General features: G+C 57.4%; 3 protein-coding genes and 2 non-coding genes across 5 annotated transcripts; 2 read left to right on the top strand and 3 right to left on the bottom strand.

Moving 5' to 3' along the window:
- The first annotated feature begins 381 nt into the window (after positions 1–381).
- GAMT (guanidinoacetate N-methyltransferase) lies at positions 382–3,697 on the top strand. The gene is made up of 6 exons (XM_036849261.1): positions 382–643; positions 1,666–1,811; positions 2,013–2,076; positions 2,364–2,431; positions 2,622–2,732; positions 3,296–3,697. Exons 1-6 carry the CDS (start codon positions 463–465, stop codon positions 3,434–3,436), a joined length of 711 nt encoding a protein of 236 aa, XP_036705156.1. The 5' UTR covers positions 382–462; the 3' UTR covers positions 3,437–3,697.
- A 618-nt stretch (positions 3,698–4,315) lies between these two features.
- On the bottom strand, positions 4,316–10,954 carry NDUFS7 (NADH:ubiquinone oxidoreductase core subunit S7). The gene is made up of 8 exons (XM_036849135.1): positions 10,769–10,954; positions 9,064–9,097; positions 8,232–8,300; positions 7,595–7,712; positions 6,114–6,293; positions 5,942–5,988; positions 5,050–5,138; positions 4,316–4,487 (listed from the first exon to the last, which is right to left on the bottom strand). The coding sequence occupies exons 1-8, from the start codon at positions 10,782–10,784 to the stop codon at positions 4,390–4,392; spliced, it is 651 nt and encodes a 216-aa protein (XP_036705030.1). The 5' UTR covers positions 10,785–10,954; the 3' UTR covers positions 4,316–4,389.
- Positions 10,955–11,053: 99 nt separating this feature from the next.
- On the bottom strand, positions 11,054–11,127 carry TRNAN-GUU. Its single transcript has one exon. It is a non-coding gene; the product is annotated as a tRNA-Asn (tRNA).
- A 131-nt stretch (positions 11,128–11,258) lies between these two features.
- On the top strand, positions 11,259–11,331 carry TRNAF-GAA. Its single transcript has one exon. It is a non-coding gene; the product is annotated as a tRNA-Phe (tRNA).
- Positions 11,332–13,955: 2,624 nt separating this feature from the next.
- On the bottom strand, positions 13,956–32,456 carry PWWP3A (PWWP domain containing 3A, DNA repair factor). Its single transcript, XM_036848284.1, has 14 exons — positions 32,310–32,456; positions 31,288–31,416; positions 30,629–30,714; positions 29,468–29,538; positions 27,152–27,883; positions 26,091–26,198; positions 24,330–24,400; positions 22,925–23,001; positions 22,394–22,454; positions 20,862–20,937; positions 20,474–20,524; positions 19,611–20,047; positions 18,342–18,430; positions 13,956–15,417 (listed from the first exon to the last, which is right to left on the bottom strand). Exons 2-14 carry the CDS (start codon positions 31,342–31,344, stop codon positions 15,363–15,365), a joined length of 1,971 nt encoding a protein of 656 aa, XP_036704179.1. The 5' UTR covers positions 31,345–31,416; positions 32,310–32,456; the 3' UTR covers positions 13,956–15,362.
- Positions 32,457–51,473: the final 19,017 nt, after the last annotated feature.

Genomic DNA, 51,473 nt, shown 5'->3' on the forward strand with positions numbered 1-51,473 from the left:
CCTGGGCGGTGAAAGCGCAGCGTCCTAACCACTGGACCGCTAGGGAATTCCCTAAGTGATTTTATATATTTAAGGCACTTCCAACCGTGTCTGGAAAATCCTTAGACCCTCACACCCCGGCAAGGAGGGGGCTATTGACGCGGTGGTGACAGACGAGGAAACCGAAGCAGGAAAGCGACTGGGTGAGGACTCCGAGGGCTCGCTGCGCTGGTGCCGAGTCCGCCCGCCAGGCGCTGGCGGCCCGGGAGGCGGGGGCGTCGCGGGGGTCCGGGAGTCAGTGGGGGCCGCCTTCCCCGCCGCGGCCGCTAGGGGCCGCGCGGGCCGCCGGGCAGTGCGCTCGTGCCCCGCCCCCGCCCCGCCTCCCGTCCGCCCCGCCTCCCGTCCGCCCCCTGCCCAGAAGGCCCTGCAGGGACGCGGGCGTTCCTCTCCCCAGCTCCCGGGGCGCGCCGTCCAGCTTGCAGCATGAGCGCCCCCGCCGCGACCCCTATCTTCGCACCCGGCGAGAACTGCAGCCCCGCGTGGCGGGCGGCGCCCGCGGCTTACGACGCGTCGGACTCGCACCTGCAGATCCTGGGCAAGCCGGTGATGGAGCGCTGGGAGACCCCCTACATGCACGCGCTGGCGGCCGCCGCCGCCTCCAGAGGTAGCCCCCGACGGGCGCGCGGGGTCGACCGAGGCCGGGGCCGGTGGGACCCGGCGCCCGCCCGCTCTCCAGCGACGTGGCGGAACCTCTGCGCTCCTCTCCTCGCCTGGAAAACGGGGCCGCTCGCGAGGGCAGCGGGGTAGTCCTGGGGCGCTGCGGGCGCCCTGAGTACCGGGAACCCCCTCTCCGGGGGGCACCGAGGCCCCGACCCCGGGAAGGGGTCGGGCTGGGTCGGGGGATGGGTTCTCAGACGCGGAACTCAGCCGCCGGCCCCCCGCCAGATGTCGAGGACAGGGGAGTGGCGGCCTGGCAAGGTGCTGCCCAGGCCCACGTGGGTAATGTTCCTGCCCAGGAGTCGCGGGAGGCCCTGCCCTGGCTAAGAATAGCTCTGGTAAAGCTGAGGCCTGGAGACAGCTGTCGGGGGTGGCCCTGCACCTGGTGTCAGAGCCCGCGGGGTGCCGAGGGCTCCCCACGACCCCCAGAGGCCGGGCGCACCACCTCTGGGCCTCTGTGTTCCCATCTGGCAAATGGGCACAGCCAGTGTCCCTGCATGGTTAGGGCGTTTCTCCCCTCCTCTTTGACCCAAAGGGGCTCGACCCCCGCCCCTCACTGTTCCAGGCCTGGGCCTTGAATCCTGGTCCTCCCTTGCCCTTACTTTGTAGACTTCATTGTTTGTTGGGGGGGCAGGGGACGCTGCCCAAATCAGGAGATAAGCGCCCTCAGTGCAAACAGCATGGGCCAGGGCTCAAAGTCCAGGGTCTGCCCTGCCCCGTGGGCCAGCCCAGAAGCCGCTGTCCGTGGCCTCCCCGGCAGGCCACCCTCTCTGGCTGCTGGCCCCGGGCCCACGCTGTTCCCTCTCAGGGCTGCTGTGTTCTGTCCCACCCCCCACCTTTGCTCTGCCAACCGGTCGCTCCTAGTGGCAGTCGTTTCTCTCTGCCAAGGCCCTGCCCCCGCGCCCCCTCCTCCAGGCAGCCTCCCCAGCCCCACCCAGTGTGTAAGGCGTGGGCTGTCTGTCTGCCCAGGGGGCCGGGTGTTGGAGGTGGGCTTTGGCATGGCCATCGCAGCTACGAAGGTGCAGGAGGCCCCCATCGACGAGCACTGGATCATCGAGTGCAATGAGGGCGTCTTCCAGCGGCTCCAGGACTGGGCCCCACGGCAGCCGCACAAGGTGCCCGCCTCTGCCCGAGGTCCCGCTCCTCAGGGGAAAGGCCCTGCCCTCGGAGTGGGTTGGGGACCTGGGGTGGCCACAGACATGGGGGAGGTGGTCTTCTCTCTTGGGAGTTCCTCTGCCCCCTCCCTTGCAACAGGTGGAGAAGTCCTGGGCCCCCTTTGACCCTCAGCCTTCTCTTTCTTTCTCCCCTGCGCCAAGGTGGTTCCCTTGAAAGGCCTGTGGGAGGAGGTGGCGCCCACCCTGCCAGACAGTCACTTCGATGGTGAGGGGCTCTGGGCACTGGGCGGGGGCCCTCTGCCTGGATTGCCAGCCCCTCCTTTGCCTGCTTCTGAAGCACACATGCCTTGATGTGTCACTGGGGTGGCAGAGCCCGGGGGGCAGGCACGGACACACATACAGGAGCCTGGCACTCAGGTGCGTGGACACCTCAAGAACGACCAGATGGGACACAATTCGTAGGGCCGGCTGCAGCATAGCAAACTCTGGGTTCCCGGCCGCCTCAACTTGCAGCCAGCGTCCTGACCACGTGGCTTCTGTCTTCCCGAGCAGGGATCCTGTACGACACGTACCCGCTGTCTGAGGAGACGTGGCACACGCACCAGTTCAACTTCATTCGGGTAGGATCGCTTGCGGTGGGACGGGGTCTGCCAGCCCTAAGGTGGGGGTCAGCCCAGTGGGCGCGCCAGCCGTCCACACAGGAGGCACCTCTCCTTCCGCCGTTCCCCTGAGCTGGCGGGGGGCCCGCTGGGAACGCCTCTGCCCACCCCCACCCCCTCCTGACCACTGTCCCCCCCAACCCCCGGCCAGGACCATGCCTTCCGCCTGCTGAAGCCGGGGGGCGTCCTTACCTACTGCAACCTCACCTCCTGGGGGGAGCTAATGAAGTCCAAGTACTCGGACATCACCACCATGTTCGAGGTGCCGCAGCCTGGGCGCTCCCTGCCCCGCCCCCCGCCCCCCCTACGCCCCCGGCAGCGACTTTGGGTGGGGAGGCAGCTGGGGTCACCTGTGACCTGGGGAGGGTCGCTTGCTGCTGGCCCTGGGGGCTCATCTCTTGGGTGGACTCTGCGCCTCCACTTGTAAATCAGGAGAGGTTTCTCCCTAGCTCAAGGACCTTAGATGGCTCCCCAGTGCCCTCGGGATACAGGGATTCAGCCCAAGGTCCCCAGCGGCATCCCCTCACTCTGCCCTCCTCCACCCGGGGTGCATCTTTATGGGTCTAGCCACCCCTTGTCTTGGGCCTTTGCCCACTCGGTTCCCTCTGCCTGCGAGGACGTGTGGGTGAGCAGCCTGGTGATACCCCATGACAGCCAGGAAGCTGTGTGTGGACACCTGGAGATTCCCACCCAGACCTGGGCTTCAGCATTTTCTTAGCAGCCCCGCGCAGCCCCCAAGGGCCTTGGCACTTGTAGGGGTGGCTGGCAGGGTGTCTCCTGAGGCCCCAGGGCCCTGGAGGTGACTCGGCACCTCCCTCTGGCCAGGAGACACAGGTGCCAGCCCTGCTGGAAGCGGGCTTCCGGCCGGAGAACATCCACACGCAGGTCATGGAGCTGGTCCCACCGGCCGACTGCCGCTATTACGCCTTCCCGCAGATGATCACGCCCCTGGTCACCAAGCACTGAGCCCACTGGGCCCACCGGCTCAGCTGCCCACGCCACCCTGGGGGCTCTGGGCTTCAGGAACCCCTAACCCCCAGACCCCTACTGAGCGCCTTCGTGGCCGGGAGTGCAGGCTCTGGCCCCCCGGCCCTGGTCCAGACCCACACCAGCCGCATGACCAGCAAGCTTCCCTAACCTTCTCTGCAAGGGGACGACCACTACCTTCCTACCATGGTCCTGAGAATGAAATAAACGCTAACACTGGGTTTAGCCAATCAGCACGAAGACACAAACGTGTGCTTGCTTTACTCTTCCTGCCCCTCCAAAAAAAAGTGAAAGGAAAGAAACCTGTTAAATTGACCACCACCGAGACAGTGGCTATACCACTCCAAAGTGTCTGATCCTGCCTCTGACCCCCCCGCCGTGCCCACTGCAGACATTGCCAATTAGTCACCCACGGCCCCTCCCGCCCTCCCTCTGGTGGGCAGCTGGGGTCCCCAGAGGAGGTGGAACTAGGTCAGGACCTCATAGCGGGTGGCAGCCCCAAGGCCCAGACCCTCTGGTCCCACCCAGTCAGGCTGCACCACCATGCCTCGCTCTGAGTCGACGCCCCTCCAGCCCCAGCGCAGGGACACCCTGGCTCCGTCTGCCCTGGGCCCTGGTGCCCGGCTGGTCGCCGCGGTGCCATCTGCTTCACCCCAACCCGCTCTTGGACGCGTCCACTCCCCTCCTTCATGGGTGGGGCCTCCCACTGGGCCACGCTGGGCCCGGCTGTCCACTCCAGGGGCCTCGGCATCTCCATGCACAAGAGAGACAGGCCTGACCCCACCAAGCAGCACTCGCCCCGCCCACCTCCCGGGCCCCCACCCCCGGCCCACACACCACGTGGAGCAGGGGCGGCCAGGCGGGTTTATCGGGTTTATTGACCGCCTCTGGAGTAACAGCGCAGACGCCGCAGGGCGGCCGGGTGGCTGGCACTACCTGCGGTACCAGATCTGGAGCCTCTTCTCGCGCTTGATCTTCTTCTGCAGCTGCAGGATGCCATAGAGCAGGGCCTCGGCCGTGGGCGGGCAGCCTGGGGGCGGGTGACACCTCAGTCTCCCTGCCCTTCCCCCTCCCCTCCGCTCTGCTCCAGGTGGGGGCAACCAGGCCACTTCCCAGGGTGGGGAGGGGCAAGACGGGGCTCTGCCCCAGCAGCCTGTTAGGTCTGCACCAAGCGAGCTTGGGGGCTTGGCCCATCACGGGAAAGGAGCCAGAGCGGGGCAGGGTGGGCAGATGCTGACCCCAGGGCCGACCTCCCAGCCAGGATGAGGGAGGCCTGGGCTACCCCTCCCAGGCCGAGCTGCCCTGTCCCTGGCCCTCCCGCCACGTGACCCGGCTCGGGACCCGGGAGGACAATGTGGGCTGCCTGCCAACCCCCAGGCCACGCCGGTGTCCGGCGAGGACCCTTGGAAAGGAATGGGGCAGACTTCAGGCTGGGAAACCCTCCAGGGACAGCGGGGGGAAAGGCTGCGGTGTCACTCTTTATTCTTGTACCCACATCTGCTTATTCGTAAAAGGGGGCGAGCTGTCTCAGTGGGGCTGTGGGGATTCTGTGAGTTGGGTGAGGGCCGCGTGGGCGCCACCTGGGGGCTCACCTGGGACGTAGATGTCCACGGGCACGATACGGTCGCAGCCCCGCACCACAGAGTAGGAGTAGTGGTAGTAGCCGCCTCCGTTGGCGCAGCTGGTGGGGAGGGGAGCGCCGGCCGTGAGAGCCTCTCCAGCGACCCCGGCCTCCGTCCCTCCTCGCAGCCCCCAACCCGCACCCCCTTCCAACCTCAAGCAGGTGCCAGGCGGTCAGGAAAGGGCAAGACTGGGACACAAGTCACAGGAAAGACAGTGGCCACCTGAGACCTTCTGTGGGACCGGGTAGGACAGAAACAAACGGTGGGGCTGTGAACAGATGACGCTCAGTGAGAGAAGCCAGACGTGAAAGGACACAGCGTGTGACTCCATTGATGGGAAACGTCCAGGACAGGCCAGTCCACAGACACAGAGTGCGTTCCTGGTTGTCAGGGGCTGGGGGAGGGGGTGGGGAGTGACTGGTGATGGGGACGGGGCTTCTATTGGGGTGATGGAATGCTCTGGAATTAGATAGAGATGATGATTACACAACACTAAGAATGCATTAAAATCCACAAAATTGTACGTTTTGAAAAGGTGAACTTTGTAGTACGTGAATTCTACCTCAACCAAAAAAGTCAGGTGACTAAATGTCTTTTAATGATATGGAGAAATGAGGTGCTGGCTAGATGGTGAGGAGGCTGCAACGCCCCCCCCCCCAGCAGAACGTCCTTCCTGTGGTCATAACACAGAAACAAGGAAAATGGACAGGCTGTTGGGGTGGGGGAGCGACTGTAACAGGACAGAAGGGGACGTTCTGGACGACCCCGATCAGAAAGCAGCACAGAAACGAGACTGGAAGAGACAAGCCAGCGTGTCACCGGCGTGTCTGTTGCTGGAGCCCCCGCCCCGCCGGGCACTCACCTCCCCATAGACACGACGTAGCGAGGCTCTGGCATCTGGTCGTAGACCTGGAAGAGACGGGGGTCTGCGTGCAGCTCGAGCCTGGGGGGGGGGGGTTGGGGGGAGGGGGTTTGGGGGAGGGGGAGGGGAAGGGGGGTGGAGGGTGGAGGGTGGGGTTGACGGCGGGGCCCACCTTGCGGAGCGCGGGGGCCATCTTGTTGGTGAGCGTCCCAGCCACGATCATCACGTCGGACTGGCGGGGGCTGGCGCGGAAGACCACGCCGAAGCGGTCCATGTCGTAGCGGGGCGCTGCCATGTGCATCATCTCCACGGCGCAGCAGGCCAGGCCAAAGGTCATGGGCCACAGGGAGCTCTGCAGGGCGGGGCAGTTGGCCCGTGAGTGGACGAGTGGCCCACCGTGTTTAAAGAAATTGGACGATTTCACATAGAAAAATCTGTTTCTAGCCTTTTCTGGGCCCTGCCCACAGCAACCATGTGACCTCCAGACCCCGAAGGCTGCCCTGGACACTGGTCATCGGCCTGAGCCTGATGCCCCAGCCCAGGACTGTGTGACAGGAGGGCCAAATGAGTTAGGCCCTTGGGTCTACACTTCCCAGCAGCCACATTACCAAAAAGAAAAACAGACAAAAATAAAACCAAGTGCAACTAGCTTTAATAATATAGTCCACATAACCCAGCATATCCTAAATCCCAGCCTCCAACATGGGCACTTGCTGCTCTGACTGCCCAGTGGCCACCCACGGCACAGATCTAGACCCTGGGGCTCAGCACCCTGGAGGGTCTTGTTCCCAACACCGCCTGGACTCAAAGTGCCAATTCCTCCAGGAAGCCCTCCTGGATGCCCTCTGACTTCCCTCCATCCTTTGGTGCCTGATATCACCCTGGCCCCCACCCACAAGCTGTTCTCCACCAGAGCTTTCTCTGCTTGTCTGTGTCCAGTCTGGGATCTGGCCAAGGTCCCTGCTGCCCTGTGGATGTCCCAATTCAGGTGACAGGGCTCGGGTCACACAGCAGGCAAGGGCTGCCCAACACGGCAGGGCCATGACTCCACAGCGCACGGCCACAGCGACCATCACCGCCCTGGAGCTGTGGGCCTGGAGGGACACTCGCTGTGGACTCGCTGGTCACACACAGACAGCAGGACAGCACCAGCCCGCCCGTCAATGGGGGATTGTTACCCAGCCGGGCGCCCCAAGAGCACTGAAAGGAACCACTGTCCTGGGACAGAGGACACATGTCCAGGGGGAGACACGGACACACACGTGAGCACGCAGACTGTCCCACGGCCAGTGTGGGGGTGGGGTGGGGGATTAGGATATTTGCTGGGAAGGAGCTACTGTTTCCATCGTGTATTTCCAGTTAAAAACATGGGTTTTACGTTAAGAGAGAAAAGAGAGGAATGAACAGAAGATGAAAGGAGAAGAACAGGAGGGAGGTGGCTCATCTTCTCTGGGGGCCGATGCGGGGGGCAGGGAGCACAGAGGGAAGTCAGGCCAGGAACTGCTGGGGGCAGGGCAGGGGTCCTGAGACAGAATCAAAGCCACAGGTCCCCACACGGAGGGGCCCTGGGGGAGTCCGGCCCACTCCGTAGCCACGGGAGCGTGGCTGAGCAGCCAGAGGGGGCCCCACGGACGCAGACGGGGAGGGGCTCACCCGGCGGGCCCAGTTGATGAGGTCGTCCAGCTTGGCCACCACATACTCGCCCCGGCTGCTGGGAAGGGCGGCGGGTTTGGGGACCGCGGCTCCGGCCTGGGACACGGCGGGGTAGGTGCTGGGCACGGGACACACAGCAAGGGGAGGCGTCAGCCAGGCAGGTATCCCCGGCCAGGCCCAGCCCAGAGCAGCCTCTCAGAGGGCAGGACAAAGCCGTGGTCACGGTGGGTCCCCAGAGCAGCACTGGGAGTAGCCGTGAGGCCAGGTCTGCAGCATCCCTGCGCCCCGGCCTGGGGCAGGACACGCCTGCTCAACACCGGAGTGAAAGATGGTGTGGACAGGCCTCTACCGCCTCACTGAGGCCCAGCACAACCCTGTCCTCTCGGGGACTGTTTCCCCGTCTGGAAAACAGGCTCGGCTGACATACTCTTTAGCGAGGGCCCTCCTGGTCTGGAGTTGTGCAGCCACTGGCCTGGGCGCACAGGAGCGGGCTGGGCAGGACTCTGAGGGCAGGGACCCCCTCACATACCCTGCTGGGTGGTGGGAGTGCCCCGGAGTTGCCACAGGCTGCTGCTGTGCTGGGGTGGGGGGATGGGGGACTTCAGGGTGTGTGGGCTCCCAGGAAGGCTGGCCTCACCTGCTCGGGCTGTCAGCGGCCGAGCTCGGATGGACCCCGCGCACCTGCAGAGCCGCGCCCACGCCGGAGCTGCGGGGAGACAGACCGCCCATGACTAGGAGCCCGGGGCGCCCCAACACAGTGTGACAGGGTTATCCCGGGGCCAGGATGGGGAAACTGACCAGGGGGTCAAACCCAACCCACCGCCGGTTTTCGTAAATAAAGTGTTTTTTTTTTTAAATTTATTTATTTTATTTTTGGCTGTGTTGGGTCTTCGTTGCTGCGAGCGAGCTATAAATAAAGTTTTATTGACACATAACCACACCCATTCACTTCCTTGGTGTCTGGGACTGTTCTTACAGAGGCAGAGCCAAAAACGTTTACCGTTTGGCCCTTTACGGAAAAAAAAAATCTGCTGATCCCTGGTCTAGAGAGTGCCTGGTTTTCATTTGATACTTCCCTCATTTTCCCCGTCTTCCCTTTGCTTTGCAGTGAGTGTGTATTTTATTCGTAGGAAAAAGGCCTTATCAAAACAAACAGCCCAAATCCGAGGGCCTGGCAGCCACCTGCCTTACTGTCCCAAGGAGGCCTGCACGGGGCTGCCATCAGAGCAAACGTGCTGAATGCCTTTCGTGCGCCAGGTAGCGACTGGGCTCTGAGGGTACTAGGGCAGGGAGACGTGGGGCTGGATGCCAGGCGGCCCCTGGCCTGGTGCTGATGGAGGGCTCGCCCGGATCTGAGGCCCCCTGACAGCCCCCTCTGAGCCCCTCCCTGCCAGGGCCTCACTGCGGGGTGTTAGGATCAGAGATGCAGACATGCAGGCAGGAAGGCAGGCAGGCAGGCAGGCACTCACCGAAGAGCAAGGATCCCACGGAGCAGGCCGGGAGCTGCAGAAAGAACCACAGGGTGGGGGCAGTGAGTTGTGGCAGCACCAGAGGCCACAAACGGCCCAGAGGGTCCAGCCTCCAGGTGTTTGCCCTTCAGGCCCCCCACGTTGTGCACCCGCCCTCTCACCCTCAGGCTATCTACATTCCCTTTAACAAACAATTGATAAAGAGCAATCTTTCAGGGGAATTCCCTGGTGGTCCAGTGGTTAGGACTCCACGCTTCCACTGCAGGGGGCCCGGCTTCGATCCCTGGTCGGGGAGCTAAGATCCCGCAAACCTCAAGGTGTAGCCAAAAAAAAAAAAAAAAGTGATCTTTCAGAATGTGAACCAGACAGTGTCATTCCCCTGCTTCCAACTGCACACTCCACATCAGAGCCACCTTCCCTTTTCTCAGGCATGTCAGTGTCCCTCCTGTCTCAGAGCCTTTGCACTTGCTGTCCCCTCTGCCTGGAGCACCCCTTTCATGGGGCAGCTTTCAGCTCAAATGCCTGGGTCTACACTAGCTCCCCAGGCCCTCTCGATCCTGTCACCCTGTTCTATTTCTATCCACATGTCCTCCTGTGGCGCCTGCCTCCCCCCGATGCTAGGGCCTCCCTGGGTTCCCCAGTGTCTGTCTCGGCCTGGGCTCAGCCTGACAGGCAAGTGTCAAGTCAACAAACCCATAGACATCAGCGAGGCTCCAAGCCCTGGGCTGGGAGTTCCGGGGTTTCAGAGGCTGGGCAAGGAGTCCAGGCTAACAGCCCAGACCCGGACTCTGGAGCAAGCTGCCCCTCTCTGAGCCTCAGCTCCCCCACCTGAAAATGTAGGGCTTTGGGTAATCTCACAGCACAGTAAATGCCCTTCACCTCCAAGGTGAGGGGATTCCAGCCTCTGGACCAGACATTCTTAGCAAGGGGCCGCTGGTGAGGATTCAGCAGACCGGTGAGCTTGCACGGGAAAGAAAAATATCCTCTTTATTGTCACCAACGTCTTGCTGAAAATTGGCCTTTCCTTAAAATCTGAGTGTAGCCAAAACTACAGCAGTATTAGCGAGACTGAGGCTTTTCACCAACAGAAATGACAGTGATTTCCTAACACCGATATAGAGGCTGCAGCCAACTCTGTGTAAAGGAACGTGTCCACTTCTCACTCCTTCAAAGTCACAGCAGTAGGCAGATCCGCCACCTCGGCTTTCCAGGCATGAATAATGAAGCACCCGGACTGTGAACTGACCCCCGGTTCCCAGACAGTATCCTGGCAACAGTCAGTATAACCGCTTTCCTTTGCAACCCTGTGAATCCATCCTATGCGTTTAATCGCTAATCGGAAAAAAGGTCCCCGGAGCAGCCCGGGTTTGGACGCCTTCTCTGCGGGTGACCGTCCCCTTCCCGGGGTGGCAGGGTGCCCCGGGGTCGCGTCCCTTCCCGGCCAGGCCGCGTGACCTCCAGCGGTTCCAGCCGCTCTCTGGGCCTCAGTTTCCTCGGATGTCGGGGCTGCTGCCCCCTCGCCGCCTCCTCCCGGAAACTTCAAGGGCACCATCCCGGGCCGAGCCTGGGTTCCTCCGGCTCCCGCCCCGGCCCCCTCCCGAGGCTGGGGGCCTGCGTCGCCCTCGGCCTCCGCTTCCCCAGGCGGCCGGGCGGAAAGGCGCCCGGAGCGACCCAAGCCCCGACCCCGCCGCCCCGACCAGCTCACCCGCCAGCGCCGCCATCTCGGCCTCGGCCTTCAGACAACCTCTATGGTCCGTCCTCTTCAGAGCTCCGGGTCCCCAGGGCCGTCGCCCAAAGTGCCTCGGCTCGTGCTCGGAAACCGGAACTCGGGCGGGGACGTTCCGCCTCTGTGGAATTCCCCCCCGCCGCGCGCCGCCGGACGCCCCACGCAGGATAGAAGGATACGGAAGTGCATGGGGAGGGTCGTGGCAAAAGAAGGCGAGTGGAACCGTCCACTCTTTTGTTACCCGGGGAAGGAAAAGCGCAAGCCCGTCCCTGGGTGGGCTCGAACCACCAACCTTTCGGTTAACAGCCGAACGCGCTAACCGATTGCGCCACAGAGACGGTGCTGCAGCCCGTTTCCTGGCGCGACCCTACGAGGCATGCGCGGCCCGCAGGGGCTGCCCGAGCTGCACCTGCACGCAAGCGGCTCAACGTGGGGCGGAGTCGGGGGCGGGAACAACCCCTGCTGCGCAGCCGAAATAGCTCAGTTGGGAGAGCGTTAGACTGAAGATCTAAAGGTCCCTGGTTCGATCCCGGGTTTCGGCAGACGTTTTGGCGCCCCCAGCGAACGGCGTTCTTTTTTGCTCCAAGCTGATCCAGCTTCTCCCAGCACTTTTACCCAGAATGTGTCGATTTTGACCTTTCCTCCCCAGAATACTCTCCATTCTTCAGATGAGGAGCTGGGCTGCTGGCTCATGCCAAGGCGGGAGGGCTTAGAACAAGGCCTCATCCCCACCCACCCCAGTCCACCCCCAAAACTATGATCCCAGCCCAAATGACCCCCTTCCCCACTCCCATTTACAATATTTTTTAAGTGGCAGGATTAGAACGAATGTAATTGTCAAAAGGAACACTACTGAATACCAAAAGCACCAAAAGGGAGTTTGCAGAGACACCTTCTGCTCGGATGTCATTTAACTGTGACAGTCCTGCTGGGTACCTATTCTGCCCATTTTACAATACATATGGGGAAACTGAGGTTCCCCCGTTCCCAACAGGGGAATGCAGGTGAGGAGCAGGGCTGGCTCCTGGCGAGGGAGGACCACGCCAGGTGTGTCCTGGAGCCGGACTGCGCGGTCCCGGGAAGGGGAGGCGGGGCGCCGGTTGGTGTCACCATCCCGGTGGTGACATACAGGGGAAAAGAGCAGGGCTGGGCCGAGGGCCGGGTCTGTTGGGAATCCTACACCTCCTTGCCCTCCGTTCCCACAACTGGCCAGGTTGTGGAGCTGGAATTTTTTAATTAAAATAAACCTTGTACTTCCAAATAGTTTGATTCAGAGAAAAGTCACAAACCTAGTACAGAGTTCGCTGTACTCATCACCCAGTCTCTCCTACTGCTAACATTTTACACTGACGTTAACAATTCATGACCCAATGTGTTACATCGCCAACTCATGTCCAGGCATTATTCAGGCTCCTGTTTTCTCCTAACGTTCCTTGTCCCGTGAGCCAGGCACCTGGGAGCCGAGCCCCCAGCCTCATTCGAGCCTTCAGACATCTGACTGCGACCTCCTGAGACCACAGAACAGCCCAGTCAAGAGAGAATGTTGCTTCCAGCCGCCAGGGGCCGGTTCACTGCTAAGGCAGGGATGGATAACTAATACAGGAGGGGCAATCAGCTGTCAGGGTGATGGATTGGATGGGGAGGGGAGGTGGATAGGGGAGGTAAGAGCCTGCATCAGGAAACTGGGGGGTCAAGGGAGAGCCCTGAAACGGAGAAGCAGGTCTGATAGGGCAGGGAGTTAACAGAGGGTTCACCATAATTCCAGGAACAGTGAGGGTCAGTGAGGGGGTGAGGGGCAGATGGGTAGGTGGGGAGGAGGTGGGGGGGAGAGGAGGGGGAGCCAGGGCTGGAGGAGGTGGGGAGCAGGACCTGGAAGGGGTGGAGCACAGGCAGGAGGATGGGGGGAGCAGGGGCTGCGAGGGTAGCCGGGACGGGAAAGCCTGGCCGTAGAAGCCATGCGTTGGGGGGAGGGGCACTGACCACACTGCACAGACGTGCCTGTCTGATTTGAGATTCTGTGTGTGTGTGTGCATCCCTCGTCTTAATCAATTTCCTAGATAAATGATAGACTTAAAAGAGGTGCTGGGGTGGGATAGGGAGGGTGGGAGGGAGGGAGATGCAAGAGGGAAGAGATATGGGAACATATGTATATGTATAACTGATTCACTTTGTTATAAAGCAGAAACTAACACACCATTGTAAAGCAATTATACTCCAATAAAGATGTTTAAAAAAAAAAAAAAAAAAAAGAGGTGCTGAAGTGAACACAGGAAAACTCCCCCTTCCAGGAAGCGGTTTTGTTGATGCACTGCTCCTTGCACTGGGGGGTCTGATCGTCCCCTCATGCCACCTGGGCTGGAGCGAGAAAGGTACAGAGACTGTAGGACAAGCATCACAGGGTCTGGGGTCAGGGGTCTGGCTGAAAGAGGTTCCGGAAGGGTGGCTGTGAGTGGTGGGAGGTGACTGGGGCAGGGGTGGACGCCCGGGGAGGGGATGGGACACGGGGGGGGGGGGAGCAGGGTGGCCACGCAGAGGTGCAGGCTGCTGAGACGCCAGCTGGACGGAGCCCAGACAGCTGAGGGGGGACGCCGGGTGAGGGTGGGTGCAGGGAAGCTGGGGCTGTGGTGGACGGGGGTGCAGGAGGCCACGGGCCGGCCGGTGGGGGCCCCGGCTGCACCCCGTGTTGTGCTGGGTCTCTCTTCTTGATGCAGAAGCAGCCCAGTGCGCCGGCTTCCCGGGGGCCAGGGCCACCTCACAGCCCCTCCTGGAACATTCCTCACTTGGTCAGCTGGCTCTGCCTTCGTAACCACTACCCAGCACCAATTTGGGGCAACAACAGACGCCCACCCAGCACTGCCTGCCCCAGTGGCCCTGGGACAAAGTTTCAAGACGAACAAAAACATAATACAGTGGGAGTCAGGAGCTGAACACACCTGCTGGGGCGCAGGACTGGGATGGGGCTGGGTGCCGAGAGGCAGAAGCCTCTAGCACTTCTGGTCAGCACCCGGCACACCTGACAGACACCGGCTCTGCTCGGCTGATGTGGAAACCGCCTCCCCAGCCAGGCTGGGGAAGGAGCCTCCAGAAGCAGCCGTCGGGGACAGCGTGGCCGGCCCGAGTGCCCAAGGTGGGCTGCGCGTGGGGCCCAGGAAAGAACAGGCGGGGCTGCAAAACGGCATTTAATTCCAGTCTGAAGAGTTCAATTCCACAACCAGAGCTCAGAACACAGATATATAAAAATACTTCACAATAACGGAATATTCCACGTGGATGCCTCACCCACAAGAGCACCCTGTTCTCCATCCTGACCCACTTCAAGGAGGCTTGCTGTCTAGACCTTTCTAGAAGGGAGCGAGGCCGCGGTGGAGATGCTGGCGGGGCCGTCCTCCCAAGCCTGGCCCACACGGGATGCCCCTCCGACCGCCCTGGGGGGCAGCTCAGCGGGACCTCCAGGGCCGTGTCTGCACCTCTGCTTAGGTTTCAGCAAAACCAGCAGAGACACCACACACAGGTCCCCGCAGTGATCTCTGCACCTCCCTCCCGCGGGGACCCAGCCTCCCGTCAGGATCAGGGCCCGTGTCCCCGGCGCCCGCGAGAACCTCTCCCCAACCGTCCTCTGCAGCGGCCGCTCACTGGCCGGTGCCGGCTTCGGGGAGGACTGGCCGTGCTCAGACGCTGCGGCCCAGCCATCACGGTGGGGACTTGGCTGTTTCCTTCCACAGGCAGCCTCGCGTCAGCTTAGAATAAATGATCCACCGTGTGTGGCTTTAAACCAGAACAGAATTTCTGTGACCACATCAAGGACCGGGCCTTCACACAACTCTCTCCAAAGGTGGTGGGGGAGGGTCCTGAGCCTGGGACCCTCAGGCATCGGGGGACCCATCTGTGCTTCGGGCTTCCAGACAAAGGACTGGTTTCCACGGGCGCCGGGCTGCAACCCCACGGCCCAGGCCCAGGCTGTGCACACAATGACCTTGGCCGGGCCGGGCGGGCGCAGCAGCCCGGTGGGATCGTCACAGCTATCTGGGCAGCTGGCTGCGCGGTGACAAGGCCGGGCGGGGAAACCCACATGGGGGCCGTGCGGAAAGAGGCTGGAAAGACTGCCGGTCCGTCTGCTCTCCTGCATGAGTCCCAGAAGATGCTAGAGCACGGGAAAGCAGCGGGTCTCGGGTCCTGCCTCTTACAAACACGGGTTTGCCTCAAAAACATGTAACAGAGGCACAGCAAACTCAGGAGCCATCGTAAGAGGAGCCACACACAGGAGGGAAACAAACGGAAAAATACATTGATCTTGCGGGAGCCATACGTTCATATCAGAGTCTTTAAAGCTCCTGTTTAACGTTGGGTACAGTGCTTTTCAACATAAAACACAAACGTGCACCTCCTGTGAACCTACACGGTACAGTCACAGGTAATGACGTAAAGTTAAAAAAAAAAAAAAAAAGTCTCTGTCCTTTCAAACCCTTTCAGGAGCTGTACCTTCCACAAGAGCCAGGAAAACAGAGGCGGCAGCCGTCAGGGAGGCCGACGGCCCGCCTGTGCTCCAGAGTGCAGGGCCTTGCCTCCACCGGCCTCAGCTTCGCCGGCTCCTTTCTTCCAGGAGCTGCGTATCAAATATTTCTTTTTCCCTGCAAAACCAAAAGGAGATCACTTCGTTTTAGTCAGCAATTCTGTTTTAATAAACATAAACCCTCTCCCAAGGCAAGAGAAATCAAAGAAAAATAAACAAATGGGATCCTAACCAAACTTATAAGCTCTTGCACAGCAAAGGAAACCATCAACCTATGGACTGGGAGAAAATATTTACAAATGATATAACTGAAGAGGGCTTGATTTCCAAAATATACAAACAGCTCATACAACTCAATAACAAAAAAACAAACAACCCAATCGAAAAACAGGAAGAAGACCTAAATCCAAATTTCTCCAAAGACATACAGATGGCCAACAGGCACACGAAAAGATGCTCAACATCACTAATTATTAGAGAAATGCAAACCAAAACTACAATGAGGTATCACCTCACACTGGTCGGAATGGCCATCGTTATAAAGTCTACAAGTAACGGGACTTCCCTGGTAGCACAGTGGTTAAGATTCCATGCTCCCAGTGCAGGGGGTATCACCTGATCCCTGGTCAGGGAACTAGATCCCACATGCATACCACAACTAAGAGTTCACATGCCACAACTAAGACCCGGTGCAACCAAATCAATAAATATTAAAAAAAAAAAAAAAGTCTACAAATAACAAATGCTGGAGAGGATGTGGAGAAGAGGGAACCCTCCTCCTACACTGTTGGTGGGAATGTTAAGTTGGTGCATCCAGTATGGAAAACAGTACGAAGATGCCTCAAAAAAGTAAAAACAGAATTACCATATGATCCAGCAATCCCACTCCTGGAATATACCCAGGCAAAACTCTAATTCGAAAAGATAGGGACTTCCCTGGCGGTCCAGTGGTTAGGACTTCACCTTCCAATGCAGGGGGTGTGGGTTCCGTCCCTGGTCAGGGAGCTAAAATCCCACATGCGTCATGGCCAAAAAACCAAAACACAAAACAGAAGCAATATTGTAACAAATTTAATGAAGACTTTAAAAATGGTCCACATCAAAAAAATCTTGAAAAAAAAAATCTTAAAAAAAAAAAAACAGATACATGCACCCCAATGTGCATTGCAGCACTCTTCACAACAGCCAAGACATGGAAACAACCGAAATGTCCATCGATGAATAGATAAAGAAGATGTGGTACACATATACAATAGAATATTATTCAGCCATAAAAAAGAACTAAATAATGCCATTTGCATCAACACAGATGGACCTAGAGGTTATCATACTAAGTGAATTATTTGTAGTTTTTTTTGGCCATGCCACACGGCTTGCAGGATCTTAGTTCCCCAACCAGGGATGGAACCTGGCTGCGGCAGTGAGAGCACCAACTCCTAACCACTGGACCGCCAGGGAAGTCCCCACACTAAGTGAAGTAAATCAGGCAGAAAAAGACAAATACCATACAATGTCACTTATATGTGGAATCTAAAGTATGACACAAATGAACTTATTTACAAAACTGACACAGACTCACAGACATAAACAAACTTACGGTTGCCAAAGGGGAAGGGTGGGAAGGGATAAAGTGGGAGTTTGAGATTAATAGATGCACGCTGCTATATATAAAATAGATGAACATCAAGGATTTACTATATAGCACAGGGAACTATACTCCGTATCTTGTAACAAACTGTAGTGAAAAAAATCTAAAAGAAAGAACACAGACACACACACGTGTGTACATATAACTGAGTCACTCTGCTGTACACCTGAAAGTAACATAATATTGTAAATCAATTATACTTCAATTAAAAACAAACAAACAAAAAAAACCCCCATAAACAAAGAAGTGAGTGTTTCATGGGGACCGAGTTTCAGTTTGGGAAGATGAGAAAGTTCTGGAGATGATGGTAGGGATGGTTGCCTGACAGTGTGAATGTGCTCAATGCCACTGAGCTGTGTGCTTAAAATGGTTAAGATGGTGAATTTTACGTTATGGGTATTTCACCACAATGAAGAAAAATAAACTACAAAGAAAAAATGATGAAATATCAAATTGTCCTTTAAATGCCTATCTGTTAACAAAAAATTACATGATCAGTTAGTTGACTGGCTGCCCCTCTCAGGATCAACAAGGAATATGATCCTGAGGGGGACGACCCAAAGGTAAACGCAACACAGCAGCCTAAGAACCCCACGAGGAGACCCAAACCCCGCCGTGGTGCCGAGGCTCGATGGTTTGTGCACAAGAACCTAAACGCAACTACGGCGTGAAAAGAATCGGGAGGTGGACGCACTGGGACAGACCCACTGCCCGACTGACACCCGGCCCAAGGGACCGGGCTCAGCGCTCGGCGCTCAGACGGCGTCCCTGAGGCGGCAGGGCGCGGCCGGGGCACAGCCCACGGCCCTCCACAGGCATCCGGGGTGCCTGCGGCCGGCTGAGGCGGCGGGAAACTCAGGACGCCCTCCGACCGGCAGCCCGAGCAGGAGGGTGGTGCCGGCTGGAGATGGGACGCTCGGACCTCACTCTCCCGGGAGCACCGTCTCTTTAGCGGGTGTGCAGGGCAGCCGCTGAGGCTGGGGAGAGTCTGTACCATGAGACCCTAGTTGATTCTTCAGCCTGTCACCGCCACGCGGCCCCGCCTGCTCCCAGCAAGGCCTGGCAGCCCGCCCAGAGATGGGATTAGGGGCTCCAGACCGCCAGTCCAGGGCGCTAACCACACCAGCGTGAGAGGAACATCTTGATCACCGCATTCTTCCCGCCAGCCAGGGACGTCCGGGCAGCGGCTGCTGCTTAATCTCGCTGTTTCCTCAAATAGCCGTGGCATCGAGGCAACGGGGGAGAACGTCGGGGAGGCAAACATCAGCCCCATGAAGGACGTAGGGCACGGTGGGCCCAGCTCTGCCAGCTCGGACCAGGGCCCCTCAGCCCAGCCACCACAGCCGCCGGCGCGTGGAGACGAAGCCCTTCAGGACGCAGCGCGGCCTGCCTACCGGTAGCTGAGTGAAGGTCCTCGTATGTACTTCTCCTCGGCCGTCTTGTAGTCCACAGCGTCCACCGCGGAAATCGCGCAGATGATGGCCTGCAAGGGGGCAGCGCACGTCAGGCTCAGGCCGGGCCTGGCGGCTCGCACCGAGCTCGGAGGAGGCCGCGTGGGCGGGCGGTCCAGCCACGCCCCGGCCGCCAGAGCCCTCCCAGCTCACACTCGTGCAGTCTACGAAATCTCTGCTCCTGATGTTTCCAAATTAAATCTACAACGTTCTCTTTTGGATGAGATGAGAGTTCATGTCACCAAAAGCAGAGAAAGGCAGAACCTGGGGACTTCCCTAGCCGTCCAGTGGTTAGGACTCCATGCTTTCACTGCCAGGCCTGGGTTCAATCCCTGGTTGGGGAACTAATAAGATCCCACAAGCCGTGTGACGTGGCCATAAAAAAAGAAAAAAAAAGGAAAAAAACAAGAAAACACAAAGCAGTAATCTGAATACACAATAGATGCCTGATATCAAAAGATCACTGTTACTTTTTTGGAGTGAAATCATAGTATCGTAGCTATTTATTTTTAAAGAGTTCTTCTGGTTCAGAGCAGGGTCTCTCTCCCCTCGGCACGGCTGACACAGGGGCCGTCCTGGACCGTGGGGTGTGGAGCGGCGTCCTGGTCCCCACCCACAGGACGGCAGGAGCCCCCCACTCGTGACGACCACAGACAACCCCAGACGTCCCCCAGTGTCCCCAGGGGGAGGATCACCCTTTTTAGAGACACACATGAAAGTACGCACGGATAAAAAACAATCCAGAAGGAGGGGCTGGAAGTGCAAGTGGAGCAAGGCCGCACTATTCCAGCGGGTGACGGACATGTGAGGGTTCACGGCGCTACTTAATTTTTCTTAACATATTTGAAATTTCCACAACGATAAAGCTCAACACTTTAGAGCCTGGTGACATTTTCCCACACGTTCCATTCACAGCCAGCAGTGTCCTCCCTGAACTGAAGAAGGGCCGAGGGGCCGTGCACCAGCTCCTCGACCGCCCGCGCTCCAGCTGAAGCGCATTCGCAAAGCTGAAGCTCCCCTTCCCCTGGGCCAGGGACCACCCGAGGGGCCCAGGCCGCAGCGCCCAGCCCACAGCGCCTCGGGGAGACTCAGGCCCCCAGGCCCCAGGCCCTGCCCGTGGACGGCTCAGGCGGCACCGCCCCGGGAAGGCTTCTGGAGAACGACGCCCAGGCCCCAACACCCCGGGGTGCTGCGGGGCCCGCCGGCGCTCACCTCGGGCAGAAGCACATCCAGGACGAAGCGGATCCCGTCCCCGTGCCCGCGTGCCAGCAGCCTGCTGCCCGCCTCTTGGTACACCCCCTGCAGGTACTTCACCACCAGGTCCAGCTGCTCCTCGTCCTCCAGGTACGTCTCCACACAGGTCACGTACTGACCCGAGCTCAGGAACGTCTTCAACCACCTGGACGGCTTCCTGTTCTTCAGGATGGCCCGCAGGTGGCTCTCGGCGCCCCGGGCCTTCACGATGTACTCCACCAGCTTCTGGTTGGCCCGGTCCCGGGCGGCCCGCGAGCGGTCAGGGAGGACCTTCCTGCAGGCCGGCCTCCTGCCCCGCGGGCTCCCTGCCGAGGCCTCCTCGGGGCCCACCCCGCTCAGCGGGGGGAACCTGGTCCCCTGGACGTCCCGCTGGATGGACTTGCGGACGGGGGAGCCTGCGGAGGAAGCGCACCCCCGTGACTGGGCGCCCTCGGCGACCACGTGGGCTGCGCCGGGACGGTCCCCGAGGGCTCTCCCGCCGACAGGACCCCCGCCCCTCGCCCCAGCTCTGCCCTCCACCCTGCTTCAGCGGCACCCTGCAGATGCCAGCGACAGGAGGGCAGGGAGAGGGCCACGCTGATGCCCCGGCCCCAGGCAGGTGACCTGGGCACTGGCGGCAGGTGTGGGTGTGCAGCCGCCCTCCCAGCCCCACAGCAGAGGGAAGCGAGGGGACCCCGTGGACCCAGGCATGGCTGGACCGTAGGCCTCAGGCTTGGGGCGCGCTGCCCGCCGCACACACCCCTCCAGAGCTCAAAGAAGACTGCCACTCCTAACGGGCAAAAGAGCGGGTCCCACCTTAAAGGAGCTGCGGGCGGACTTACTTATATCAGCCGCGTAGTATTCCAGGAAAGAGCCAGCGAAGGAACCACAACCTGCACAGGGGCGGAAGGGAAGTCAGGTCACACACAGGACCGGACTCTGCCGGGTCGTCCAGCTGGTGTGCGCCCTGACCTCAAGCCCGAGGACCCCCCACGGCCGGACCTGGGACGGATGGAAACCAGCCCGGATTCAAAGGAAACCGTTCTGTTCAGACCCAGGATGAGCCTCCACCAGGCGCCTGCCTGTCCGCTGGGATGGGGAGAAGCCTGCTCGGGGCTGGGCCAGACAGCTATGGGGACCGGGCCACCCTCCACCCTCGGGGGCCCTCAGGGAAGGCCCCGCACTGCTGCCCCCCGTCACTTCGTGCAGGGGCGCCGGAGCCCCACGTACCAAGCCGGACCCTGTAGTCGGTGATGAGGGAGACGCACCAGCCGATGGCCTGGTCGAAGTCCTCCTTGGCCTCGTCCTGCAACAAGACCCAGACGGCGGGCGTCAGCCGGGAGCACCTCCGAGGCCCCGCGTCCTCAGTCCCCTCGTCCAGGAAGGGGCCTGCAGACGCCCCCGCACAGGGCTCCCTGCGAGGCATGTCTGGGGCCGGGGCTGCTCAGAAAACGGTCCCCTGTGAGCCGAGCCCTCGGGGCCGAGAGAGACACCACACACCCTGAGAGCAGGAAGGCGAAAACCCACCGCAGGGCAGCTGACGGGCCATCAGATGGACAAGACATGAGGCTGCAGGAGATGAACCCCGTGGGAGACACCTCTGGGCCCGTGGCCCTCAACTGTACACGGTCAGTGGGAAGAAGTGCTGCCCCGGTGGAGGGACCCCTGGCGTGTGATCCTCACAGCAACCCAAGGCCGTCACCCCCAGGGAGAACCCCTGAGCTGGGATGACCAGCGAGACCAGCCTGAGACCCACAGGTGTGTGATGGGAGGGGCGGGCAGCTCCAGAGGCGGAGGGCGCTTGGGCCGCGGCCAGGCTCGCTGACCAGCACCTGGGACAGCAGGGTGTCGCCGGCACATGCCCGAGCTCCCACGGCCCGTTTCCAGGGGACATGCCCAGGCATCCGGGTCTCGCAAAGCCTACACGCCATCTTCTTGAACCCAGGCATCCTTGCGATAAAACCCATTCCTCAGGTATTTGAGGCACACGAATCTCAAACTCGATTCCCCCCTCCCCTCTGCCCCCGCCCTCCGGTCCCAAGAGCCCAAGGCTGGGTCCAGCGTGGGTGCCGACCTTCCGAGCAGCGCCCGCACTTGAGGCCCGTGGCCTGCTGCCCTGAGAGAACAGCTGGTCGGCAGGAGATGCCCTGACAGCCCCACCGCATCCCACTCACCCGGGGAACCAGCTCAGATGCTGCTTCCCACACGGGAAGGCGTCACCCCAGGCAGAGCCCAGAACCCGCTGACCGGGGGCCAAGCAGACACCCGCGTCGGAGCGGGGCTCATGGGCCCCATTGCCCGACCCAGTCGCAGTCTGTGTTTTTGAAAGTTGGGACAACGAAGTGGTGGGTGTTTCAGAGTTAACAGACAGCACCCTGTGTGGACCAGCTCCTGGGGACTCATGGGCTGGGCCGGTCACAGGGCCACGGCGATGGTGCTCCCTGACGTACGTGGTGCTCAGGCTCACAGCCTCGGGGTCTACGGTGCTCTTCCCGGCGGCGGCTCAGATGCAACCGCAAGTTGTGGGCCTTGGCCCTGGGCTCTCCCACCTCCCCTCTGTGCAGGGCGCCCTGTCCTCCACGCCAAACCTGCTCAGTGGGGAACGGCCAGCAGCCGCCCCAGGGGCAGTGACCCCCAGCGGAGCAGCCGGGGCCAGGCGTCACTCCCACAACTACCGCTGTCTGAAGGGCCTCGTGGTGGAGGACACCGTTACCAGCCACCAAGCCAGCCCTTCAAAGCAGCGCAAACAACCATCCACGTACCAGAAGCGCCTGCTTTTCTTTACAATCAAAGTGCTTCAATCGCCGGAGAGACACCGTGATGCTGGAAGCAGAGAGAGCAGAGGTTCACGGGAGCCAGCCCCATCTCGCGACCTAAAAGCGCCCTTCCTCTGGGAAAGCGTGGGGCCTCTGCCAGCGCAGGCTCGTGGGTGGAGGAGGGAGCCCCTCGGAGCTGGGCCCAGGTGTGCCCATGCTTCCAGGCCGGCTCCGGGAAGATGGTGCTTCCGCCCCCAGTCGAGGACTGGGCGGAGGGGGGTGACTGGGCAGGGGGTTGCTCACAGCCCCTGCAGGGAGCCAACTCCGCTGCAGTTTGTGGGAAATGGGGGCCCAAGGAGTGTCCGGCGGGGCTGACTCTGGAAGCCGGCAAGCAGTCTGGAAAACCCAACCATCTGGCCGCATCCCTGAACACAGCCTTTGTGGGGACCCTCATCCGGGGCTCTGGACCCCACCCCGGCCCCGTTCGCCAGCCTCCACCCAGAAGTACTCAGCAAGAGCAGAGAACAGTGGGTTTACCCTCTGCCTTTGGGGTTCATGTTTCCTTCAATGAAAAGCACACTCGCTTTCTTATCTCTTCGCCTGACACTTTTGACCTGTTGGCAGATCCAAGAAAACCAGGTGTCAAGGACCCAGAAGGTCGTGGGTTTTCGACACTTTCCTGATGTCACCTCGTCAAGCATGTGACAAGGAACGCAGCCGGCTCGGGCTGACAGTCGACACCGGGAATCGCTCAGAAAGCGCCGCGTGGCCCTCAGTGCTGTTCCGACCGAGCAGAGCCGGGGCTCTACAACAAGAGGACTCACGGCCGCTGCCTTCAGCACTTCCGCCCGGCTCAGGGCGCGATCCTCCTCATTCTGGGGGACAGGCAAAGCGAGCTCGGGGAGGCCCGGCCGGGCCCAGCAGATGTCAGGCGGGAGGCGGCAGGCTGTGGACCCCAGAGGGGCCCCTCTCGGTGTCACCAGCGCCGTGGGTGAGGATGGAGCCCGCACGCCACGGGTATCTGCGCCGCTGGCACCCATGAACCAGCAGGGCCCCCGGGAACTGGGGAAAGCGGAGAGGCGGGGAGAAGGCTGCCAACCGCAGGAGGACACGGGAACCTCGGGAAGTGAGGGTCCCCGATAATTAGCCCCTCAAACCCTGCCACGGAGCTGCACGGCAACCCCGGTTCATCTGCATGTCTGCGCTCTATCTACAGATGCCGCACAGATTTCATTCTGTCCTTCCTGGGACGGTCAGTCACGTGCCAGGAGGCCGTGCTGACCTGGATGAGCTCAGACTCATCGTGACAACAAAAGCCGCTCCACTGTGGCAGCTATCTTTAGGATTTACACACCACTGCCTCTTCCTAAAAGTTAAAGAACTACAGCTAGAACCATCAGAACCCTGCCCCTGCCAGAAGAGGACAAAGGGGGGGAAATTAAGGTGGAAATGGCAGGGGCGAGGGCAACCGGGTGGTGCCCCTGCCTCACAAATTCTCCAACTGACCATGGGCACCGTCCAAGCAGGCGGAGGAGGCACAGCCAGGACGTCAGCCACACTTAAGGGCGTCCGCTGCACTGGGGGCGCGGCCAGGACCTCAAACACCTGCTGTGCAACGAATGCCCACCCTAATCTGCACACTAAAAAGCTGAAATGTAGAATATTTTAAATGAGCAAACCATGGGCGTTTTTTGGAGGCGGGCTTTCTAAGCCTGCTTGATAAAAACCTGACCTATAAGCCTCACAATCCTTTGTGCCAGAAGGTTGAGACCCCCTTTCCTTAGGTAAACGCGTCCACGTCGATGCTCACGGACCCAGCGTTTCCCCAGTAACACCAGAACAGTGGACCACCTCCCCGGGTCCTGGCGTCAAGAATGGAGGACGCTGGACCTCAGGCTCGGGGGACCTACTGAGCGAGCAGGGGGTGGAGGAGAATTCTTACCACTGCGGGCCAGAAGGGGTATTTTTGGTATTTAAGCCAGACTAGCATTCCTACTTCAAACGAACGTGGTTCTAGAATTGAAAGAAAGAAAGGAAAACAAAAAGAGACAAGTTAGATCCATAACAGGCACCAAAAGCAGCTGTTGGAGAAAACGCAAACACGGAGACATTGTTTAAGCCCAGTGTTGACATAGTTCCCCTAACAGACCCGAGAGTCTGAGGGGCAGGTTTGTAAGTCCTGCCCCTGGAACCCAAATGCCGACCACAAGCGCGGCCAGGGTGACAGCTGGTTTCCTAGCAGTGACCGTGCGCCGTGCTCGTGGGGACGGGGGCAGGCGGGGGCTCGGTGCCACCTCTGCAACTGCTCTGTAAGCCTCAGGTTACTCCAGAATAAAGCACTTTTTAAAGAGCATGGCACATAAACAGAAAGGAGACCACAGCACACAATGAAGACCCCATACGGGGACTGAATTTCTGAGAAGCTCATCTGTCTGGGAAACTGGGGGATTTAAAGTGTTAAAAAAAAGAGAACTATTCAAACAATCGTAAGATAACTGCAAGTAACTTCTCAACAAAATTTAACTGCATCCTCAACCAAAAAAGTTCCAGAATGTGTAAATAACTCAAACATTCAAAAACCGGCCACACTGCGGTGCCTGACAGGAGGAAGGGCTGTGAGAGAAAGGGGACCTGGGGGACAGGGAGCCGCCTGGGGCACACGCGGAGCGCTGGTCACCCGCGAGAGGAGCGTCGTGGCCCCCAGGACGACGGGTCACGGGTGCAGACAGCCAACCCGGGCCGGCCGGCCAAAACACCAGCAAACCAAAACCAAATGGAAGACAAAACCGGGAGAAAAGAGCCAACACCCGGGTTTCTGGGGCTGTAACTGACCCCCGTGTGGCGACAGGGACGGAAACGCCCTCTGCAAGAAGGCACGGCGGCCCCCCTGCGCCCAGCGAGCCCGCGGGGAGCTGACCCCAGTGACTCCCCAGGAGCCCAGGCACTGCAGCCCAGGCGGAAGCATCCAGACACCATAGTAACCAGCCGCCACCAGGAACAATCGGCAGAGCCCGCGGGAAACGCCCGAGACTCGCTTACACAGAAAGGGCAGGGAGCCTGCTGCGTGGGGACGACGGGGGACGGGGGGGCGGGGGGGCTCCAGGCCAGCCCCCCGGCCGTGCAGAAGCCCCCAGGCCTCCCGTGCTGCTCGCGCTGCAGCCTGTGAACGCGTAAGTGTTTCACAATAAAAAGGTCCAAAACCCAAACCAAAACCACCCCCAGACCACGTTAAGACTAACGGTTAACGGCCGAGTCTAATACTGAAACCGGTCCGCGATTATTCAGTTGAAAGCAAACTAGCTCTCCGTTCCTGGCCGGTTCTGACCTTTGGGCCTGTGTCTGACCCCCTTCCGGGGAGGACAGGGGCAGCTGACCTGTGCCCGGGGGCGGGGACGCCGAGCCCCTGCTGCTCGGGACGCCGTCCGGGAAGGCTGCGAGGCAGCGCCAGGCCGCGCCCGAGCGGTGGCGACAGAGCCCGTCTATTCCCTCGGCTGTCCTCCTCCGTCCCCTCTGAGGGGACAGCAGGGAGGCTGGGCTGTCGCGCCCCAGGGAGCCCCCCTCACGTGGTTGTCCTGGACAGCAGACCCCGGACTCCCTCTCCGTAAGCCCTCGGCTCAGGACGAAACCCAGGCAGCGCAGCGAGAGACCTTCCCCGGACGTCGGGCGCCGCAGGCCTCCCCCTAGGAAGGCGCCACTCGCTTACCGTGGTACAGGAGGATTCTCGGGGGCTCCTCGTCCTCCTCCTCCTCGTCTTCTGCCAGGAGAGCGTTCACGGCGTTCAACTCCACTGACTCTTCAGAAGGTGGACGGGCTGCCAACAAGGGTAGATCAGACTTCCCCCGTCACGGTCCTAGGGACTCACCCCAGGAACATCTCCTGATACGTGGGCATCGGCGCAGAGAGCAAAGCTGCCGCGACGCAGACTTCCCCGCGGCCTCGCTCAGGCCGGGCACGTCGGTTAAAGCACGTTCAACAGAATAAGAGAGAAAGGAGGGCAGGGGAGACCGCGAGCGCAAGCAGGGAAGGTGGAGGAACTGGGCAAGGGGTCCTTGCGTGCGGCTTGTCCCTTCACGCAGGCGCCCTCGGACATGCGGGGAGGGGGCGGCCCTGGGGCCAGGCCCCTTGGGAAACCATCCCCGCGCCTCCGGCGCCAGGGAGAGGGCCCCTTTCAGGGGCCGAAGAAAGGCAGAAACCCAGGAGTGACTGCGGGGCAGGCAGAGCGCAAGGTACCAGTCGTGCAGAAATGGATTTCCAAATTAGCATTTCAAAACTAAGTGGGATGCTACAACGTCCAAACGGACGGAATCATAGCGCCTGGCTGCAGCCACACAGAAATACATGACACGGGAATCCTTAAAAAGTCAGGAGCCTTTTAAGTGAGTTAATCACTTCTGAGATTCCTGCCAATTTAACGGGAGTGCATCATGGCTTCTGCGACGGGAAGAAGAAAGGAATTAATCCTCGGGGAGCAGATGCAGCGTTATCACAGCCACATGCTTCCGCCCTGCGCCCCTCCACTCCCTCCCTCCGCTTCAAAACAAAAATAAAAACACACAAGTATTTGGGAGCAGTTGAGGTAATTATAGCCCAGTGGGAGAGACAGACGAAAAGGACTTAGGACATCTCTGCTCGGGATCTATCTTGGTAACAGTCTCATTCAGAATCTAGTTAACAATACATGGGTGCCTGGCTCCGGATGGGCCACGGGAGAAGCAGACGCCGCCCCCTCCCCGGCACACGACTCGTCTTCTCCGGGGCTTTTACCTCCCTCCAGGAGCCGGGCGTCTCTGGTCTCCTCTGCGGGGCCGAGCTGAGTGGGGCTGCGCGGAGCCATGCGGGGCCCCGGCCTCTGGCCGCCGTCCGGGCACAGGTGCTGGGCAGGGTGGCCACGGGCACTGGGGCCGCCCGGAGGACCTTCGGCCCCGCCTCCGGGAGGCGAGCGCAGGGCTGCCGGGCTGGCCCCCGTCTCACTCTCTTCCTCCCCGGCTCCCTCTGAGGACGGAGGCGCTTCCTGACCCCACCTGGGCCCCCGTGCCAGGTTCCTCTCCCATTTACTCAGGGTCGTTGTCCAGTTCACCGTCCGGTTTGCCTGGTGTTTTCTGGATCCCCGTCCGTCCTGAGCACCACTGCCGGCCAAGGAGACGGCTGGGGCGCGCAGGCCTCCGCTTCTCCCGAGCCCCTTCTTGTGGTCCACTCTGCACCCGGGGTCCTCCTCGCGAGCGGGCGGGCCGGACAGCCTCTGGGGCGCACGTTCCCTCCTCGTGTGCCCAGGACTGCCCGACGCGTCTTCGTGGAGCAAAGGCGAAGGGCTGGGGTCGCAGAGCGAGGAGGCCGGTTCCGTGGGCTTCGCTCTCAGAGACCGAGTGGTCCTCTCTTCCCCGGAAGAGCTTTCTTGACACGGACGGGTTCTCTCATTCAAAACATCCAGAGCCACGCGGAGCGACCGCCTGTAGGCCAGCTCCTCCAGGGGCGCGGCAGCAACCTCGTTCTGCAAGGCTGAAGGACAGAAAAGGAACAAAGCCTGGTGATGGGCAGACAGCCGGCACCGGCACCCGAGCGGTGCTCCACCGGCTGGGGCGTCTCACTGGGACCGCTGGTCTCGGCACCTGAAGGGAGGCTGACGCTTCTCACCTACATCTTCCCAAAGGAGGGACCCGGACGACAAAAAAAACAGTTCAGGGCTGCAAGGCTTCCCTTTCCCAAAAGCAAACTGACTGACCCTCCCCTGATTGGGTTACAAAGATACATTTCTCCAGGTTACAAAACAATGCCGCCTGGCAAAACGTATTCAGATGTTTCTCCAATCCTCTCTCAGCCTCACAGTTTCAAATTCAATCAGGGTCAGCAGAAACCCACACCAACTAAATAAAGAACTCTGCGGGCAGTGTACTCTGGGGTGGGGGTGACAAACCGACGACTAAGAGGCTCCTCGTGGGCCGGTAAATCGCCCACACTTCTCTGCAAGGGCATTTCCAAGCCAGCAAGTGGCACCAGGGGCCTGGAAACTTCAGCCTGACCTCCCCGCTGCAACAGCTTTCCTCGTTCACGCCGACGCGCAGGTGCCGTGCTCTTATCTGAACGAGGGGACGGAGGCGACGCCACAGCTCAGCAGGCATAAATGATGCCTCCATCAACACAGCGTTTACCCGTCTAACGGAAAAGGCGCCCACAAGCAAGCGGCCCCCCAACACGGGCTGCACGAACAGTCACGGCGTCCGAGAGGTGCTGGTCGCCGCCGCCCGAGGCGGGCATCATGCTCTGAACGAGAGCGGTTTCCCCAGAGACGCAGGAAAATGGACCCTACGTCACAGTTACCGCTGGAAGATACCCTGGGCAACCTTTACACAGGACAGAAAGCTCTCTGCACGTGAAGTAAGCACTCCCAGTCTGAGCAGGGAGAACGCTTCCGCGTCTGGGCCTGTGGAAGGGCGCGCCTAGGCCGGCGCCCGATCGGTCTCCTAGGGGGTGTGTGCACCGTGGGCAGAGCTGGGCCGGGCTCAGGCCAAGTCTGTCTGACCTACGACGAGACACAAGGAGGCCGGAGTCTGGGCTCCACTTCCAGCCCGCCTCGCACCGCCCCCGCCCCGACAGCCCGCAGACAGCGACACCCTGGCAGCAAGGCTGGTGCCGGTCACACCCTTTTTACTCCCCTGGGCTCAGCGATAGAATTTAAATACACATCCAACTGCTTCTCAGACCTTGGGCGGAGGCCAGACCAGCAACAGAACCACCTCAGTCTTGCTACGCGATAAGCAAAACACATAAAAAGAGGAAAAGCCTCTCCCCCTTTCTTCAGGGAGGTGCGCCCCTTCTGCATGGCCTGCAGGGCCGCGGATGTGGCCTGTGGACCCTGATGCCACCACTGGCCATCCTAGGAGTCAAGAACAGGACGGGCTCGAGGGGCAAATTCTAGAAAGGGTGAACAAAGCAGACCCATCTCCTTCAGCTCAGGGAAATCACGTTCCCTTGTATGAAGGGGAAAACCCTGAACAGGGTCGCTTTGCAGACCTGAGTCTCCATCTTCTCCCAAACTGCCTCTTACTTTATTAAAACCTCAGTTACTCAAAAACATGGTCTTACCTAACGAGGAAGCAATGCCTTCAATGTGAGACTTCTTCAGGATCTGGGCTCCCGTGCTTTTCACCTTAATTCTGCAGGGACAGGAACGGCCGTTATACGCCACCAGCCATGCCACCAAGACGTTTCAAACATGTTTTGCTTTAGACGACAAAAGAATTAGATTCATTTTCTTCCTTTGCACCCTTCCACTCAAACAAAAAGTCATGGCCAACTGGGAATTCATGCACCTGAGGTGAGAGGCAGCAAGGACCCTGGTGAATGTTTTTGGTTTTGTTTTTTCCTTTCCCCTTTTAAGACAGAAAAGGTTGGCTGGATTTAAGAGCAAAAATGAATTCAAATTGTGGCTTTTATGTGCCAAATCCCACTTTCAACTGCACAAATAACTCCTTTGTTAGATTTTCAGAGTAGAGGATAATGTCACTAAAAGCTGTTTACGGCCCAGCAGGTGTGTTTTAGTTTAAAAGGATGCGCTTTCCTTTCAAACTCGAGTATTCAATTACCTTCCCAGCCTCGGGGAAAGTGTGAGCTGTGGACTAAGCAGGCTTAGGAGCGGCTCTGAAGAAAGAGGGATGGGGACGCGGGGACGTGGGGAGGCGGGAGCAGGAGCTGACTTGGTTTCATTCTCTATTTAGAATTGGGAATTCTCCCGTCAGACACACATGACCTGGGCATTTTAATCATTCCCGGTCATCTACGTCCTTCCACCACGGACGGACGATCAAGAACACAACATAACGTGCTTCCCCACACCCGTGCGTTTGCCTTCTGAATGCTAAACGACAGTTTATCAGAGGCACAGGCTCAAACATCAAATATCCCAAAACTCAGGGGGCTGTCACACAAGTTTCTGAAAAAAAGACACACAAATACATCTGTGGGAAGGAAACAGCCCTACTTGAACCCCAATGAGCGTTTACCTCGCGTTTAATTTAAATTCGTTCCATTTTTGTACTGATCTCTCTGGACATCAGTACCTCGTATACATCTTCAATTTCCAAACTTACGTGAAATAAAATCAGTTGTTTTCCGCTTTGGGTTATTTTGATCCCATTTATAACTAAAAAGATAAGAAGCCCTTAAGAGTGCTCTTCACTTTTTTGGGGAGGGAATGGTAGTATCAGAAATCTCATATGGAAAAAAGATAATATCACAACACTTAACTTTTTGTCTAGGGAAAGTATCTGAACGTCTAGAAAAAATCCCTTTTTTCTCTTATTTTTGGCTGACTTCTCAGTTTTGGCCAAGACCTACATTAGGAAAAAAAAAGAAGAAAGAAAAAAAAACCTTGTTACTTAGACACAACAAACAGCTAACACAATGTAAGAGGCTGTGGCGACCCATAAATACAAATGCAACAGATGATTCTTAAAGGAGCAAAGGACTCCAGAGGCGGGGAAACTGAGGCACAAGGTGCAGCAGCAGACCCAGACCAGAACCAGGGTTTTATCTGGCCCTCTTCCCACAACGCTGCTGGGAAGTCTCCCCGAGATACTCCCGTTATTTACTATCAGGGCTCCCGGCCAGCTATTTCCTTGAGTTACAGCCTTACATGCCTTTTTATAGCTGACTCTGTTAAATTTTTTTTTTTCCCTAGTGTGAGGAAAAAAAAAAGACACTTCCGGAAGCATAACCTTGTAAGCACTCGACCAAAACCCCATTAGACGGGGAAGGAGGGAGAATCGGTGCCAACGGAGAGGAGCGCCAACTGTTCAGACTCAATTATTTCGCTGAAGCAACTCCTAGATATCTCCTGATAAAGATTTTACTTGTCACCCGAAAGTCATTTCAAATTCCTGAAATTACAGAAGAATAGCTGTCACCTTTGCAGGCCATAATCGCCTTTTCCATCTGCAGAGGACATACTTGGCATCCGTCATGATTTAGACTCATGTGGTAAGCAGTAATGATTTGGCACAAACAAAGTACTTGAAGGTCTGACGCGATGTGCCCTGCAACAAAATTTGCACGGTGGTTTATAACATCGTTTGCTTCCCATTTCAACGCAGACACAACCCTCAAGGGCAAAGGTTAGTGGGGCTGATCCTCAAGGAGATGGTTCAATTCCATCATCCTGCACTGAGTTGGCTCAATGCCAAAAAGAAGTGACTGGCCTCAGTGCCTAGGGAGGCGCCTGGATGATTTTCATAAATAAAATACAGCCAAAGTCCCTCCCAAAGGTCCCGTCTAGATTATTTTTAAAAGGCTCCTGAATAAATCAGCCTGCCTCCAACGTCGGCAGGAGAGGCGTTGTAAACATTCAAAGCTTAAAAACAATCAAAGCTTACAACCCTCCCATGTTTGGGGAGTTAACAGTTGACCACAGCGCAAAAAAATAAAATCAGAGGAACACGACTGCTCTTTTGGCTGCCGTGTCCCTGAAAGGACTGGACAGCTGCAGACCGTTGATTACATCAATGGGGAAGGCTGGTCTGGCGGTGACAGTAAAGAAAAAAGGACGTGTGGGGGGGGGTTCGTTTGTGCAAAGAGGGGTTCACCCCGGCAGGAGAGGGTGGGTCCAGTTAGCAGAAGATGGGGGCTTCAGAGGGCAGAGGTGGGGCTTCAGGCAGCAGAGATAGGGGTTCAGGCAGCAAACGAGGGGCTTCAGGGAGCAGAGGTAGGGGTTCGGGGAGCAGAGATGGGGGTTCAGGATGCAGAAGTGGGGTCCAGGGAGAAAAGGGGTTCAGAGAGCAAAGGGGTTCAATGAACAGAGACGGGGGCTCCCGCGGCAGGGCGGGTTACCGCCCTGGGGAGCCTCTTTCGGGGTTCACCCCTCCCCCAGGCCCGGCCGCGCCGCCTCAGCCCCCGCACGGCCGACCCGAGGGGCGCAGCCCGCCGGGCTCACCGGGCGCCCCGCCTCCCCAGCACGGCGTCCCCGAGCCCAGCGCGGAGGGCGAGGTGGCCGCGGCGGTCCAACAGCGGTTGCACCCGCGCCGCCCCAGGCGCAGCCGTCCGCGCCCGCGCTCACCACCTCCGCCGCCACCGCCGCCACCGCCGCCGCCGCCGCCGCCGCCGCTCCCGCGGGCCGGGGGCGGGGCCAGCCTGGCGGCTGTGCCAAGCCCCGCCCCCGCCTCCGACCAATGGGGAGCCCGCGTTCGCGCCACGGCCCCGCCCCTTCCGCCCGGCTGCTCGCAGAGTGACAGGCGAGCGCGCGCTAGGCTGACTGAAGGGCGAGGGCGGGCGTGCGGGCTCGAGGTGGGCGGCGACGGCGGCGACCTCCATCTTCCGGCCCGGGCGCCCGCCGCCTCCTTACTGCGCCTGTCAGGCCCGCGCGGCCCTCGAGGCCCCTCCCCGCCGAGGCCCTGAGGAAAGCCTCGAGAGCCTTCCAGAACCTTCCACGGCCTGAGGCGCCAGAGGTGAGGCGTCGCGGCGGTTCCGACCCGCGCCCACCAGAGGGGTGGTCGTGCGTTTCGCACATGACCCACTTGTGTGGGCGATGACCCAGGAAGCAGGTACCCTGCCGACCCCGCGCCGGCCACGTCAGTGCGGTGGTCGCCGTGGGGTCGGTGTGAAGACACAGTGTGGGGTTCAGGTGTGCGAAGTGGCGACCCCACGGACGGCCGCACACGCGAGTGTGTCCCCTCCGCCCCCGGCCGGACTCAGAGTGTCTGTTGGGTCGAAGGCAGAATTCGGGGTTCAACGTGTCGTGGCGCCGCGTTCGGGAGCCGGTGCTGCTCGGCCCGCCTCGTTCGAGGAAGTTTTGTGTCAAACGCGGCGGGTCACTAGGGGGCCGTGGACACGGGTGCAGCCCACGCAGGGCCAGGTGGCCGCTCGCCCCGGTCACGCGGGGGTCGGAGTCCCTGTTCACAAGATCTGGGTGTTGAGTGGGGTCCCTTCGTGGCCTCCTTAGGGCCCCGAATGCATGGAAACACGGCGGGGCGTCTCAGTCCACGGGCCATTTGGATGCTCCATTTCCATCAGTTGAGAAAATACAGATTCCGCCCTGGTGCAGGCTGGCTCGCTCGGGTGTGTGTGTGTGTGTGTGTGTGTGTGTGTGTGTGTAAAGACATCTTCGTCTTTGACGTGGTTCATGGTTCAGTAACAAACATAATACGTTTTTTCTGCCATCATCCAGTTAGCAAAGGTGAGAGAAATCCTCAGGCCCGGCCCCAGCGTGGGATGTGAGATGGGCAGCCGTAATTCGGGGCTGCTGAGACGTGTGAATTGGTACCTTTCTGGAAAACGACTTGACGTTATCTGTCAAATGCCTCGAAAACGTTGCAGACCCTCCAACCCCGCAATTTCCACTTCCAGAGATTTATCGGAAAGATATAATCAGATGTGCACAAAGATGGGTGTGCAGTGATGTTTTCTGCAGCGTTACTTATATCGTGGAAAAAATCAGGAGGCCCTGAGATGTCCAACAGTAGAGGTGTGGTTAGCTAAAATATGATGGAAGTTATTTTTTGAAATGTCTTCGGTAACAAGAAATATTTATGATGCATTTCCAGTAGAAGGGGAAAAATTTTTAATGAAAGCCAAACAGACTTCTGAGAAGGGTGGATCTTGTCAAAGGATGTTCCCTCACTGACTCTGCCCGTCATTTGTGCTGCTTCAGAAGTAGGCTCTTTGGTGCAACTGTGAGTCTCGATGATTTGGGGTGTGTGCTTATTCTTTAAACGAATGTTTGAGTGACTGCTTGGTGACAGGAACTGGGCCTACAGTGGTGAGGAAAATAGCACTCAGGGAACTCAGCCTGGTGGAGAAGACATTTAATAAAACCACAACTAAGACTGAAACACTTTATGCTGGCACTACTATAAGCACTTTATAATTATTAATTTTATTTAACACAAGAACCCTAAAACGTTAGTATAATCATCGGCCCCGGGACTCCCCTGGTGATGCAGTGGTTAAGAATCCGCCTGCCAATGCAGGGGACACGGGTTCGAGCCCTGGTCCGGGAAGATCCCACATGCCGCAGAGCAGCTAAGCCCATGCGCCACAACTACTGAGCCTGTGCTCTAGAGCCCGCGAGCCACAACTACTGAGCCCACGTGCCACAACTACTGAGCCCACGTGCCTAGAGCCCGTGCTCCACAACAAGAGAAGCCACCGCAATGAGAAGCCCGCGGACCGCAGTGAAGAGTAGCCGCTACTCGCCACAACTAGAGAAAGCCCGCGTGCATCAACGAAGCCCCAAGGCAGCCAAAAATAAATAAATAAATAAAAAAGAATCATGTCGTTAGTATCATGCATTTAAAGATAAAAAATAATAATCAGCCCAGTTGTTTTGGTTATTACTGTACAACAAGGGACCACGAAGCCCATTAGCTGAAAGAACCGAGTTGTTTGCTCACAGTTGTGCAGTCTGGCCTGGGTTCAGCTGCGTGGTTCTTCTGCTGGTCTCGCCAGTGGCCACCTGGGTGCTTGTGTTCAGCTGGCGAGTCAGCCAGAGCCTGGGCCTGTCAGGTTTGTCTCTCCGCGTGCTCTCAGGGCCCGGCCCCTCCGCATGCTCGCTTCAGCAGGGAAGCAGACTTGTTGCCTGCACGGCTGCTCAAGGTTCCCAAGAGCACAGCGGTGGACGCTGCCAGCCCTTCTTAAGGTGTAGGCTTGGAGCTGGCACGACCTCGCTTCCACCATGTTCTCTTGGTGAAAGCGACTCACAGGGCCAGTTCAGATACGAGGGGAGAGGATTATACCAGCAGATGTGATTCACTGGGGACTTTAAAGGAAACTGAGATAGAAAGAGGTTAAGTCACCTGTCTAAGGCAGAGCTAAGACTTGAAGCAGGAAGTCCCGCTCCAGAGTCCAGATTGGTAACCACTGTACCAAAAAATAAATAGAAGTTCTGAAGAAGTTAATACAGGAGAAGCGCAGGGAGCTTTGAGAATTACAAAGAGACAACCTTGTCTGGAGCAGGGGTGTGGGTGGGGATCAAGGAAGTGACATTTAACCCTGAAACCTGACGTCTGAATGGGTTGGGAGAGAGCTTTCAGAGCTTAGGGAACTGTGCAAAGGCCCTGGGGTGGCAGAAGGCCCAACTCGTCAGAGGAACTAAGTGAAGCCTAGTGAGGCCAGGACCAAGGTGAAGGTGGAGTGACACAGAGGAGTCCCTCGGGGCTTAGATGTGCCCTAGGAAGATTTTTTTTCTATCTTATTATTTTTTAAATAATTATAGATTCATAGAAATTTGCAAAAGTAGTACAGAGAGGTCCCTTGTACCTGTCACCCAGTTTCCTCCAAAGGTTATCTTATGTAACTATAATATAGTATCAAAACCAGGACAGTGACATGGGGACAGTGCGTGTAGACTTCTGAGTCATTGTATCTCTTGTGTAGATTCGTGTAACCACCAGTCAAGATACAGGGCATTTCTCTCCCCACAGAGAGCTCCCTCCAGCTACCCTGGGTAGACCCCCACCTCGCCACCACACCTCACCCCTGGGCACCAGGACTCTTCTCCATCTTCGTCATCCTGAGAATGTTGTACAGAAGCGACAGTGCAGCACAGAACCTTCGGAGCTGCGTCTCTCTTACTCAGCGCAACACCCGGGAGGTGCCTCCAAGCCCTCGAGTGTATCAGGACTGCCTTCCTTTTTGTTACCGAGCAGTATTTCATGCTGTGTGTGTGCCGGATAATCTCCCTATCTTAAGGTCCCTAACCTCAATCCCACCCGCAGAGTCCCCCTTGCCATCTCACATGATATATACAGAGTTTCCAGAGATGAGGGTGTGGACATCTTTGGGGCCCATCCGCCCACTGCAGGGACCGAGGGTCAGTGGGGGGCCTGAGTCACCTAGGCCTCGGATGTACCATGTCTGCCCCACGTCCCACGGGTCCAAACATACCCACCCAGCTATGCCTAGGTGCAGGCCGGCTGGGAGAGTTGCCCTTATCCTGGGGGCCACATGCCTAATCAAGAATGGGGTTCTTCTATTTGAGGGAGAAGGGATATTGGAGAGCAGCTGACAAACTGTCACAGGAGAAGCCTTCCACACCTCACCCCTGTGTAGCTCAGAGCAGCATTTTTGTTACTTGGGACCCTTACCCATAGCATGTAAAATAGAGGGGAGGCTGGTGCTGTGACTCTGGGGGGCCCGAGAACAAACCCCAATGAGAAAGGCACCTGCATGTCCTGAATCACTCCTGCCGAGCCCCCAGGTGCCAACGGCCACACCTCAAGCTGTTGTGCCAGCGGCCTCCTGTTGGCCGTTCTCCACCCAGTCTCCCCCCTGCTGTCAGTGTCTTTAACTGGGTGGCAGGCAGACTCCTAAGCTGGTCCCCAGTGGCTCACGCCCTTGAGCGTGGGTAGAACCTGCGATGTGATGAGCGTCACATCCTGATCATATGATACTCTGGCAAAGGCAAAGGGATTTTCCTGATGGAATGAAGGTCCCTAATCAGTTGACCTGTAGTTAATTAAAAGGGAGATTATCCTGGCCGGGCCGGGCCAGATCGAAGGAGCCATTTAGAAGAGAAGACTGGGTTCCCCCGGAGGCTGCAGAGGCTCTCCTGTGGTCCATGGGGAAGGAAGATGCCATGCGTTAGGCAGCTGCCAGGAAAGGAACTCAGCCAACAACCTGTGAACTTGGAAGAGGCCCCAGCCTCGGATGCAGCACAGCCCCAGCTGACACCTGGATCACCACCAGGGGACCCTAGCAGAACACCCAGCCACACGTGCCCGGGCTCCTGACCCACAGAAGCTTTCAGATGGTGTTGTTTTAAGCTGCCATTTGTGGTAACCTGCTGCAGTGCAGGCGTCCCTTGGTCCACTGAGGCAGAGTTCCCAAGTTCCCTCTCCCGCCTTCCTCCGTTTCTGTTCTCTCCAGGGCCACCTCCCCCTCCAGTCCCAGCTCAAGTTTCGTGAAACCCTCCCTGGGAGCCCAGCCCAGGGAGCAGGTTTCCCTCTGAGCCCACGGCCGGTCTGAACCTAAAGCATGGTGGTCACTGGCACTGTTCCTGTCTGTTTGGTTCTCTCTCCTCCATGGGGCGCATCCTGCCCACTTGATGCAGACGTGGTCAGGGCACTTGCTTTGGCTGATGAAATGTGAGCAGAGCACCGTGGCCAGCATGCATGTCCCCTCATCCCCTTTCTGTCCACCCTGGGGACCGGCTCTGCCCCTGATGCTGGCTGCCCCGCCAGCCGGGCCCGAGAGTAAGGAGGACGGTGATACACAGATGAGCGCCACCAGCTCTGGTGGACGGCTGGTGGATGAGTTCCCGTGGCTGCAAGCAATGACATCCCTGACCCCACACTTCCGGAGACATCTGAGATCGAGGTGTGGGCTGCACTGGTTCTTTCTGGGGGCTTGAGGGAGAATCTGCCCCACACCCCTCTCCCCGCTGCTAGGGGCTCTGGCAATCCTTGACTTGTAGACACATCCTTCCCCTCCCTGCCTCCATCTTCACATGGCTTTTTCTCCCTGCCAGGTGTCCCTGTGTCTCCTCTTATACGGACACCAGTTGTTGGATTTAGGGCCCACCCTAATCCAGTACGGCTTCATCTCAACTAATTACGTCGGCACAGACCCTATTTCCAAATAAGATCACATTCTAAGGTTCTGGGTGGACCTGAATTTGGGGGGGATGATGTTCAACCAAGTCCCACTAGTGTCTGTGAGAAATGAACCTTAGTTGCTTATAGATGCTGAGCTGCGGGGTGTTTGTCACTGCAGCACCACCGTGCGAAGCCTCGCTGATTTACGCTGTAATGTAATTATTTGTCTACATACTCGTCTACCCGAGACGCTGACCTCCTGCCGACAAGAGACTGTGTGTCTTAAGTTACTGTATCGTAGAGGATGGTTGGGGAAAAAATTAATTTTACCAGCTGGTATCAGAACTCATTTTAGAGACCAACTGGGCTTGTTTAGGAAAATACCGTAATTAGTACTAGGGGACGGTGAGCGAGGCCCTGAGGACGTGAGATGAAAGGGCCCACAGGGAGACAGCTAAACTCCTCTGCATGAGAAAATAGCTGCATTCGGGAGGAGAGGGAAAGGAGCCGTGAGAGGTGGGTACCCATGGAGATCAAGAGACAGAGAGACGGCGGGAGATGGCGGAGCCGGTGGGGGTCAGGGACCTCCGACGTCCCATTCGCGGGCCTTGAGCCACGAGGCAGGATTGGCCAGACCCTTGCGGAGCTGGACCAGCTAAGCTAAAGCAGAGAAGTAGCCTGCACGGCCCAGCCCACCAGCCAGCTGGAGCCCAGCAGCCAGGCGCCCCAGCCAGCACTTGGTAGGCGTGCAGCACGACCGCGTCTGACAAAGATGAATATTAACGTGGTTGTTGGAAGACGCCCATGATTCACAAGAAACCCAAGGAGAACCAAGCTACTAATTAAAACAATGAAAGCCTAATGTGCCCAGGTCCCCATAGAGCCGAGGCCCAGCTCATCTGGTACTGACGTCAGCCAGACGTGGGCGCAGGGCCGAACTGGAGGAAGGGCAGGCGGGGTTCCATCATGTTCTTTAGCTTTGTCTGGCTGCCTTAGGCCTGTATTACTTCTGTACTGTTATTTAAAAAAAAAAAAAAAGTAAAAAATTTTAAGACCACCAACATAATGCTAGCTCTTCTGTGCTCTGTCTAGGCCCCAAGGGGTGATCAAGTGCTGCTGAGCTAACTGCTCTTTGCCGTACCGTGTTGACCCCCATCCCCACAGCTGCCCCACTGCCAGCTGTCTGTCCCGGGAGCCCCGACTCCTCACTTGGCCTTCAGGCCTCATCCATGGCTCCGCTGACCACTGTGAAGGAGCCGTGTGCCCTTCTCAGCACTGACCCCATTGTGCACTGACCAGCTTTAACGCCAGAGTAGGGTCTCCCCCTGTGACTGCTGACGCTGAGGCCAGTTGTTTTCTGGCGGGGGGGGGGGGAGGTCGCAGGCACTGTGGGGTGTAGAGCAGCCTCCGTGGCCCCCATCCACTCGATGCCAGGGGCACCCTCAGTCGTGACAACCACAGATGTCCCCAGACATGGCCCAGTGTCCCAGGGGAGCAGAATCCCCCTCGGGTGAGGCCCACGGCCATAGACTAATTGCATCCCTGCCAGCAGTGCTGGAAGTAGCCGCGCCTGGGTCAGCTTGCTCCCTGCAGTGTCCTCAGGACGAGCCCTGCACCTGCACCCAGGGTATGCTTGACAACTGGTGTCTGAACAAATGAAGGGAAAGGCAACCCTCACAGCAGGCAGATTTCCTCCAGAACTTCCCTGTGTAGGTCAGCGCTGCCCTTTGGGCGGGGGCCACAGCAGGAGGAGGGGAGAGCCCAGGGGTCAGGCGGCCTGTCCCGGGACGTCCTTCACCAGCTCCCCATGTCAGCCCACCCCATCTTTCTCCCTCCACCATCTCCTGGCATTCCCAACCTGATTTTGGCAAACGGAACATGGTTTTCCTCTTCACGCAAAACCTTCCTGCCTGAGACCCGAGACAGTCCAGCCATGCACCTCAGTAACCAGCCGTGTGCATTTGGCACATGGCTATTCTCGGGGCTCAGGACTTGGTGCCATCCACGGGGGCTGTGCTGGCAGGGGACTAGCACCTCAGATGAAATGCTAACGGGGCAGCAGCTGGAGTGCCTGGCCCGGGAATCCCAACACAACATAGATCCCGTCTGTAGAGCGCTCCAGCTACCCCTGGCCTTGGAGAGAAAAGTGTGTCACCAGACAAGGATGCGGCCCCTCTAGAATCTGGAAAAGGCAGGAACCAGTCTCCCCTGTAGCCTCAAGAAAGAAATGCAGCCCTGCCCACACCTGGATTTTAGCCCGTGAGACCCATGTTAGACTCCTGATTTCCAGGACTGTGAGAGAATCAATGTGTGTAGTTTTAAGCCTTTGAAAAAAATTGCAGTTGTGGACAATGGAATAAGAAGAAAATTATCCATGCTTTCTAATCCCCATTTTATGTATTTCCAACCCACCTTTATAAATACCAAAAATATTAAGCATGGCGATATTACTAAGAACACGGTTCAAAAACACATACCAAAACCACACCCATTAGGATGGCAAATACTAAACAACAACAAAAACACAGGAAATAACGAATCGGTGAGGATGTGGGGAAATTGGAACCCTCTCCCGTGGCTGGTGGGAATGAAAAAAGTACAGCTGCTGTGGAAAGTCTATAGGGTCCTCAAAAATTTAAACAGAGAATCACGATATGCTCCAGCAATCCCACTCCTCGGTACATACCCAAAAGAAGGGAAATTAGGGACTCAGAGATATTTGCATACGCGTGTTCATAGCAGCATGATTCACAACAGCCAAAAGGTAGAAACAACGCAAGTGTCCATGGACGGATGATGGATAAACACAATGTGGTCCATCTACACACTGGAATGTTATTCCGCCTTAAAAGAGGAGGAGGGACTTCCCTGGTGGCGCAGTGGTTAAGAATCCACCTGCCAATGCAGGGGACATGGGTTCGATCCCTGGTCCAGGAAGATCCCACATGCCGTGGAGCAACTAAGCCCGTACGCCACAACTACTGAGCCTGCGCTATAGAGCCCGAGAGCCACAAGTACTGAAGCCCGCTCGCCTAGAGCCCGTGCTCCACAACGAGAAGCCACTGCAATGAGAAGCCCACGCACCACAACGAAGAGTAGCCCCCCGCTCACCGCAACTAGAGAAAGCCCACAGGCAGCAACAAAGACCCAACGTGGCCAAAAATAAAAATAAATTTAAATAAAAAGAGAAGGAGATTCTGACACCTGCTACAACGTGAATGAACCTTGAGAACGTGATGCTCAGAGAGGCGCGCAGACACGGAAGGACAAATACTGTCCGATTCCACTCACATGAGGTCCCTGGAGGAGTCACGTCCACAGAGACAGGAAGTAGATGGTGGGGGCTGGGGGAGGGGTGGGGAGTCAGTGTTTCATGGGGACAGAGCTTCAGTCTGGGAAGATGGAAGACTCCAGGAGATGGATGGTGGGGACAGTCGCACGACAATGTGAATGTGCTTAATGCCACCGAGCTGTGCACTTAAAAATGATACATTTTATATTTTGCCACGTAAAATTTTTTTTCCTCTAAATTCATCCCTACGAGCAAGCATTTCCCGTACCATGTGGGATGCTTCCTGGTGTGTTCACTGTTCGCATCAGAGGGCGACAGACACCCCGCCAGGAACATGACCCCCTCGTGGCCCCGCTTCAGTTCTCCCGTCGCTCTGTCCTCCACTCCACGGAGATCCCCGGCGTCCCCAGACCAGGAAAGGGCGGTGCGCTGCAGTGTCTCTTCAACAAAGAGTCAAGGATTAGGCCCCGTTTGAGTTTCCATCCTGTTTGCCTTTGATTTTTTTTAAAAAGCCTTTCATTTTAACTATTAGGCATTTCAGGGCAGGCTGCACAGTGTCATCTGCATTTCAAAAAAGCGCCGCTGTGAGGATTTGTTTTCTTCCTTTTTTCTGTTTCCTTGTTCTTCTCCCAGACGTCAGTAATCTACAACCGTCTTTTGTTTTCTTCAAGGTCCTCTATCATATTATCTCACATTGTTCCAAGCAGTAACTTTCTTCTTTGTCTGCAACTCCTCCACACGGACACAGCACTGACCGCCCCCGTCCAGTGCCCCCAGGGTCCAAACCAGCACTCAATGTGGCACCCAGAACCCAAATTTCTCAGGGTCACCCCAACCCCGTTTCGGTTCCACCCAAGAGACACTGAGCGGAAATAAGGATTCTGCCTTTCTAAGTCCCCGAGAAGCTCGACAGCCACTCCTGGCCGCCAGCTGCAGCAGGAACCCAGAACTGAAGCACCGGGCTGGCTCCTGGCTCCTGGCTCCAGGCTGGGCCCCGGCGGGAATCGGGCTGCACACCAGAGGCACGGTGACTGTCGCCTGCCTCTCACTGGGCGGGTGCCCCTCAGTTCCACCGTGTGGATTCGAAGGATTGTTTATTTCTGTGTCTAATTGTCACACGGGGGCAGTTTTCAAAAATTGTGGTAAAACACTCATAATCTAAAATTACCGTCTAAGCGCACAGCTCAGTGGCACTAAGCACATTCACACTGTTGTGCAGCCATCCCCACCCTCCAACCCCAGAACCTTCCATCGTCCCAAACTGAAAGCCCGCCCCCATGAAACCCTGACTGCCATCCCCCACCCCCGCCGGCGACACTGGGGCCGTTTTGAAGCTTGGGTTCAACTTTCTGTGTCCATACACGTCTGTCGTTGGACAGAATAGGCCGTCATGGATCTGGCTAAGAGATAAAAACTGCAAGCATTTAGTGTTTCAGTTGAGTCATATTTTATATTTGCCACGGTTCACGGGTCAGCTTACGACACGAACCGTGGTATATTTAGGCTTTTAATTCTTTTGATAAGGAGCAGACGACTTCACTGTACAATCTTACTAAAACTAAGTGGGACGACGCCGGGAGGTGTTGGTCTCCCTACCATCCAGAATTTCATTCTCTGAACGTGAAACTGATCAATAAAAAATTTAAAACCCCACGACTGCACGTCAGAGTGACAAGAGCTGGAGACCGGTCGAGTTGCCAGCTGATGACGAGCACATCTGGAAGATGGACGCGCTGCTGCCCTGTTCGCGCCCCCGAGTGCACCCCTCTCCCAGGCCGCCCAGGTCTGTGTGTCTCCCACCGTTTGGGACATCAATCGCCGACGCCCTCGGCCTGGCCGCTGAGCCGCCCCACGTCACCCATCAGCGCTCACCAGGACGCACTGCCTCGGTGGTACAATATAGCTGTGAATGTTTCCGTAAACACTCCCTTTTGTTCTTTCTATTCTTTTTTTTTTTTTTTTTATGAAAATCCTAGGCTCTGATACCTGCCTTCAACAGCGCCATACATCAGAATATAAGGGAGTGAGGGAAACAGAGGAAAGATAATAACAATAAACTTTTTTTTGGATACAGAGTGCGTTTGCTGTATTCTCAATCATGCTGCCGCCCGCTCAGTAATTTGCCTCGTCCTCGGGGGCGCGCAAGGTGGCAGAAGTAGCTCTCAGGATGGAGAGACGGCCTGGCGAGGGCGGGCCTGTGGTGGGGGCCCGTGTCCTTCTGTAACTTGACCTCAGGAGCCGTGATTCACATCTGCACATGTAACCGAATGGCAGGGAAACACAGACAGCTGCACACGTGGAACTGGCAAGATCCCAACGGGCTCCTGGGTTGTGCCGGCAGCAGTGGCCTGGCTTTGATGCTCTGCTGTCTGGTTACCCTGGTGTCTGGGATCTAGTTACTATCTGGGTGCTGCAGTATCTAGTTAATCTAGTCACTATCTGCTTACTCTGGTATCTAGCTACTCTCTGGGTGCTCTGGTATCTAGGTGCTGTAGCATCTCGGTGCCATGGTTACAAGATGTCACCGCTGGGGAGGCTGGAGCAAGGGTGCTCTAGTACGTACAGAACTGCCTGTACATTTCTTTGCACCTTTCTGTGACTCTATTAATTACTTCAAGTAAAAAGTTTGAAACTGCCTTTAAAAAAATGAAGGCAGTGCTCCAGAAATCAGTTCTCTCCCCAGGCCGGCGGGGCTGCAGGTGGACAGAGGCGAGTGGACACCTGTGTGACCACACGCCATGGAGAAGGCCTTTGAGCCCGCACGGCGGGGCGGGGAGCGGGAGGCCTGGGGATATGGGCAGGTCCTTCCTCTTGGGGGCTGCACTGTCCTGATTCTGCATCACCCTCACACTCAAGTCAGGACCGGTTCTCATCTGTCCAGGAGACTTGGGGGCCTCTGAGCAGCCCTGGCTACCCCCCACCCCAGGTTCCTCCCGACCTCAGCGTTCGCAGGATGTCCACCTGTGCCCAGACCCGCGAGCGGGCAGCTCAGAGGGCCCGGACTGTGGGGTATCCCTGATGGGGCCCAGCTCCGTGGGGACAGAGCCCAGTAATGCATCTAACACCCCGCAGCACGTTGTGTTTCTGCAAACCCGTGTCAAGGTCGGAGTCCCCTACTTGGAGACAGTGCGCGTGTCCTCGTTAGGATAAAGGAGGGCGTTAATATTCTACTAGCAACCGGAGGTTCTGGAAGCAACAGAAAAGCGCCGTCCTGAAAACGCAGCCATGGTGGAACCCACGGGACTCCAGGTGAGAGGGAGGCCACCGCTGTGCCCCTACAGGAGGGCAGTGGCTTAAAATGAAGTGCCCCACCGCCGCAGTGACCCCGACACCCCCATGCTGGCTCTGGGTGCCTGGAAATTGCAAGGACTCCCTGAAAGCGCCTGTCCCATCGGGGCACCGTCCCTGGAATCGGGGAGGCTGTCGCGGCGGGACGGTGCCCCCCTCAGAGCTCTCCAAAAACAGTGCCTGTCCCCAGGATGGAGGTGGCGAGTTGAAAGGAAGCTTTTAAGTGCTGCTCCCGTCTCCTGAAGCCAACGGTCCCAACACAAAGGTGCCGGCAAGGACAGGACTGGAATCCCAACGACCTTGACGAGATAAAGACACCCTTCAGCAGTGGCGAGTCCAGTGTACAAAGAGAAAGCGGGTGTGGGGCTTGAATCGGACCTCCAAGTCCACGTGTGAAGACCTGAGCCTCAGGACCTCGGACCAAGACCTTGTTTGGATATAAGGTCGTTGCAGGTGTAATCAGGGGGCCCTGATCCAACACAGTGGTGTCCTTACAAAAAGGGAATATGGGGACACAGATGCACACAGGGGAGCGTTCTGTCAGCCTAGGGCAGGGTCTCCCCACCCCCCCCCCAATGCTGCATCTGCTGCCCATCCTCTGTGGGGACCGTCCTGGCCACTGCGGGGTGTGGAGCAGCCTCCCTGACCTCCACCCACTCGATGCCAGGAGCCCCCCCAGTGTGACAGCCACAGATGTCCCCAGACGTCGCCCAGTGTCCCCCTGGGGGCAGGACTGCCCCAGTGAGACCCATGACTGTGGGTAAATCTCTATTAAAGGTGTCTCAGCTGACGTGCTGCCTTTTTCAGAAGAACATACAGTTTCCTTTAAAATGGTCCTAGAGAGACGCCACCAGCGATTAAAAGAAGTATTTCCTTCTGAAATCCAAGGAAGGGCACATACTTTTTTTTTTAATATGAATGACCAAACACTTGAGTATTTTTTTTTAAGGACACAAAAATGTTACTTTTTGTTTTCAGATTCTGAGATCTGAGGTTTTCCTTTAATTTTTTTTTTTCAGAGTATGATTCCCTTTAAAGTTCAAAAGCAGGACAAAGTAGACATTTCATTTAGGATTGCAGATACAAGTGGTATCCTTGCATTTTTAAAGGTCATAAAATACGAGTAAAACATACGTAACGCCAAAATGAAATAATGTTAGAAAACAGAAGAGCCCGGTTATCGATGATGTGAAATATGCCAGAGGTGCTGGGTGTGTGTCCTGAGGTCTCCCCCCAGGACCTGAGTCCAGGGGACATGTGACCCGAGTCCACAGGAGACCCCACGGAGCGGGGCCTGGACCAAGGACTCCTCCCCGAAGCCACCCCCCCAAAGCCACCTCCCCAGGCTAATAACCACGAGAAAAACACCAGACGAACCCCAGTTGTGGGGCTCGTTCTACAAACCCCCCTGACCCGTCCCCCTCACAACTGCCCAGGGCACCAAACGAGGCACGACTGAGAAACCGTGACAGCCCAGAGGGGCCCAGGAGACGGGAGGCCTGGACATCACGGGGGACCCTGAGGACGTCAGGGGAACCCGAGGAGATCTGAACAAAGCATGGGTGTCAGTTCATCACGTCTCGAGTTCGTTGTTTGTGACAAATGTACCGCACAAGGGGAACCAGGTGTGGGGCTCCCAGCTCCTGTCATTATTTTATCGTAAATCTAAAACCCCTCTGAAATCTACAACTTATTCCGAAGCGACAAGGAAAGTGAGTTTGGTTTTGAGAAATGGGTGCAGAGGTGCGGGGACAGTGGGCCCAAGGGGGGACTGGGTGGCCCTGGCTAAAGGACAGTGTCCAGGCGCCCTGTGTGCGAGGGCAGAGCACCGGGGAGAGGCTGGGGTCAGCTCTCTGTTCCAGGAACCGGTCAAGCCAGCGCCTGGCCCTTCCGAGCGTGGTGGCCTTTGTGATGCCTCCGTGACTGCGGCCGGGGGGAGCCATCGCTCCCAGGGAGGGTTTAGCGCCCCGCAGGGCAGGGACAAGGCCCGACTGCGGGGGGCGGGGGGAGGAGCCAGCAGCAGGCGTGGGGACGGCCAGGTCCCAGCCCCCATGCAGCCCAGCCCCGTGGCCACCTGGGGAAGCCACACACCGAGCTGATGACAGTGCCCACCCCAGGCTCTCCCCTGACCCGGTGAGGGAGGGACGTGGACAACGGGCATGTCTTCTGCAATAATAGTAAAAATCAATGCCTGTGTTCGGTTAAAGGGCAGCCGTAACAAAGCACCACGAACAGGGAGGCTTAAACAACACCTGAGATCAGGGGTCCCAGGCTGGCTCCTGCCGAGGGACCACCTGCACCCCACCCCCACCCCCGCTCTCTCCCGGCTTCCGGGGGACACGGCGCCTCCCTGTGCGTCTGTGTCCAAACATCCCCCCTCATAAGGACACCAGTCCTGCTGCATTAGGACCACCTGCTTCCGTGTGACCTCCCCTTAACTAGCTGCTCCTGCAAAGACCCCGTTCCCACTCAGGTCCCACTCTGAGGTGCCGGGTCAGGACTTCAACTTCTGAGCTTTTCTGGGGGGCACAGTTCAATCGATAACAAAACCTGAACTCTAAGGACGCGAGTCCACATGCGACCGAAGCCAGCGCCAGCGCCCAGACCGTTCTCTCCCCTCCTTCCTGGGCACGCGACACGAGGCCCCGTTGTCCTGGCAGCCCCACATGGCCACGTGACCTCTCACGTCGGGACGAGGCACGAGGGCATCTCGCTTGGGATCTCAAGGGCCGGCCGGGCACCTGCGCGCTCCTTCCCGCCACCTGGACCTGGCCCGGCGCCCACCCTCACCTCCCGCGCTAGGACACCTGCTCCACACCTGCTCCCCCGCAGCTGCCCCGTGAGCTCCGCCGTGGGATGTGAGGGCGCCGCTGGGGCAGCTTTGCTCTCCCATGGGGGCCCCACCCCCGGCTGTGCGCACGACAGTGACGCCGAGGCCCCGGGGCCACCTTGACCCCCAGAGCCCAGCCAGGGGTCCCGCCCCTTGGTTGTCAGCTTCTGTGGCAATGACCCCGTTTCCAAACGGCAGAGAGGCTGGGGCAGCTCAAAGATCGACCTGGAACCACACGCCAGGACCAGGAGAGAGGCTTGCGTGGGCCCAGCGGCTCCCAAACCCCAGGCCCTGCACTGCAGGGACGGACACCGCTGCAGTGCCCGCTCCCCGGTCCTCCAACTCGGGCACCAGGATGCAGCCCCTCTCTCGGCAGGATTCTCAGAGCCAGCCTGCAGGGGCCCAGGTGGCTCCCTGCCCCATCTAGTCTCCCAGGGCCCACACTCTGAGGCCCGGGCCTCGGTCTGAGTCCCTGGGGGAGGCCTAGGGGTGGAGGGGCTCTCTGTGTCTGCCCCCTGGCCACGCCCAGCATTCCCCAGACCCTCGGCCTGCCCAGCTCACAAAAGCTTTGTATACAGTTTGTCTCAAGGCCACGGAGATGGCTGCTGAGAGCCCAGACAGAAAGAACATTCACAATTTCCAGAGCAGGTGTTAGAACACAGCTCCCAGGCGTGTCCCTACCCTGGTCCCAGGACCTGTGGACATGTCATCTCACATGGTGAGGGTCCTCATAAGAGGGAGGCGGGAGGGTCTGAGGCCGAGGGAGACGGGAGATGTTGCGCTGCTGGCTGTGAGGATGGCAGAGGGGCCGCGAGCCAGGGAGGCGGCGCCTCTAGAAGCTGGAAAAGGCGGGAACCGATGCCCCCCTGGAGCCTCCGGAAGGACCAGCCCTGCCCACACCTGGATTTAGCCCCGTGAGACCCAAGTCGGACTCCTGACGTCAGCACTGTCAGAGAACCAAGCTGTGTGGTTTTCAGCCACCAAGATTGTGGTGACTTGTTCCAGCCGCCGTCGGAAACGCGGGGGCACTACAGTGAGAAGCCCCAGATAATCAGCCTCAGGGTCACGCAGAGCTCCCTCTGGCTCCAAGGACCTAATGCTTCAATGACAGCCTGTCCTAAACAATAAAACCACAGTCTGCTTATCGAAACGCTTTACATGTTCCTGCCCGAGTAGGGGCACCAGGAGGTGCTGCAAAAGTACCAAGCAGCCATTTGAGGAGGACACACCACGAGTGCAGGACCCCGGGTGGGGGACTGAGAACCACCAGCCGGCCGGTTCCCACGCGGCCGCCGCACACCAACCGGTGTAGCTCTAAGCCCAACAGGAAACTAACAATGCTTATTGTTCAGCCGTTCCCAAGTTGTTCTCTTAACCATCCTCTCAACGGCTCCCAGAGTCCTTGGAAGTAAACCATGAACTGAAACCCTGACCTACTTCCCAGGACCGGGAGCCAGGCTGCAGTGCAGAGGACGGAGACACAGGCAGTGCTGTCGCCCAGGAAGGGTGTTTGCAGAGCTTTGCTGGGAAAGGCTTCATCACCCTATTGCAGAGAATCAGCAGGTCCCCAAGAAAAAGGGGCGTTCCGTACAGATGAGCAGGAGGCCGATAGGAAAAGAATTACAAATGGCTAATAAACTCGTGAGAAAGGTATCGTTACCCTGCGTGGGAAATTAAAAATAGGGACTAACTCCAAATAGTCAATTTTAAAAAATAACACCAAGAATTGGTGCCGACGCAAGTGGTTAAAATGGCACATTTTATGTTAAATATATTTGACACGCTTTTTTAAAAAATTGATAATGTAATATTCCAGAAACCATTGAATTGTACACTCTAAATACGTGAATTGTATGATATGTGAATTATGTCTCAATAAAGCTGTTTTGTTTTCTTTTAAAAGCAGTATTATGCTATGGTCTCAACCTTTTAATTTATGTATTTTATTTTAAAAATATATACATATACACTTTATATTTTACACATACGTTTGTATATGTGTAATTAGTTTAGTGGATATCTTCTGCTCTCTTTTCTGAGTTCTCTCCAAAATTTCTACCACTTAAAAACTTTGTAATTTAAAAAGTGCTTTTATGAAACCTACAATAACAAATGCTGGAGAGGGTGTGGAGAAAAGGGAACCCTCCTACACTGTTGGTGGGAATTAAGTTGGAGAAAACTCTAATTCAAAAAGATATATGGGGTTTCCCTGGTGGCGCAGCGGTTAAGAATCCACCTGTCAATGCAGGGGACATGGGTTCGAGCCCTGGTCCGGGAAGATCCCACATGCCACGGAGCAACTAAGCCCGGGTGCCACAACTACTGAGCCTGCGCTCTAGAGCCTGCGAACCACAACTACTGAGCCCGCATGCTACAACTACTGAAGCCTGTGCACCTAGAGCCCGTGCTCTGCAACAAGAGAAGCCACTGCAATGAGAAGCCCGCGCACCGCAACAAAGAGCAGCCCCCGCTCGCCACAACTAGAGGAAGCCCATGCGCAGCAACGAAGACCCAATGCAGCCATAAATAAATTAATTAATTAAATTAATTTTAAAAAAAGATATATGCACCCCTATGTTCATAGCAGCACTATTTACAGTAGGCAAGACAGGGAAACAACCCAAATGTCCATCGACAGATGAATAAATAAAGAAGATGTGGTACATATACACAATGGAATACTACTCAGCCATAAAAAAGAACAAAATAACGCCATTTGCAGCAACATGGATGGACCTAGAGATTATCACTAAGTGCAGTAAGTCAGACAGAGAAAGACAAATACCATATGATATCACTTATATGTGGAATCTAAAATATGATACAAATGAATGTATTTACAACAGAGAAATAGACTCACAGTCATGGAGAACAGATTTGTTGTTGCCAAGGGGGAGGGGTGTGGGGGAGGGATGGATTGGGAGTTTGGGGTTAGCAGATGCAAACTATTATAGATAGGATGGATAAACAACAAGGTCCTACTGTATAGCACAGGGAACTATATTCAATATCCTGTGATAGAATATAAAAAAGAATATAAAGAATATAAAAAAGAATGTATGTGTATAAATGAATTACTTTGCTGTACAGCAGAAATTAACACAACATTGTAAATCAACTATACTTCAATAAAAAATAAATTAAAAAAAAATTGCTTTTATGGACCCTTGGTACGTATGATGTGTTGATCTTCCTCCCAAAAAGCCATCACCCCAGTCTGACCATGAAAAACATACCAGCAAACCCCAAGAGAGGGGCGTCCACATAACTCCTGACCCGTTCCCCTCACGACTGCCCAGGGCTCCAAACAAGGCACATCTGAGAAATCGTCACAGCCCAGAGGGCCCCAGGAGACGGGAGGCCTGGGCGTCTCGGGGGACCCTGCAGGGTCCTGGGGCAGAGAGCATGTGGGCTTCAACGAACCCTGACACAGCAGTCAGTGTGGGATTGTTAGTTGTGAGCGACGTACCAGGACACGGTAAGATGCTGTCTATCATTGGGGGGCACTGGGGGCAGGGCACATGGCAACTGTGCGCCGTCTTTGCAACTTTTCTGTGACTCTAAGACTGTCCGAAAAAATAAAGTCTATTAATAATAGTGAGAACAATAATAAAAGGTCCAGAAAATTCTTTACAAGCATGGCGTTCCTTGGCCTGTGAAGCAGTCAGCCCGGTTTGTCCTGGGGGCGGCCAAGGGGTCATTCTCTCATGGGCAGTGGGCGCCCGGCTAAGGCCTGCGCTACACGCTGCACATCCGGTCCCCTAGAGCCACTAATCCTTCCGCCCTGGACCAGGGCCCGCCCTGACCTGGGGCTGGGAGTCGGGGGTCCCTCTGTACCCGTAGGCATCCACACGCCCCCCACTCCCACCTCGCCCCAGCCCCAGGCGGCACACGGAGGCGCCCGTCTCCCGGCCCTGACGCAGTTTTGAAACTACTTACATTTTCACCTCCAGGCAGATGATGGGTTTCACTCGTGTTTGGAAGCAGGTTTCTGTGATGCAATTTGCGTACCTGGTGCGCTCCTGGGAGCCGGGAGCCTGGTCCTCCCCGCCCAGGCCTGTGCAAAAGCTCTGCTGTACGTCCGGAGATTCCCACGCCCGCAGCAGCTCCAGGGTCCGGGCTCCCGGGCTCAGGGTGTCCCGGTGCAGCGAGCCCTCC

Source organism: Balaenoptera musculus, chromosome 3 (assembly GCF_009873245.2).
Source record: "Balaenoptera musculus isolate JJ_BM4_2016_0621 chromosome 3, mBalMus1.pri.v3, whole genome shotgun sequence".
In the NCBI taxonomy this organism is placed as follows: Eukaryota; Metazoa; Chordata; class Mammalia; order Artiodactyla; family Balaenopteridae; genus Balaenoptera; species Balaenoptera musculus.

Excerpts from the sequence above, each read along its gene's own strand:
- GAMT (XM_036849261.1), top strand. The coding sequence starts at position 463 with ATGAGCGCCCCCGCCGCGACCCCTATCTTCGCACCCGGCGAGAACTGC. Across the intron at positions 2,077-2,363 it reads GCCAGACAGTCACTTCGATG|GGATCCTGTACGACACGTAC; the intron begins GTGAGGGGCTCT and ends CTTCCCGAGCAG. Across the intron at positions 2,432-2,621 it reads ACCAGTTCAACTTCATTCGG|GACCATGCCTTCCGCCTGCT; the intron begins GTAGGATCGCTT and ends ACCCCCGGCCAG.
- NDUFS7 (XM_036849135.1), bottom strand. Across the intron at positions 7,713-8,231 it reads GCCGCTGACAGCCCGAGCAG|CACCTACCCCGCCGTGTCCC; the intron begins GTGAGGCCAGCC and ends TCCCGTGCCCAG. Across the intron at positions 4,488-5,049 it reads CGTGGACATCTACGTCCCAG|GCTGCCCGCCCACGGCCGAG; the intron begins GTGAGCCCCCAG and ends ACCCGCCCCCAG.
- PWWP3A (XM_036848284.1), bottom strand. The coding sequence starts at position 31,344 with ATGACGGATGCCAAGTATGTCCTCTGCAGATGGAAAAGGCGATTATGG. Across the intron at positions 20,938-22,393 it reads AAGAAAAGCAGGCGCTTCTG|GACGAGGCCAAGGAGGACTT; the intron begins GTACGTGGATGG and ends GTCTTGTTGCAG. Across the intron at positions 20,048-20,473 it reads ATACTACGCGGCTGATATAA|GCTCCCCCGTCCGCAAGTCC; the intron begins GTAAGTCCGCCC and ends CTTCCTCCGCAG.